Raw genomic sequence first — 72,089 nt, forward strand, 5'->3', positions numbered from 1 at the left:
ATCAGCACACTGCCAGGGAGCAGAGAGGAAAACAGGACCTTGCTAAGTGGAGGAGAGTGCCAAGTCTAGGCCTGAATTTGTAGGACAGATACAGGAAAGAACGCAGTTTCCGAAAAGTTCTAGCCTTTGTCCTCCCTTCCTAGACTCCTTCTAGATCAATCCTCTTATTTTCACAGTCTTCAGACATGTTAGGGAACAGCTATTAGGCTAGAGATTTCCTCAATTAGCGTGGCGTGGTCCAACAACTGTATACTTTTGATTGGCCATGGGTGTTTCCCAAGCATCTTAAGACACACTTTCAAAAAAAGATCATCCCTCAAGTTACTTCTTCAAATGTGTTCATTAATTCAGTCTAAAACGGTCTTCTGGTCAGCCCTTCTGTGCCAAGTATCATGCTAAGTGGAAAGATTGAGATAACATCCTTAATCCTTAAGGAAGCCAGTTTAGTAAGGAGCATACACAGTCTATGAGGTAATTTTTGGGTGGTCATATTTGCAGAGGGGATCCTTCACTCCATTTCCCAGGAACATCTTCTTTCTCTAGCATTTTCTGATAACTTCAGGCTTCTTGACTGCCTGCAGCACCCATCTGCTAATCCGCTCTGGGAATTTTCAGTAACCACTTTGTACTCATCTGTACAGTTGAACTGCTTTGAATACATACAGACAAAGACATGTGCTGGCCAATGTTTTCCTTTCTGGTGCAGCAGCTGTTTGTCGGGTTCTGGCCACCAAGCACCCACTCACTCTGCTTCTGGACACAGTTTTCCTGTGGGGCACCACGTCCTCCCGCCCCCCCCACTGGTGGTGCGCACTGGGTGCCGTTGGCCCGGCCCAGGCCCCGGGACTCAGATTTGACCAACTATGTATGGTATCTCCCTGGTCACTGTGATTGGCTCAGAAATGATCGCATCATCCAATCACAACCAATGAAATGCGAGAAGACTTTCCTTGAGTGCTCTTAGCAATAAGGAAGATACTCAAGACCGTTGCTGGCAAAGATCACCACACAGAGTCCTGAGGATGAAGCCAAAGTGGCCAGAAGTCAGAGCCAGAGATGAAGAGAAACCTCACCCTTCTGGCCATGTTAGAATGCCTTGGCTGGGATGCCTAGGTGGCTCCTCTGATTAAGCGTCTGCCTTCAGCTCAGGTCATGATCCCAGGGTCCTGGGATCGAGCCCCCTGTCAGATTCCCTGCTCAGCAGGGAGTCTGCTTCTCCCTCTGCCTGTCACTCCCCCTCCTGTGCTCTCTTGTTCTTTCTCTCTGTCAAATAAATAAATAAAATCTTACCAAAAAAAAAAAAAAAAAAAAAAAAAAAAAAAAAAAAAAAAAAAAAAAAAAAGAATGCCTTGGCCAAGCCTCACCTTGAGTTTTTTAATAAATGACCCAAGTATACCCCTTTTCTGGCTTAACTTTGAGTTGCCTTTTTTTATCACTTGTTATTGAAGAGCCAAGTCCCACCTGACATGGGTCTAACTCTTAAGTTTTTTAATACATGAATGTATAATTTCCCTTTTTCTGCCAAAATTTGGGTTGTGTTTTCCACGACTTGCTATTAAAATCCTCCTAACTGACACACCAGGCGAGTCACTTCTCTGCCTCATTTTGTGCTGATTCTCCCCACAATTCTCACTGCCTGCTCATCGTTGAGAGCGAGAGCTCATTTTTAAAGATCTTTTAAGTGTGGTCTCAGATTGTCCCTGGTTCTTTAAATAATATGCTGGGAGGTACTGAATAACATTAAACAAGTTATTTGGGGTATTTTGTTTTCACATGTGCCAATGTACATCATGAATTTCCAAGGTTTATTTGGCAGCTAAACATATCTTTCACATGACAATGATCACATGCTAGGAAATTGTGTTCTAAAAAATCCTAGTCTGGGACACCTGGGTGGCTCAGGTGGTTAAGCATACCACTCTTGATTTTGGCTCAGGTCAAGATCTCACCATCATGAAATCAAGCCTTGAGTCAGGCTCCATGCTCAACATAGACTCTACTTGGGATTCTCTCGCTCTCTCTCCCTCTGCCCCTCCCCCTGCTCACTCTCTCTCTCAAAATAAATATATAAAATCTCAAAAAAAAAAAAAAGAATCCTAGTTAAGGTATTATATTTCCAGCCTTTCCGGAAAGAATAACGGAATAAGGTACACTGACTAAACTGGGTTATAAAATATGTGATAACTGGAAAGAACTTGACAACACTGCTCTCAAGGAAAGATCTTCAAAGCTTCATGGAAGATGCTGGAGGAGAATCCAGGGGAAGGGAAAGCCCAGGGGAGGCTTTGGAGAGTCTAGGAGCTGCATAATAATATTAGACGCCTGATGAAGTGGGAATTACAGTAAATAAAGAGTCGGAAAGAGCAGGAAAGGGAAGGTGGGGAAACGCTTCACATTATGCTTAGAACAATCTTTGGGAATAACAGATGAATGGAGATTTTCTTGTTCTATAAATACTTATTAGTAATAGTACCAGCATCTCTCTTTTTGGACTTAAATCTCATTAAGACCAAGTCCTTGGACTAAAAGACTTTTAAAAAAAATTTTTTTTATTGGCAAAGGTCTTTCTCATCCCCCTAGAATCTCTGATAAATAATTGGCACTCTCAAATAATCAGTGTGGGAAGCAATGTCTCCAGCAACAAGCTTTTGCATGATTTTAAAAGTGATGGCCCTTAAATTAGAGCACTTATGCTGTTTACTAAGAAATGGGAGAACCAGGACGGATAGCTGAGAAGTCCACTGGCAGATAGTGATATGACTTGCCACTTCTTCAAGATATTTTAGGACTTGTTTTGTCTGTAGGAGTTTAAACGTATTTCAGTTGTACTTGTAACATTAGACATGCTGCTTGAACAGAAGAGATTTCTAAACATAAAAATCAATAGATACATTCGCCTGGGACTGCAACGGAGATGTGGCGTTGTGCTACTTGTCATGCCTGCTGCCGAGTGCACAACGGGGCATTCATCAGGCTGCCATGAACCCCGTATCCTCCCCATCTTGTCTCATTACTCAACCAGATTTGAGAGTTCATGCTATCGTGTACAGGCTGTATATTCCCTTGAAGTATTGAAGGTATATAATCATTATTCCTGCTTAGGTCCTCTTAAAATGACTGAGTAAGAACAGAAGACACGTGTGGAAGTGGAAGGCAGAAGGGGAGAGAGATGGAGAATACGGTTGGCCTCTAGAAACTAGAAAAGGGAAGGAAATGGATTCTCACCTAAAGCCTCCAGAAAGAATGCAATCCTACTGATGCATTTCGTCCCTGTAAGGCTCACTACATGCTTCTGATCTTCAGAACTGTTAGACCAGGAATTTGTGGTGTTTTCAGACACTGGGTTTATAGTAATCTGTTATAGCAGCAATAGGAAACTAATACAGACTCCAACTCACCTCGGCCCTCTAGACTTCCGTGCATGCCTATTTCAAAGAGGGAGAGGAGCAAGAAAATCCAAAACAGACTCCCAAGATGAGTGTGGAGCCTGAGGCAGGGCTCACTCTCAGGACCCTGAGATCATGACCTGAGCTGAAATCAAGAGTGAGCCACTTAAAAAACTGAGCCACACAGGCACCTCTTGTACGTGCCTATTTTAACTAATAATTTACCTAGAGGACATCAAAGCACACTGAGTAACAGTGGGAAATATTTTTCTACCTCTATTTTGAATTTTTTTTAACTCACTCTGTTCAGGTTAAATATATTGGAATGGGTACGTTTTCTAAAAGGGACAGAACTATCTTTAAAATAAGACAGACTTGCAAAACAGTCCTCTATTGTATCCAAAAACAGTGAATTTTAAAGATGAAGGTCAACACTGATGTTTTTTAAAATTTTCCAATGAGAGCAAAAACTTTATAACAATTAGTGAAATTTGTCTGAGGCTCCTTTCTTATCAGAAAGGGGTCTTCTCAAGGTGTTCACATAAACCGCTGTATCTTAGCGTATAATTTTGTCATTCTATTACTGCTTGGGCTAAAAATGAACTACGTGGCAAAAAAAGAATTAGACTCTTGGGTGGGGGGGGCAACCATTCATTGCCCTGATAAGTTGTCAATCAACTTATTGATCAATGTATCAATATATATTCATTGACAATTTCCTGCAAAGAAGGTTAAGGAAGTAATAAAGAAGCAAAATGCCTATTCTCAAGGAGTTTGCATATAATGTACTCAGAGCTCCTTTGGCACAGTAAAAATGGAGGCAAAAGAAAGGCTACAGGGCATTAACACCTGGAAAATCTGGTTTTGGGTCTTTCAATAAAAGACAAGTGCTAAGGAATAAAACCATATCAAAGTGAACTGATTCTTCATAAACGTGTGTGAGAGAAAGTACCATACTGAGCGGTGATCGACAATAGTTATGCAATAAGGTGAGATGTATTAAGGCACATTAAACTGTGCCTGAGTATTTTATTTGTTTAAATTTCCCCTAAACTGTGCCGGATTCTTTAAAAATAGTTATTGGTGATCCGAAATGTGCCTGCCCAGTTTGTTCCTGTAGAAGGTAATTTTAGTTATATCCCAAGTCTAAGAAGGTGGCCTTTCTTCAGGCATAGAACTGAAGACCTACATATTCACAAGGTCATTGACAGACAAGGCCTATCATGACAGAGAATGTTCACGAAATCTGAGGACTTGTACAGTGAAAGGAAATATTTCCGTGTTCTCGAGGAACTCACAAGAGGAAAAGAAACAGAGCTGTCATCAGTGGAGAGAAGCACATCAGCTCCACAGGGATTCATCTGGGATATGAAGTGAAAGTTCTGGAACAGTCCTGGTTATCCCTCTAGCTCCCTGACAACTCCTTTCCTGGTGTTGCCTTGGATTCTTCTTCCTCCATTTTCTTCCTAAATGTTGTTCATCCTCAAACCTCTCCACTTCTTGTCTGCGCCCTCCCTTCATATAAGTCAATAATTCCAACCATTGGCTGTTTGCTAAGTACCCGAATCTCCATATGTCCAGTTAAGACCTGTGCCACGAAGTCCAGACTCAAATGTAAGTCTGCCTTCATAACTTCTCCCCCGAATTTCTTGCACGTACATGTTGGTTTGCATCCCTCCAACCCCCTGTAAATCACCCCTTCTCTACATTCCCCAGCTCAGAGGATGGCCCTACCACCCAGGCAGCAGTGGGAGTCATTCTAAACCCTTTCTCTTCACCCCTGCCCACATCAGTTATCTATTCAATTGTCTTCCCTACCTATATCCTATGATTTGGCTAGATCAATCCATCTGTGACGTAAATCCACCCACATCCCTGCCCTGCTTCAATTGCTTTCTGAGAAATTTTGGCATCAATTTTGAATTTCAAGACCCTTCACACTCAGCAATTGCCTCTATAGCAGCTCCTACAACTTCCTACCATACCCGTCCCTCCATCCATCCCAATCAATGGCTATTACACAAAGTCTTCATGACCTGCTGTGCTTTGCATCTGGAACGCACATCGCCATTCAACTCCCACGCATTTCTCAAAGTTCAGACTAAATACCATCACCTTTAGGAATGATTCTCTGATGCTATGATCTGATTTGGAGCCCCCTCTTCACCTCGTATCACACCTACTGTATGCCTCTAGTATGTCCTCCCCACTCTATATTGTAATCATTGGTTTGCTTTGCTGTTTCCAATAAAGAAGGCAACTTGAGGTCCAACCTGGGTACGTTGATGTCTTGAGCTCCTGGCACGATGCCTGGTGCATAATGGATGCTCAATTCATGTGGTGACACAAAAACCTGCTGTGTAATTCTCAGGCAGGGAGGTTCCTGCGATACTGGACAGTTACACAAAAATAATGAGGTGGGTCTCTGCTCAGAAACTCTCACACTTGGAAAAGACTTGGACCTATTGAAGGAACCAACCAGCAAAGAATTTTAATATTGTTTACTTGGAAGTGGAGTTTCTAAACTTCGGGTAACAGGAGTATCCTCTGACATACAAATTGGCCAGGCAACAGTTTGTGGTTCTCTAAAATAGGGAAGATTTTAAGAGAGGTAACAATCTGAAAAAAAATGATGATTTAATACTTCTGTTAATTTCTTATTTGCTTATTTTCCACTTTACTCATACCAACTCTCAGAAATCACATGTGGAGGTAATGTCAATAAAAATGACTTCCATTCTATGATGAGGTTTTTTATAAGATTCTATAAAGTAATAAATCTTTTGTGAAGTTTTCTCAAATAAGCCCCAAATACTACTGTTTCTGTTTGAAGGACACAGAAGTCTCCTTTGAAGATACAACATATCTCCTATTAAAAACCATTGAAAAATTCCATTTTTTATTGTTTCTTGATTTACGAGGTATTGCCATCCATAAGATCTTTATTTCTCCTGCCATAAGCATTTACCCCAGATTATCTCAATGTACACAAGCTTGAAGAGACCCAAAAAACCCAAATGCACTATGGATCCTGATACAGGTTTGGTGGTTTAACTGTTTCTCAATTAGTAAAGAAAAACTTGCAAACCTTCCAACCTTCGGGGGCATGTTCCAAACTCCCATAACCACCAGGACATCCAAGCCATTTCTTTTATGCAGTTGGTAACCTCACACATCAGCACAGAAGAGTTCAGACATTAAAACACCATTAAGATCACTTTGGATGGAAGATTCCCACAGGCTCAGCAAATCTGGGCCTAATTACTGCCACCTTAAATGTGAAAGGAGGATATTCTGAAGTTGCTTACAGGAAGGTCTTGCACAATTAAAAAAATGAAAATCAACAGTGAGACAGTGGACAACCTTAACTTAATTAAAAAATAGCTCCTGGTGAGAAAAGCAACATGTATGCAGAAGTGCTGACACAAAAAACACAGAACCACCGGAAGTGGCCTCGTAATTAGGCCAAATCAAGGCTCTTTAGCAATCCCGTCTTCTTTCTCTACCGTTGCAGGAGAGTGACGCACTTCTCCCTCTTTTTTTTTTTTAATTTAAATTTTTATTATGTTATGTTAGTCACCATACAGTACATCCTTAGTTTTTGATGTAGTGTCCCATGATTCATTGTTTGTGAAGAACACCCAGTGCTCCATGCAATACGTGCCCTCCTTAATACCCATCACCGGCCTATCCCAGTCCCCCACACCCTCCCCTCTGAAGCCCTCAGTTTGTTTCCCAGAGTCCATAGTCTCTCATGGTTCGTCCCCCCCTCATTATCCACCCCCTTCATTTTTCCCTTCCTTCTCCTAATGATCTCCCTGCTATACCTTATGTTCCACAAATAAGTGAAACCATATGATAATTGTCTTTCTCTGCTTGACTTATATCATTTAGCATAATCTCCTCCAGTTCCATCCATGTTGATGCAAATGTTGGGTATTCATTCTTTCTGATGGATGAGTAATATTCCATTGTATATATGGACCACATCTTCTTTATTCAGTCATCTGTTGAAGGGCATCTTGGCTCCTTCCACAGTTTGGCTATTGTGGACAATGCTGCTATGAACATTGGGATGCATATGGCCCTTCTCCTCACTACGTCCATATCTTTGGGGTAAATACCTAGTAGAGCAATTGCTGGGTCATACAGTAGCTCTGTTTTTAACTTTTTGAGGGACCTCCACACTGTTTTCCAAAGTGGCTGTACCAACTTGCATTCCCACCAACAATGTAGGAGGGTTCCCCTTTCTCCACACCCTCTCCAACACTTGTTGTTTCTTGCCTTGTCCATTTTTGCCATTCTAACTGGCGTAAGGTGGTATCTCAATGTGGTTTTGATTTGAATTTCCCTGATGGCTAATGATTTTGAACATTTTTTCATGTGTCTGTTAGCCATTTGTATGTCTTCATTGGAAAAGTGTCTGTTCATATCTTCTGCCCATTTTATGATTTGTTTATTTGTTTCTCGTGTATTGAGTTTGAGAAGTTCTTTGTAGATCTTGGATACCAGTCCTTTATCTGTGGTGTCCTTTGCAAATATATTCTCCCATTCCGTGGGCTGTCTCTTAGTTTTTTTGACTGTTTCCTTGGCTGTGCAGAAGCTCTTTATCCTGATAAAGTCCCATAAGTTCATTTTATCTTTTATTTCTCTTGCCTTTGGCGATGTGTCGTGAAAAAGGTTGCTCTGGCCGATGTCATAGAAGTTGTTGCCTATGTTCTCCTCTAGAATTTTGATGGATTCCTGTCTCACATTGAGGTCTTTCATCCATTTGGAGTTTATTTTTGTGTATGGTGTGAGAGAGTGGTCAAGTTTCATTCTTTTGCATGTAGCTGTCCAATTTTCCCAGCACCATTTATTGAAGAGACTGTCTTTTTTCCACCGGATGTTTTTTCCTGCTTTATCAAAGATTAGTTGCCCAAAGAGCCGAGGGTCCATTTCTGGGTTCTCTATTCTGTTCCATTGGTCGATGTGTCTGTTTTTGTGCCAGTACCATGCTGTCTTTGTGATCACAGCTTTGTAGTACAGCTCGAAATCCGGCATTGTGATGCCCCCAGCTTTGTTTTTCCTTTTCAACAGTTCCTTGGAGATTCGGGGCCTTTTCTGGTTCCATACAAATTTAAGGACTATTTGTTCCAGTTCTTTGAAAAATGTCCTCGGTATTTTGATCGGGATAGCATTGAAAGTGTAGATTGCTCTGGGTAGTATGGACATTTTAACTATGTTAATTCTTCCAATCCATGAGCATGGAATATTTTTCCATCTTTTTATGTCTTCCTCAATATCTTTCAAAAGTGATCTATAGTTTCTAGGATATAGGTCCTTTACGTCTCTGGTTAAGTTAATTCCAAGGTAACGTATGGTTTTTGGTGTTATTGTAAATGGGATGGATTCCCTAATTTCTCTTTCTTCAGTCTCGTTATTCGTGTATAGAAATGCAACTGATTTCTGGGCATTGATTTTGTATCCTGCCACCTTACTGAATTGTTCTATAACTTCTAATAGTTTGGGAGTGGATTCCTTTGGGTTTTCCATATAGAGTATCATGTCATCTGCAAAGAGAGACAGTTTGACTTCTTCTTTGCCGATTTGGATACCTTTGATCCCTTTTTGTCTTCTGATTGCTGTTGCAAGGACTTCTAGTACTATGTTGAATAATAGTGGCGAGAGTGGGCATCCTTGTCGTGTTCCTGATCTTAAGGGAAAGGCTTCCAGCTTTTCCCCATTGAGAATAATGCTTGCAGTAGGCTTTTCATAGATGGCTTTTATGAGATTGAGAAATGTACCCTCTATTCCTACACTCTGAAGGGTTTTAATCAGGAAAGGATGCTGTATTTTGTCAAATGCTTTTTCTGCATCAATTGAGAGGATCATATGGTTCTTGAGTCTTTTCTTGTTGATATGATGTATCACATTGATTGATTTGCGAGTGTTGAACCATGCTTGCATCCCAGGTATGAATCCCACTTGGTCATGATGGATAATCCTTTTAATGTACTGTTGGATTCTATTAGCAAGGATCTTGTTGAGGATTTTGGCATCCATATTCATTAGAGAAATCGGTCTGTAATTCTCCTTTTTGAGGGGGTCTTTGCCTGGTTTGGGGATCAAGGTAATATTAGCCTCATAGAATGAGTTTGGTAGCTTTCCTTCTGTTTCTATTTTTTGAAATAGCTTTAGGAGAATAGGTATTATTTCTTCTTTGAATGTTTGGTAGAATTCCCCAGGAAAACCGTCTGGGCCTGGAGTTTTATTATTTGGAAGGTTGTTTATCACTGACTCAATTTCTTCATAGTTAATTGGCCTATTTAAGAAATCTATTTCTTCCTGTTTCAGTCTTGGTAGTTTATAGGTTTCCAGGAAGGCCTCCATCTCTTCCAGATNGGTCGTTTGTAAATATCTTCTCCCATTCTGCGGGTTGCCTCTTGGTTTTAATGACTGCTTCCTTTGATGCACTTCTCTTAACAAATAAAGAGGAACAAAAGAAAGAACACGACCCAATGAAAATGAGTTTTAGATAGGAGGGGTGGCGGGAAAAGAGCCTATAAGGAAAATGTGTGACCCTTTTCAAGGCAGACTGGAAGAGACCACAACTGAGTTCTTCCGAAACCCACAGCCTTCTACGGTCTCCCTCAATCCCATAATAGACCTGTCTTCTTTCATCCCTTCCTCTTTCTGATCTTTGCATTTGCACCTACTGACCCCTTGATTCCTTCTTCGTCCCTTCCTTCTTCCATCACTTTTTGTGCTCCAAGTCCCAAGGTCGGGAGCTGGAGTGCAGAGGTAAGTAATGTGAATCTTCCCATGGGAATGTTGCCTTGAGAGGAATAGCAGAGTTTGAGTCCACATTCTCATACAAGCCATTCTCTCTTGGTATATTCCAAGTACATTGCACTTTGAGTTGGAATTAAGGTAGATGTAGAGAAACAGTTCAAAGGACATTTGATTAGTGTGTCAAATCCTCTTGGATCTCCATTTCCAGACACCTCTGTGTGTCTCTCATGTAGTCAGGTTTAGGTTTGGGAGAATACACAATTCCTGTACAGCCTAGGCATTGCTGAAGAAGCTGTGATCCTCTCTTTCTAGCCCCCAGGCCTCCTCGAGACCTCCCCTGTCTCTTCTACGTGGGGCTCAGATTTATTGCAAACAGTCATGCAAGGGTCCATGTTGTAACTCACCCAAGGGACCAACACTTCCTATGGACTTTTCCCTTCTAGAACCTAGAAGGTCAGTGCACTGTAAAAGGCCCACCCCTTCATGGACTACCAAAACCCCCACAGCCTGCACACCAGACCACTACATAGATAGAGATGGAGGACCTAGTCCATAAGCACAGGTGTTCAAGGGCTGTAATAGTTTTTCTGCATCCAAACTGATTTCAATTCAAAGTGCCCTGGCTTCCTCATAGATGGTGGTGGGGGTGGCCTCAGTCTTTGCGCTGCAGAACATCACTGCTCTCCAGTCCATCTTGGGGACAGTGGAATCAGAGGCAGGAGTGGGGTGGGGGAGGAGAAGAGAGCACCAGATCTAGTCCCGTCTGGCTGGGGGTGAGAGCTGCACGCAGGCTCATGCCTTACAGGGCGATCAGTGAAGGAAGCAGAGCCTGCAAGACCACTGCGGTCCCTACAAGCACAGCAGTCTGGTCCTGTCGCCACCTTGTGGGACGGTCCCAGGCAGCATTGGCCACAGATGAAGAAGGATGCCACAAGGAGAAGGTGGCAACTCAGGTGAAGGGGAAATCTGAGACTCTCTGCCCGAGAGGTCTTGCAGGGGCCATGAATTGTGGCTCCTCCGGCTGGCTGGGGCAGTGTCAGAACTAAACCACCAAGTGCTGCATGACCACTGTGTCTGGCTGGCCAACTCCAGCATCTCTGCTTGAGAGGAAGGGCCAGCCCCAGGCTGTGGACAGGCGGCCACTCCTGTGACACTGTAAGGGTAGGGGTGCTCCGGCCACCACCGACCACCACAGGTGCTTACAACTTTTTTTTTTTTTTTGATAGAGATAGAGACAGCCAGCAAGAGAGGGAACACAAGCAGGGGGAGTGGGAGAGGAAGAAGCAGGTTCCCCAATGGAGCAGGGACCCTGATGCGGGGCTTGATCCCAGAACCCTGGGATCACACCCTGAGCTGAAGGCAGATGCTTAACGACTGAGCCACCCAGGCGCCCCAGCTTACAAGCTTTTGGACAAAAAAAAAAGTCACTTCACAGAGCGGTTAAGAACAAGGACTTTTGAGGCAGAAAGACTGTGCTCATATCCTGTCTTGCACTCATGCTGCAGTGACATCAGGTCCTTTCCTGCATTACTTTTTATCTCGAAGCCTCAGTTTCTCCATCTGATAATAGTATGCGCCTCTCAGATGCAGTATGGAGTAATTAATGAAAAGTACCTAGCATCCAACTAGTAATAAACACACAGTATATAAATTACAGTTGTTCTTAATAAACAAAAATATTTGAGGTTACAAAAAAGATGGATACTACAACTTTTATATTCCTTTTAAATTAACTTTGAGGTGTGATTTATATACAGTAAAGTTGTACTCATCTAAGAATACAGTTGAATACTTTCAACCAATATAGTCACTCACGTAATCACCACTCCAATCAAAACATAAAATATCACCCCCCTAGATACCCATCTTGCTCTTTTGCAATCCAGCCATCTGTCATCGACCCTTAACCCCAGGCAACCACCAATCTGCTTTCTGACACCATGGGTCAGTTGGCCTATTCTAGAATTTCAGGAAATAACATTGTACAGTACGCACTCTTGTGTCTTTTGCTCAGCCTACTGTCTCGGACACACGTTGGACCATGTGTAGGAAGCAGCTTTATTTGATAGGAATATTTTGTTGCTTGAGAAACAACGATTGGTAAATAGGGAGACTTCCAAACGGAGAGTGCGAGAGCTGGCTCTTCCTGGTCCCAGCTCAGTTTATAAAGCCTAAGCGAGAAAGCGCGTGTCTTTCCACTATGGCCAATAACCAGAAACTGACATTCCTCTGGGGGCAGGAACACTGCATCAACTTACTTGCTTGTAGCCAATCGGCTGGGAAGCTGCTAGGTCATGCTGACATGAAGAAAGTGGAAGTTTTGTTGAAGGTCAGAGTCAGCATTTTGGGGAAATCAGATAGTTTAAGTTTGGGCGATGTGGCTCTGGGTGGTTGGCTTAGGGGCACACTTGAACTGTGGCCTCCGCTTTGGTTTCTCTTTAACACGTGCCTGAGACTTCATTCTTGTTGTCCCGGAGTAGTATCCCATCGGCAGGACACACCACAATTTGTTTGCCCATCCACCTGCTGACAGACGTTTGGCGTGATTCCCGTTCGGGGCCATTATGAGTAAAACATTTATGAACATTGTGTACTAGAGGGTCTTTGGAGGGCGGGGGAGGGTGAACATATTTTCTTTTCTTGGGGGTAAACACTTAGGAATGGAATTTCAGGGTTCTATTGTAAGTACGTGTGTGACTTCAGAAGAAACGACCCAATTATTTTTTACAGAGGTTGCTGACATCTCCACCCACCAGAAATATCCGAGAGCCCCAAGTGTCCCGTTTCCTCACCAACATTTGGTATTGTCAGCTTTCAAATATTAGCCTTTCTAGTAGGTGACTAGTCATATCTCATTGGGGTTTTAATTTGCTTTTCCCTGATGAATAATGATATCAAGTAGCTTTTCACATACTTACTGGCTCTTCTTACGATATCTTTTTCTTTTCTCTTAGGAGATGAATGAAATATTTGACCTTCATTTTATTGGGTTGTTTATCTTTTTGTTAGTGAGTCCTAAGAGTGCTTTACAAATTCTGGACGCAAGTCCTTTGCTATGTATATACAAACAAATATTTTTTTAAAGATTTTATTTATTTATTTATTTGACAGAGAGAGAGGCAGCCAGAGAGACAGGGAACACAAGCAGGGGGAGTGGGAGAGGAAGAAGCAGGCTCCCAGCAGAGGAGCCTGATGTGGGGCTCGATTCCATAATGCCAGGATCACGTCCTGAGCCGAAGGCAGACACTTAACAGCTGAGCCACCCAGGCCCCCCGCAAACAAATATTTTTAACAACTTTGTAGTTCGTCTTTTCATTTTTTAATAGTGTCTTTTGAAAAGCAAATTTCTTTAATTTGATAAAATGTGTCGATACTTTAATTACGTGATTAGTGTTTTTTGGGTCCTTGGAAATCTTTGCCAACCACGAGGCTGTGCAGATTTTCTCCCATGTTGCTTCTCGGGGTTTTACAGTTTTAGCTATTAGATTTAGGTTTTTGATCCATTTCGAGTTGTTGTTTTTGTTTGTTTGTTTGTTTTGGAGGTTTTCTTCCTTGTTTGTTTGTTCATTTGTTTTAGGATGGAAGTCAACGGTTAAAGCTTAGCTTTTCCCTCTCTGGTATTCAGTTGTTTCAGGACTTTTTGTTAAAAAGACTATGCTTCTTCACTGAACGCGGACATTAGAGATTTCCACTTTTGACCATGATGGAGTAATAGGGAATGAAGTTACTCTTAAATAATTGAAAAACTGGACAACATAAATGAAAACACAGATGGTAGGCAGTTCAGGATCAGGACCATAGGAGAAGAACCCTACGATGGCACCAGCTCACTGCCTAGAAAGCTTCCAGTCCGCTGGAACAGAGAACCCAATAAACCCAGCAGTCTCCCTGAGTTGACAAGACCAGGGGTCTGGACAGGAAGCCAGTGCAGCTAGAATTTACGAGCAAAATACAGTAAGTCACAAAGAAGTTGAGGTATTTGCCCTCAACTCTGATACATCATCAGCTGAGAGCTGCCCCTCGAGTCCCTATTCCCAGAATTTCTGACCTGCACAGGGAAGCCGAGAGAAAGCCCTCAGGCTGAAACACACGTGCTCACTTGGGGCCCCTCCGGCATGTTCTGGAATGGTAAAGATAGAGTTCATATGGGCAGGGAGCTAGCAGTTTTCTTGGGCCATGTCTGCAGGGAAACCAGCCCAATGAGCACACCCTGGTAAGTGAAAACTTCATGAGATCAGACCCCTCCTGCCCCATCATGGCAGGGCTGAATAGTGGAGGCAACAGTTTCCCTAGGAACATGGTAGTCCATAGCATGGGCAGGGGGAGCCAGAGCCATAACAGGAAAGGCAGAACTGGGTAAATTTGGTGTGGGGATGGCTGTGGAAAACAATGCAGACATCTAAGAGGCATTTCAAGGGTCTTGCACCCGGAAATAACTAGGTGGGGGCACCTGGGTGGCTCAGTCAGTTAAGTGTCTGCTTTTGGCTCAGGTCATGATCTCATGGCCCTGGGATCAAGTCCCACATCAGGCTCCCTGCTCAGTGGGGAACCTGCTTCTCCCTCTCACTTTCCCTCTGTGTGCACTCTCTCTCTCTCAAATGAATAAATAAAAATTTTTAAAAAAAAGGAGAGAAAGAAAGAAATAACTGGGTGTATTTGGAGGGAGTGACTGAGGTTTGGTGACTATCAAAGCCAGGGCCATGGAGCCATTTCATAGGCGAGCTCCCTGAGTGGAGCCCAAGTTCCTTGGCCTGGCATGTAATGGCCCTTCACCATTGGACCTGTGATACCTCTCACCTGTCTGGTACCAAACACTTCACACTGATTAACAGTCTCGGAGCACTGTCATTTAAAAAGGACCTCCAGGAAGGTAGGAATTTGTTCCTTTAATTTGCTACCGTGTCTAGAGCTTAGGATGAGATCTGACATATAATAGACCACGATAAATATTTGGTGAGGGAATAAATATCAAACAGCCCCACATCCATGTGCTTGTTCCCCCTGGGATGTATCTTCTCCCTCCCTACCCTGCCCCTCACCCTATCTGGGTGAAGCTCATGTCAAAATTGCTCCCAGTGACCATTTACCTCTTGTTCAGGAGAGATTATAAACCCCATCGCTGGTCACGAAGCTACTTAAAGATGATGCATATCACTCTCAAGGCAAAGAGTCTAAACCCTGATTTGATCTGCCTCCAAGATGTGCCGCCATTTTAGACCCTGACCGAAGTGTTCTCCATCTCTACACCACCAGCCAACAACTGATGAAGGATATGTGCCAGGAGAATAATGAATATGACAAGTCTCCTTTTCCACCTCCTAATTAGTTAATAATTAGAGCGGCCTTCAAGTGACCGTAAGTAACAACTGTCACAGGTGGCAGCTTCACCTGGAAGTAACGTCTTGGGGAGTGTTTCGCTCCCAGATTCTAAAAGAAAACATTTCATTACTCAAAGAGCTTCTAGCGATAACCCAACATATAAATTTCAAACGCTTATTCTCAAAAACCTTATTCTGTTGGATCCTGTGTTAGGCTGAGTAAAAGGCTCATAAAAAATATGGAAATTTTAGGATGAAAAATAGCTAAGTAGTCATGAGGCCCACCCTTTTTCTTCAGGCAAGACCTGTGTTAGCCTCTGTGAACGTAGCAACCGGCTCCGTGTGGTTCTTAAAGGCCTTCTGAGCAGAATATGCTAGCACTTGCTCTAAGCCCTATTTCAGTGAGAACAGGGCTTCTCATATCAAAGTAAAGCCCAGCCGTCTCTTCTTGTGCCATGCTGTTTGGTTTGGGCACTTTCATTGGTCACAAAAACTCCAGATACTACCAAACTAGGGAACTTCAGGCTCATATATTTGAGACAATCACCAAGACTCTGTAAAAATCCACTATAGCCCGATTCAAGAAGCAGATATACTATTGTCCAAGACTTAGGTTGGCCTAAAAGTTCCAGAATAATCCTAACGTAACTCCATTACACACAACCGCACAGCAGTGGCATCCAGGGTCTCAGTGAGGGTGCAAAACGTGCAGTCGGCCATGTCCCAGTGATGGGTTACTGGAGAGGGAGGAGAGAGGAGGCACAAATCCGCAGACACAGGGTTCACCGTCGCACTTGACCAATAAAGTCCCCACGGACAGAAACAACAGGGAGGTCACCACCTCCTTACTCCTTCTTCTTTGACTGTCCTAACTACCTCTGATGTGTCTCCATCAGACATTTCTGTGCAGCTCTAGGGAGGCATTCTCCTGTGCTGAGCCAAATCTGCTGTCTAAAAAAAGAAAAAAAGAAGATTTCTTTAAATTTAGCCTGAAGTCTCCTAACTTCATGTCATGATTTCTTTGTGGCCTGAAATTAAAGAATCAATAACATGTTCAATTGTCCTAATTGGTAGATACAGATCTTATCTGCACGTCATACAGGCGCTCTCCCCCCGCATATCTCAGAGTCAGCTTTTATGGTTCACTGTGCAATTTGCAGAAGAATCTTTAACAGTTGTTTTGCCTTGGTTGAGGCCTTTATCACGTCTGCCCCCGATCCTTTCAAACCCTCCAGCTCACTCAGCTCCCATGCTGGCCAGTTCCTACCCTCCCTGTCCTCCGTGGAACAGACCAGCCCGAGTGGCCGCCCTGGTTATGGTCCTTCAGTGACTCCACTCAGACTTGGGGAGAAAGTCCAAGCACCTTCTAAGGGTCTTCATCCCATTGTCAGCCCCTCTCCCACCCTTCCGTCTCACCCCTGCCCCTTCTTTCCATCTGGATCAAAGACTAACTGTTGCCTAGACATCACACACCGCCACTCTCTGATCTCCTCCCTATGCTCTGGTCTCTGCCTAGATTTTCTTTCTTCAATTCGAAGTCTCAGATTAGCCTCCATCTTCTCCCAGGATCGGTCCTCCACGTGGTATCTCCCAACGTTCACACAGCGTCAGCCAGATGATACTTGACTGATGCCACACCGCGAAAGGATTGAGATAAAAGGAGGAGCCGGGAAGACCAGACTCTGCCCCTGGTCCCTCGGGCCCCACCCAGTCTCTGCAAAGGGGAGGAGGGCAGTGTCTTAGTGCCCCTGCCGGCCAGCCAGCATCAGCACACTCCCTGGGAAGCCTCCACCCCACTAGGCGCTCCTCCCCAACAGTACCCATATCACACACGATGAAACTGTTGAATCATCCATTACAGGCGACACAAGGGGATCCCTCTGTACACTCCATGGAGGCAGGGGCTGTGGTCTTTGTGGGCAGCACAGTGACCCTCGCAAAGTGTCGAGTGCATCGTTGACTCCCAGTAAGTGTGTGTTGGCTGCTTTGCCGGCATGAGCAAATGCTAATGAGGAAGCTGGTACCATCCGTTTGCAGTCGTGCAATTGCACACATATGTGACAAGGGGGACAACTTAGCAAAGCAAACCTTGTGGCTGTTGCTTTTCTTGTTGGCTACAAACCAGCTATTCCCCTTACTGGTGAGCTGGGTCAGGAAGAATTCTAGCGGTCTCCGTAGCAGGCGTACATCGCATTCCCTTTACATTGTAAATAAGAGAGTTCTCCCCTCCACAAAGAGGTTGATTTTATTCCCCCTTTTTTATATTCAGCAGACTCAACTTCTCTGAATTTGAAAAGTCTACAAATTGCCAGAGCTGGTTGTGATGATTTTTCTTGGACTACCGGGCTGCTAAGCAATTCCAAACCCTCCCTGGGACGTCCGCTGCCACTGGGTTCTATCTGGAAGCCTGCCACCAGCATCTCATGCGGATTTCAAAACCGAAATACAGCGGCCTCATAATTACACAGAAATAGCCTCACGATGTATTGTCATGGCATGTTCTGTCTCAGTTGTAGTGCCGAAAGTATTTTTTTGAATCCTAGGGACCACTGAATGGACATCTTACTCCACACCCCTCATTTTCCCACGAATTATTTTTTCCTGAAAGCTTTAATTTAAGAGTTAATAGCAAGGACATTTATGTTGCTCCCATGCAGCCTGAGCCCATATGAACAACAAAACTGAGAAGAAGAGTTTGTCAAAAACTGAATGTATTCAGAAGAGACAGATGCTTCTCTCTCTCTCTCTCTCTTTTTTTTAACTTACCTTAAACTGAACGCTATTTCAAGAACTAAAATTACAGACTTGTTTTGCTGCAGGCCAGAGCAGCAAAAGCAAACAAAAGCTCTCCTGGCAGCCCCAGAGCCAGCCCCTGACCCCAAATGCCCATCGCTTCTGTGGGCTGTTATTATCACTCTTCTCCATAAAGAAGTAAATTTAGGAAAGGACAAAAATAGGCAAGAAAAGCTGTCAGTCATTTTAATTCTTTATTTTTCTGAGTAGAATATTTTTCTTGGTCTATTAAAAAATACATGACCACTCATTTGGAATCCCTTCATTCATATAAAGCATTAAGTCTAATCCATTTTGCCTTTTTGAAGAACTGTCTTCTGCTCATTTGAAAGACTGCTCTCGTGATGAGGTTAACACCTACCCCTCTCAATACTGTTTCATTTTGCACACACTCCCGACTTCTGTTACACAAGGCATTTTTATTATGTCACCATAATTTATTTTTGAGCAGAGCTCAAATCATATCCAGGAGATGAATACATGTGACAGCACTTTAAGCTCCAACGAAGAATACAGGCGTTAGCTCCCTTTAGCATGCCTTTGGCACTTAATGCATAGTAAGAGCTCAATAAAATGTCTGCAGAATGAACTCAAGTGGGGACAAAGAGGAATGAGAAAAGGGAAACGAGGATGATAATAAATCTGAAACACAGAGTCTCCCCCAGTGCCAGCATTGCCGACCCTGAGTGTTGGTTGAGGGCTGAGGGGGCTGCTGAGGCTGAATGTGTGCCTGCAGTGCCGGATACGGCTGTTGTCCAGCTCAGACTCATCTGCCTGAAGTGGTCTTCACTGGTCGCGTTCCTCATAAACGAAATTAACCACGAGGACGTTAGTGAGCAATGAGATTTTACTGAAGATTTCACAGGGAGTCTGAGGATATCAATTGCATCACACACTGCCAGGAATGCTCTTCTCCCCCCACCCACCCTGCTCCTGCTGGTATCCTATTCTCGATGCAATACTGTTGTTGGAGAGGTAAATGGCAGTCACAATGAAGATGCTTATCAAACAGGGGTTTCCAAACTGGGGATAGAGAAAAGGAGTTACAGTAAGAGAACAGGGACAGAAAGGACAAATTCCGTCACAGAGCTATTGCACAGAAGACAGACAGCATGGTAAACCTTGCTAACGGGCTCAGAATGTTGCAAAGGGATGATAGGCAGCACACAGAAAAAACACCAGAAATACCCACACCTCTTGAGTCATTCCAGAGAGGACAATCCAAGAACGTATTTCAGCAGAAGAATGAGAGGTGCACAGGACGTGGTTCTCCAAAGCATTATCAACACTGGGAAGAAAGACAGCTGGGTGGGGTGAAAAACGTAAAGACATGTTCCTTCTTTTAAGTGATGATGCATCTGCCAATGAGATCTTCTTCTTTATCTTTTATTTTTTTATTTATTGTTTTTTATTTTAATTCCAGTATCTCTCACATACAGTGTTATATTCGTTTTAGGCATACAATATAGTGATTCAATAATTCTATATACTATCAGTTAAAAATAGAACTACCCTACAATCCAGGGATTGCACTACTGGGTATTTACCCAAAGAGTACAAAACACTAATTCAAAGGGATACCAGCCCCCTATGTTTACTGCAGCATTATTTGCAATGGCCAAATTATAGAAGCAGCCCAAGTGTCCATCAATAGATGAATAGAATAAGAAGATATACGTATACAATATACAATGGAATATATATACACAATATATATACAAATATACGATGTATATATATACATGCAATGGAATATTTTTTAGCCATAAAGAGATATTCTTCTTTGATTTAAAAATGTAATTAAGATGGCCACTTCCAAATACAGAAAATCTTTATAATCATATTAAGTGAAAAAAGAAATAAATAGGCCATGATGACAGCTCCATTAAATATCTGTGTGTAGACAAAGGTTTGGAAGTGCTATTAGAATTTTTTAAAAGATCTATTTATTTATTGTAGAGAGAGAGCAGGGGAGGAGAGGCAGAGGGAGAGAGAGTCTAAAGCAGACTCCACACCCAGCTTAGAGCCCAAGGTGGGCTCAATCTCAGGATCCTGAGATCGTGAACTAAGCCAAAGTTGAGAGTCTAAGGCTTAACTGACTGGGCCACCCCAGCACCCCCACTGCAGGGTTTTGAACCCATGCCCTAAACTCTTTCCCCTGGAGACCATATAGTCATGACACAGATGTAAATCTAGGTGATTGGATTATTCGTTTTGAGTTTTCAAAGTTTCTCTTTGAAACTTGAAGCTTCTGATTCCATCAACATGGAAATACATTATTTCACATGTCAGGTAGGATGTTCATCCAAGTCCAAATAACAATTAACCATCTGCTTATGTGTACATTTTTTTCTTTCTGGGGTAATCCATCAAGGTTGGTTTGAATCAGTAAAAACAGTTTTATTTGGAATTCAGAGGAAAGCATACAATGTCAGTTTTTCCAAATCTTGGTTGAAATTTGTTTTCTTAAGACCTCTAAGAGAACTCAGGAGTTAGTGTGTCAAACTGTGCTTACGGGAGCTCCAGAGGTCCCACCTTCAAAAGCCTTGAGCAGTCACCAAAAAAGCATGTTAAAGTTATTGGTGCCTTACAGATTTGATGAGAAACATGCCTATTTATGAGAACTAAGGGGGGCTGGCTGTGTTCATACACTGCTATGCTTGGCAAAAGGAATGTTCTGGTAAGAGATCGGAAAAGGAGAGCTCCCTTCCCTGCTTCTCCCAAGAGCCTTCAGTGAAGAAGGTGCACTTACTTCTCTTCGTGGTGGGTGTAGATACACCCAGAAACAAGGAGACCTGTCCTTTCATGTTTCTTCTCCATTCTATTTCCATCTATACAATGATTCATTGTTAGCATTTCAGTATGATTTCACTCACTGCATGTTCTCATGTGTTGTGTCTGGTTACCGTGGGCCACTAGCTAACGGTTCTTCCTCAGTCCTTACTCCTTTTAACCAAAGATTGGCTTCCCTCTGATCTTGCTTCATCCTATTTCCACCGTGCCTGCCATTCATCAAGGGAATCATAACTTGTAATAAACACTTTGTCTTTCATAGAAATTTAAAAATAGTTAAGATCTCACTTTCTACTGGTTCACATTAGATGCTTCTTTAAGACCACTTTTGGATTGCCAGGTGCATATCCTGACAAAGTGGTATTATTCTAGAATAAATTTTCTTGAAAGGCAAAATGGACTCTGAGTCTGAAAATGTCTTCACTGCTATTTTCCTTTAGACTGGTGGGTTGACTGATCTCCAGGGAAGTTCAAATAGAGAATTTGTCCTTAGAACTTCAAAGCCTCCATGTAAAAGCATGTCTTTAGAACATATGTGTACGTCCTGTCCCTGTGTTATTTCCTGTGCTTATTTGTTGAGTATCGCCATATTAAGTTTGAGATAACTCTTCCATGTGGAAAATGTTTTCCTTTAAGTACCAAGTAAAACTGCAATGTCAAAACTTTTTTGGGATCCATAACTAAATAGGGGGAAAAAATCTTTTTCAGTATGGTCAAATATTTTTTGCTCTTTTTTAACGCCAAAGCTTGTGAAGTAACTATTAGATAAGTCTTCTAAAACAGAAACAAAGCAAAACTTAACCTGACAGTCTTTTCATGGTCACCATTCAAAAATTCTAAAAGTGACACAGATAGTGCATTTACTTTGCCATTGTTTTTTTTCTGGAAGCAACTATAAACCACTGAACGCCTTGCCTAAATCCAATTTTCAATAAATAACATAGCAAGATTTGGATTGTTTTAATTCCTCGCCTCTCTACTGGCAAACGTATCATTGGCAGTAAGAAATACCCTTGCGGTGTTTTTGGAAATTTAATCTATAGCATGAACTGTGCAAAATTCCCTCATTTCAAAACCGGTGTAATTTGTTAACCTCCAGAATTACAAATGCATCATGGGCCTGGGTAGACATTCTTCCACTTCTTCCATTGCTGGAGAGATGGGCAAACCACATGCTCAGGTGACCACTGGTAGGATAGCACCTGGCAAATCCCTGGCATCATGCCAGCAATGATAACCTGTTGCTCTATCAGAAAAATGAACCTGAATGACTAACAAATATAAAGCATGGAAAATACAGCTCTGTCTGTACGTTTTTGAACATTTATTATTTTGCCATATAATTCTAATGAGAAAATTCATTACTCTCAGAATTTGAAAATGAGAAATGTGCACGTGATTACTTTCTGAGGGCTGCTATCAGAAAATATAACAACCCGAGTGGTTTAAAGGACATAAATTTATGTTCACAGTCCTAGAGGCTGGAAGTCCAAGATCAAGGTGTCATCAGGGCTTAAGGAAGAACCTGTTCCATGCCTCTCCCAGAGCTATTGGTGGTTTTCCAATAAGCTTTCATGGTTCTTGACCTATAGAAGCACCACCTTGATCTCTACTTTCATTTTCACCGAGTGTTTATTCTCCCTATGTGCATGTTTATCTCCATATTTCTTCTGTTTATAAGGACACCAGACACGCTGGATTAGGGCCCACCCTAATGACTCATTTTAACTTGATTGCCTCTGTAAAGACCCAGTCTCCAAAGAAAGTTACATGCTGAGGAGCTGGAGGTTAAGTCCTCAACATGTGAATTTTGGAGGGACACAATTCAACCCATAGCAGTAGGTGTTTACAAGAGATAGAACGGGAGGTTGGGTTTTGCCATTCAGCCAGGCCTGGGGCTTGCCAGTACCTTTACTTCTTAGATGAAATCACTACTTTATGCAACAGGGGGTGAAACCACCTCCAGTACCGTGGGGAGCCATCATAGTTTGCATTAGAGAGGCTACAGAAGTTCCTCCAGCTGATGTGAGACCAGCCTCTTAGTTAAGTCAAGTTTGGTAAAAAATTAAATATTGTCCAGCACATTTTCTATCAGAAACTTTCAAGCTGCTATAGACAGTCTAGGGAGGATATGATTCTTAGGCACATACCATGTTCTTCCAGTGTAGCATGGGATGGCACATTTGTTGACATAGATGTTCTATAATTTGTTACACTTTTGTGTAAGTGAGTGCAGTGGATTGAAGAGTATCCCCAAAAATGATATGTTCAAATCTTAACCCCAGGTACCTGTGAATGCGACCTTATTTGGAAATAGAGTCTTTGCAGGTGTAATTAAGTTAAGAATCTTAGGATGAGATTATCCTGAATTTATGGTGGGCCTTTAATTCAACAACTGGCATCTTTATATGAGGAAGAAGGAGATTTGACACACAGGTTTACCAAAAGAACCAGTACTTGAGAGACCAAGATCCTGGAATGAAGGAAAGTAAAGACAGCTAAACACAAGAATCTAAGCCACTTTTCCCTCAAAACACATCTACATGTAAGATGTGCAGGCAAACAATGTGGGGAAACCAGGGTGACAAAAAAGCCTGCAAAAGGATAAAAAGTCAAGTAGGGCTGTTGGATTGTATTGGGGAAGTAAAAATCCGGCATGAATCCTTGCCCAAGTAGAGGGGTCCTGGAAAATATTGCAGGGTTTCAGTTGGGACCACTGAGGGACTATACCCTAGAAGTAAGGGCAAACTAGAAATAGACTAGATCTTAACAAGACTGAACATTAGACTATAATCAATTAAGTTCCCAATTGGATAGAAGTGATATGCTCCTATCCTCATTGCATATCCAAAAACCTTTCTCCAGAATAATGTAACATCATTCAGAGTCTCTAACAGTTTATCATAATGTGTATGAATGTATGTGAATTTTCAGCATTCAGTAAAAAACTAGAAGGTGCATCAAGAGCCAGGATACGTCAAGAGGCAGGCCAAAGGGAAGAAAACAAAATAAAAACATACCCACTGGTGACCCAAGTTAAGGGGAGTTAAGAGACCTGAATTCTAACTGTTAGGTTTCAGGAAAACAGAAGACCATATGGAGAATCTCACCAGAGAACCGAAATTTATTCAAATAATCAGATAGAAATTCTCGACCCAAAAAATGCAATAATTGAAATTAACAATAACGGGTGTGTTTCAACAACAGACACAGCTAGAAGAGTATTTGTGATTTTGAAGACATTCCACTTAAAATGTCCATCTTGAAGCCCAGACGGGGAAAAAAGAGCAAACATAAAAAAGAAGAATGAGAGTTGTGGGATACAGTGAGAAGGCTTGTCACATACGTACCTGGAATCTCAGAAATGGAGGAGACACAGGATGGGACAGAAGTAATATCTGACAAAGTAAAAGCTGAAAAATTTTCTGAACTAGATAAAAGAAATACCAATTTGAAAGACAGTATAAACTCAGCAATAAAAATACACACAAAAAAATACATTTAAGTACATCACAGTTGAAAATCAAAGACAATGAGAAAATCCTAAAAGCAACCAGAGAATGAAAAAAAAATTATCTTCCAAAAAGCAAGAAGATGGATTGGAGGTAAAGAGCAACACTTTATAAGAAAAAACATCAATCCGTGAGGAAAATAAAGCGAATAAAAGAATATGTTCCTGATAACGTCACTTCAAAGCATATAGAGCAAAAATTGACAGAATCGAAAAGAAAAATAGACATATGTGCAATCATGGTGAGGAATTTTATTTACTTATTTTTAAAGGTTTTAGTTATTTATCTGTCAGAGAAAGAGAGCAAGCACAAGCAGGGGGAGAGGCAGGCAGAGGGAGAAGCAGGCGCCCCACGGAGCAGAGAGCCCGATGCGGGAGTCGATCTGAGGACCCTGGAATCATGACCTGAGCCGAAGGCAGACGCTTAACAGACTGAGCCACCCAGGCGCCCTGATGGTGAGAGATTTTAACAACTTCTTTGAGTAAGTGATAGCACACATGGTGGGGGGCAGGATACGAAACTAGAAACAACATGATTAACAAATAGGAAGTATCGTCGTATAAACTGCGCTGCACTACACTACTGTATTTATGCGCTTTTTGGTGCCTGCATAAGAAATATTTACCAAAAATTTCGTGTGCTGTGCTATAATCAACATCCCAACAAAATTCAAACCATCAAAATTATGTAATATGTGGTCTCTGAACTCAGTGAAGTTTAACTAAAAATCACTAACAACAACAACAAAATAACCAGAAAATCCCAAAGTTTAAGAAATTAAGCAACATATATAAATAATCCGTGGTCATCACTTTGTGTTGTGTGTGCTTTTTATCGTGTATTCACCTAAGCTATGGAGCTACAGGCTTTTTCTAAGCTAAGAAAAATCATAAAGTCTTTTATTCACATCTTACCAATAACAAATATTTAAAAATCACATGAAAGCACCGCAATAACATTTACTAAGCCATACTTTGGAAATCTCTCTTTTCCTTTAGCAAAGTTAAAAGATAAAGGTTGTAGTACAACCTTTACAGGATTGCAGTGGAATTCTTCCCGAAATAGATCTTTAATTTTTTTTAATTTTTTTAATTTTTATTTTTTTAAAGATTTTATTTATTTATTTGACAGAGATAGAGACAGCCAGCGAGAGCGGGAACACAAGCAGGGGGAGTGGGAAGGAAGAAGCAGGCTCCTAGCGGAGGAGCCTGATGTGGGGCTCGACCCCATAACGCCAGGATCACGCCCTGAGCCAAAGGCAGACGTTTAACTGCTGTGCTGCCCAGGCGCCCCAGATCTTTAATTTTTTTAACAAAAAAAAAAAAAATTCTACATTTTCAAGGACACTCTGAAAGGAATACCAATAAGCTGGCAGCTAGAATAGATGACCTCACCTCTAAGATTCTGGTTATTCCTAAATCCTAATTTGGCCTATTTCTATTTTTTTCTATTAATAATCAAAGTATAAAATACCCTAAGCCCCATGCTAAAACTATGTGACAACATGAGGTTAAATTTCTTTTTTTTTAATTTTTATTTAAATTCCAGTTAGTCAACATATAATGTGGAATATTAGTTTCAGGTGTAGAGTGTAGTGATTCAATGCTTCCATACGTCACCCTGCGCTCATCACAACAAGTGCCTCCTTAATCCCCATCGGGGTTAAATGTCTTCAAGAGCAGACTTGGAGAGACAAGAGTTTAGTCTTCATATTTGAATATAGAAAAGGGATTAGACTTGATCTAATCTTAATTTCATTGGGCAAAACTAGAAGCAAAAGTGGCAAATAATGGGAAGAAGATTCCAAGTCAAAATTGGTTTCCCTTAATTTTAATGTAATATTAAATATAATTACATTAATTTAATGTGATAATATAGTAACATAATATATTAATATGATTATACCTAATTATATTATAAATGATTAATATTAACATATTATATCAGTATTATTAGCATAATATTAAAATACACAGAGCCTGCAGTTGGCAAGCCCTGTGACCAGACCCAGTGTTTCTGAACTTTTGACAGCCTGAACCGGGAACAAATTGGTATCTGGTTAAAATGCCAGCAATGTATTTCCTATGCTTCTAAAGGTAAAGATAGAATTATCCATAGGAAGAGCTCTCAATGTTATTTCTGTAAGTAATTTTCAGGCAAGTACCTATTTGTCATCCTTGTGCTAACCTTCAACTTTGGGATATATCCCAAATGCAATGTTTCAAGCAGAGATGTTAACTTTTCTACTTATTAATGTGAAAAGCTACCTTCATTGTAGACATCTTAAAGAGATTCTTATAATGGAAGTGATTGGAGAGATAGGGAGTGGTAACTGTGGCTTCTGGGACTCAGGGAGAACAGGAGACGATGAACTGAACTTTAAGCAGGAAAGCTGGGCCCAGCAAAATGGCAGCACATGGGGATTAATGAAGGGCACAGCCAGTAGGGGCCTGAGAAATTATAGGAGTAGTGAGCCATGGCAATCCAATTTTAAGTTGTCCTTCCAGCAAGCTAATTCCTTTATGTCATTCGCAAATCCTCGGTAAAGTGTTTTAAAAACAACAGTCTTGATGGTACCATGTCTTGGGGATTAAGGAAGGGTTAGCATCCAAATATGAGGTGGAATGAATCCAAGAGAGATGCAAGCATGGACAGGAGCACCAGGATGGTATATGGAAAATGGTGGAAGAGGTCAGAAGCAGGCCTGTGAAGTAGGAAGCTAGAAGTGAAACGAAAAGAATGTGCACAATCCCAGGGTTCCTCAGAAGTATTTGAGGAAGGGATAGGACTCTTGCTGTGAGCCAGGATAAAGTCCTAGATTCCAAGTATTAGGTGATTACAAGGAGGGAGGTTCCCTGGGAGGCCGGAGACCTTGGGAACACTGGGGCCCCTCTTTTAAAAAAAAAAAATTGTTTACTTATTTTAGAGAGGGGAAGAGGGGCCGAAGGAGAGGGAGAGAGAGAGAATCTCAGGCAAACTCCATGCTGAGTTCAGAGCCCGACATAGAGCTCAATCTCTGGACCCCAAGATTGTGACCTGAGTTGAAACCGAGAGTCAGGTGCTCAACCAACTGAGCCACCCAGGTGCCCCTGGGGCCCCTCTAATGCTGAATCTCATGTGTGTGTTTTGGGAGAAAACCTTCTAACCATAAAATAATAGACAGACTTCCTCAGCAAGAGAACGGTTCCTGATGGCTGCAGGGAGAGGCTGCCCAGGCAAGCTTTTGGATCCTATATGCCCAACATTAATAGAAGTCTAAGATTTTAAAAGGCAGCATAGAAAAGCATTTCTGAAATATAAAAAGGGGGTCAACTGCATGCCTTGAGAACTTCTCTGAGAGTCATCTAGCTCTCTCCACCCCCGTGACCTGGGGACATCATTCCAGGACCGCTCCACAATGGCACATGGTGTAAAGACCAGCTAATGGTAGGTGTATCAAGACAAAGGGCAAGACCCCAGAGCAGCTGTTATTCTCTGAGGCATCAAGTCCAGCCCTTATATGTCTAAGGAACGCTGCCACGAGAGATGAGTCAATTAGAAGGATATGTCACAGCTTTTGGACACAGTGGATCTTGAATATGGAGGAAAGAGAAGATTGGTAAGGCCTAGGAGAGCAACCCTCCTTCTCCAAATACAAGGCCCTATTTATTTTAGAACACATCCAATTTCAGAGATGGTAATTTAAAAAATAACAAATACACAAACCAGGCATCCTTAAATTCTACTTTCAATGGCCTAGCCTATATTTTGGAGAAAATAAATGGATAAAATGAAGAACTAATTGAGTTGATATTAACGGAAAGAAAATTTATCTACACACAACCACATTATTGAAATAGCCCTGATTTTCTACAATATCTCTCCAGGAGAGCAGGACTCTAGATTTTAGCTTTTTGCTTGGTGCTTTTCATGATTTTCCAGCTAGGTTCCTCAGAGCCCCTCATCTCGACCTAGTGTTGCAATGGAGCATGGTTATATTTTGTGAAATAAATTGCCAATCTGCCTTGAATTACTCCGAGAATGGTTGATTTAGTTACTCAGAACTGTAACATTGAGAACCATACCCCAAAAGAGAATTTTATCAGGCCTGTATTTTAGGTAAGAAAGAAATTTCTTTTTTGCTACTGGCCTATAGTACACTAATGATGACTCTTCAGTCCCTTGAAAATAAAAAAGATCCTGGGTGGTTTTCCCTGGGTGGATGCCCACAGCCAAACAAATTTTGAAGGTAACTATTTGCCCGTGTCTTTTTCAGCCTCTACAATGAATCACATCGCCTGACTTCCAAGCCAGGGAGTACTAAATCAATCTCCCTCCCTGTATCCCCCACCTCCTAGTCCAGTAATTAGCTGCCCTGGCAAAATTGTGAAATAATGAATTGTGTTTCCATGGGCCTTTTCTCCCCCATTTTCAAATCTTCCTTGTCAGCCCTGACTTTCAACTTCGTCTTCTAGGACCCCTGATGTCCCAGAGTCATGGGCATTTTCCCTGCTTACTTTCCTGCTCAATTCTCCTCAGCCTCAACCACCTGTCTTAAGGAGCCCTAGGCCTGTCTCCTGCCAGATGCTTCCAGCAAAGGTATCAGTGATTTTGATGACTTACAGTAATGTCATATGTTTCCTCTGCCAGAAAATGTTTCCTTTTAACAGAAGAGATTAATGGAGTTCTCAGCCCTGCACATTAGATCACTGGAAGCACTTCAAAAATTATCAAATGCCTATGCCCATCCATAGATACTCTGACTTAATAGTTCCAGGGTGGGACCCAGACACCAGTATATTTTTAAAAATCCTCTCCACATGACTCAAATGTCAAGCTGGGGGTTGGAAATCACTGCCTATCCCAAGAGGGGGAGAACTGGGATAATTGCAGGGCCTGTGGTGAGTGGACAGGAGGAGACACGATCAGGAGGAAGCCTCTGAGCTCACCATGTTGACAACTGGCTACTTCGGCCAAAATCTAGTTGTATCTTTGTTTATTGATAGAAGTAATTACCTACGTGTCTCATCTAATGAGGGAAAATCAAACAGCTGTGCAGAAATTCTTTTTTTCTGACCAACTACCCCAACCAAGACCTTTGAGTTGGCAAAGTATGATCAGTCCCAGGACATGGCACTTCCCAAGATTTCTGTCACTTCTGAGACTCTGGCCATTCCTTCTCTCATCCTCAGAGGAGCACAGACCTTTCTATCTTCTGAGGTCCAAAAGAAGCAAATGACAAATATTTTTGTTTAACTCTCTCTTTCCAGGAATCGGTATAAAGACAGACACCTGTTCAGGGTAAGAGAAACCAGTATGTCTCAACTGACATCCCTGAAAAGTGGGTGTATTAACAACAGGACAAGAAATATGATAGAGCAAAAGAAAGCTTAACCTTCTCTGCATCTCTGATTCCAGCAGGCATCTACAAACTCATGTAAGTAGACGCCCTACTTTCAGGGACCTGTCATCTTTACTATTAGATTATTTCTTATATAGAAGATGCCTGTAATGTCTAAGTCAACCCTACTATCACAATATGAATGTAAAACATGGTAAAGCTGAATTCTTTTTTCATATAATCTGAACAAATTTTGTGCTCTGGATTTCCCACCTAATGATATTATTTCTGTTTCATACTGATGCCCTTTTAAATTAAAATTACACACCATCCTGGATCAGCATGAGGTGGCAGTTAGTGACATGGCATACTACAGTCCTGAAATGTCTCATGGCAGGTGAATTTGCTCAATGGCCCCAACTGGGAAAACACGATGGGTGTTAAGTGATCATGTATTAAGTCCATGTATCCAGAAAGTCTTCATCTGTAAATATTAAGAACAGAAATAGTTCCCACACAAAATAAGAGAAAAAAAAAAGAAGGAAATTTCAAAGGAAAAAAAAAAAAGAAAGAAAGCCAGAGGATTTCAAAAATAGAAGAAAAAGCCAGCCAATGACTGACTGCTGTCCCCAGCATTCTCCTCAAGCAAGAAGCCAGCCAAGTACTAAATTGGAACTAAAATTCTGAAGCCATCAATTCCTTAGGCCAAATCTGATGGGTGAGACATTTTGGCAGGGGTGTGTCAAAACCTTACTGATGTCTTCCCAGACCCAGCCATGTTCTTTGATACTTACTCTGGATGTGTATTTTTGGAATCCCAAGAAGCTTCCTAAAAGACCTAGTATCTCCTTGGCCAAGAAGAGCACCTTCAAACATATCCACAAATTCTGTAGGGTTCTGGGGCCCTACTGGAGAGGCATTTCCAAACTCTAAGACTTAAGAGTTCTGGGGAAAAGGAGAGGAAGTGAAGACTAGGGTAACTCATTCCCACATTTGATCACTGCACCCTACACACATAGGCTTCTGCTTTAAATGTATGATCTTTAACATGCAGATTGGAGAGGAAATCAGAAATCCAAATAAATGCTGAGAACATTCATTAAAATAGCTAGCAGACAAATAAGACAAATGATCAGGAATTTCTGGTCCCCTCATTTAAATCTACCAATTTATGCTGAAATGCATCCTTTTGAACAATCTTCCACTCTCCCCGCAGTCTGAAACCTTTTGGCTCATTTTCAAATGTTTTATGAATTTCTGCAAGAGCCATTTTCTAAAGACCCTTTTATATGTTATTGCTCTACTATATCTTATTATGGCCATACTGTTGACTTGGTACTAGAAACTGTCACAAAAATATATGTTTGTATCTTTTCTTAAAATTTGTGAAGTTGAGCTGCGTGAGTTTGGGGAAACTTAACTGTTAAGAATATTGGCTCTAAAAAATAATAGCGATAATAGCAATAAATTGTCCAACTTGTGAGCCTAATTAAAGTCAACAGAATGAAAAACAAGACCCTTACAATATCTCGTAGCTTAAGGCCTACAAAACTTGTCAAAATATGATACGTGTTGTGATGCAGGCATTTGCTTCGTGAGTATGGTTATTGTTCAATCTGTCCCACTTTTCTTCCATCCTCCCTGAAGTTAAGGAAAGGGGAGAAACACACTTAAATTGCAGCTTTCACAGTTTGGATTGGATATATGCTTTCTTGTGCATCCTCGTGGACTCTCAGGGTCTCCCTAGTTGAAGAGAATAAGGCATAGGGACAGCTACTCAATCACTTCATGCCATGTGGACAAACACAGACTCTGAACAGAAAAACAGGTGCCAAAGGCCTCCGGACAAACCACTTATATTGCTCTGATCATTTTTATGTATTGGCTTTAGTTCTTTGTTTACTTGACCTACGCCTTATCCTCTTTCATCCGGGTCCTTTTCCTTGCAAGCACTTAGGTTGTTAAAGCTTTGTATAGTTGTTTCAGTATTGAGTAGTGAGGGAGCAAGCTAAATTAATGAGCTGTAGGGAGGATAAACCAACCAAGTTCAAAGGGAAGGGAAAACAACAGTCTATTTGAGCACCAAGAAGAGAAACATCAAGTTGGCCGTTATTCTGACTACCAATACTCTTCCTCTTTGTTTCAGTGAAATATCATCAAAGAGACTTACCAACTTTCAGATTCCTGACACCATACACTGATTGATCCAAGAGCTTCTGATTGCTCATTCTTCTAACATTTTCTTTCGAATTACCAATCTCCTTTTTGTCTTTGATTTGAATTTTCTTCTTTTCTTTCACCTGAGCTGAATATGTCATCCATTTAAAATGCCCTTTTGTAAGCTTGCGAGTCAATCACATGTGAAGGTGTGCGGGCTCTGAATAAGGTAGGTATTCCTAGAGTTTCTAAGTAATAAGCCTTGACACTGGAATAGCAGATTGCAGTTTGTAAAGTACTTTTACACCCATTGATTCTCACCAAAACCCTATGAAATAGACAAGGGAGCCACCAGAGAAACTGAGGCCCGGGGAGGTTTGTCCAGGATCATGTGGCTGACTGATATTACCAGTTCCTGGTGCCTTTCTGTTGTGCCAGTCTCTCAACATAATAAGGCAGAAGTGTCTGAATATTCGTCAGCTGCTATTTATTAATATCTTGCCGAAGGCCCGAGATAGAGACAAAGTAGACCTATAAATGACTACATCAGAGATCTTTATCTTGCTTTCTCTGAACCTAAGAGACGTTTTCATTTCTTGGTAATGGATAAGAATTTTTAATTAAGATTTAAAAAATTAATTTAAACTTGTATTAAATTAAAAAACACACACAAACATGTTTAGAGTCAGTCATCTGTAAAATAACACATTTCTTCAATGTTTCCTTTACAGCCTTCTAAAAGTCATTGCCCTCATGAAAATTCAGTGAGCTCACTCCACATATTTTGCCAGCAAGACTTCTAACAATTCCCATCGTCATGGGCAGAAAGCACAGAATCTGCTTGTGCTAAATGCGCTCTAAGTTCGCCAGAGAACAAAGTTTCCTCTAGAAAGTTAAAATTTAGGAGAAAGAAATAAACTCTAATGTGCTTCCTACCCGGCTCCTTGGCTCCCTTTCACTAGGCCTGTGCAGGGCTGCAGAAGCACAAACCCTGCTCAAAAGTCCACAGGTGTGGGCAAATATCTTGACATCCAAGTCATGACCCAAAGGGCCCACATCAGGATAAGACCACAGACTGGGCCTCAGGATGAGCTGTCATATAGATAAGTATAAGTTCCAACTCTGCAAAGGAGCAATTGCTCAAATACAGGACAAGAAGACATAAATCCACAAGAGTAAATGGGAAAAAAATCCAGACTTCCAAGTCAACAGTGAAATCACAGTCAGAGGCAGCCTCCTGTGAGCCAACACAGCATTAGCCTGTCTAGACGGAAGTCATATGTCCTGAACACGGAAGGCGAGTGTTCTTTCCCCATATGAATTGTCCAAACTATACTTGAGGCCTGGGCTCACTTTTAGATGTATCTCTTAGGAGCAGTATAGATAAGACAGGAGGCATTCAGGGAAAGAATCAGGCTAATGAGGTCATTCAGGCCGTGCCTGGCATGTTGGAGATCAAATAAATGTTCGTCAAATGCCTGATGCATGAGGAGTAAACATGAGGAATTGTAGAGGGAATTGGGCCTGCTTATTCTTAATACAAGACTTGGGGAAACTCAATAAAAGACCAGTGCTCTGGGTCCTCTGAGAAGCTGATGTCAACACAGGTGTAACATACAAGGATCTGTTTTGACACACTTCGATGTGTGTTTTTTCCAACACCGCCAAGCAATTAACTCAATTCTGACATTATCTACCTAGAGATAGCAACAGGTCTCACAGGTAAGTGTTCAGATCTACAGGACTGGTGCGCTCCCCTACGTCAGACACCAATCAAAAGTCTGTCTATGGTTTGGAGGTTTCCACAAACCTGTCCTTGGGTTCAAGTAATTTGTTAGAGCAGCTCACAGAGCTCAGGAGACCAGTTTACTTACTAGATTATTGGTTTGTTATAAAAGGATATAACTCAAGAACAGCCAAGTAGAAAAGATCCATAGTGGAAGGTATGGGGGAGGACAAGGAACCTCCATGCCCTCTCCAGGTGCGCCTGGCACCCTAAATCACTACATGTTCTCAAACTCAGAAACTCCCCCAACCCTACCCTTTTTGGGTTTTTATGGAGACTTCATTACAGAGACACGACTGATTTAAAATCATCAGCCAACGGTGATTAAGCTCAGTCTCTAGCCGCTCTTCCTTCTCAGGAGGTCCGGGGTGGGAGTGCAATTTCCAAATCTCTAATCACGTGGTTGGATCCACTGGCAACCAGCCAACCAAACTGTTAGGTTACCTAGGAGACTACCCAGCGTCACCTCATTAACATAACAAAACACACCTTTACTGCCCTTATCACTTAGGAAATTCCAAGGGTTATAGGAACTCTTGGCAGGAAAGGGACTTGACCAAATACGTATTTCTCATAAATCACAATATCAGACCCAGCTTGGGGAAAGAACCTTCTACAGCCTTTGCCTTCCTCCTCAATTTCCCCCAGGTAGCAGACATCTCCACCTGGATGTCTCCAAGGTCAGACCAGCACTTCTCCAAATGCTGCTCCCATTAATTCCTTACAGCAGAAGCAGAGTGAATTTATAACCCCTGATAGTCTGAGTCTGGAACACAAGAAGTCCCAAGCCTAAAATAAAAATTTTTGTAGTCTAGTATTTTATGTTAACATTTCATGCTCCTAAGATATCTGTGACTGTAATAGAATAACAATGTATTGTTCCAAACTGTGATCAAAATGAACTCCCCAGAAATGTGTCAGATTTATCTGTAACTTCCTATGTCTCTGCACAATGCTAAGGGTTGGCGGCCATAGTTTGAAAAGCATGGAAATTGGGAAATTCATTTCTCTCTCTCCTTTTTTTCCCTAGTTCCAATTTCTCCATGACAGTTTCCTATATTATGACTTCAACTCATCACTGTCTCTTCTCTTTCCAACCCACTTTTTTTTTAAATTTTTAAATTTTTTTTATTTTGCTAAGTAGGCTCCACACCCAGCATGGAGGCCAGCAGGGGCTTGAACTTACAACCCTCAGATGGAGACCTGAGCTGAGATCAAGAGTTTGATGCTTAACCCACTGAGCCACCCCAGGGCCCCTCTAGCTCCAGCCTACTTCTGAGTCTCTGCCTCCTGCCTAGAGGGCTGTCCCTCTGCCCACTCCTCGTCATGAATGACTGTCTCTGAACTGTATGTATTCTAAATACTTTCCAATACAACAATCTTCTCAAGTCCTGTTACTCTACTCCTTCTAGGGAAATAGAATTTTGTTTTTGGATTCACCCCACTATCCAAATACTTTTGCTAAGTCTTATTTTATTTTATTTTATTTTATTTATTTATTTGACAGAGACAGACAGCCAGTGAGAGAGGGAACACAGCAGGGGGAGTGTGAGAGGAAGAAGCAGGCTCCTAGCAGAGGAGCCTGATGTGGGGCTCAATCCCAGAATGCCAGAATCACTCCCTGAGCCAAAGGCAGACACTTAACGCCTGAGCCACCCAGGCGCCCCTAACACTTGTATTTATTAACATTGGTAACTATTATGCAAGTAACTATTGCATAAGTCCAAAGATTTTTGGCCTAACCGCTTCATTTCATGTCTAAGATTTCCTTTCAAAATTTACTTTTCTTTACTCTGAAATATTCAGATTGGGTGCAGTGCATGGTGGGGACTAATGCTATGCATGATACAAAGAACAAGACGGAGCTTACAACAGAATAAGGGCCATGAAATATGCACACAGGTCACTCTAATTTAAGATGAGAATTACCAGTTCTTTAGTGGAAGGACGAACATCAGACCAAAGGGGCTCCAAGAGGAAGGTCTTATTTCTGGCTGTGAGGACAGTAGTGAGCTCTGGGAGGGACATCAAATTTTGAACATGCTTTGAAGGGCGAGTAAGATGCAGGCAGACAAAGATTTGGAAAGAGGGCCAGTGTGACCAATAACACGCAAGTACAAAAGCATATATGCAAAGTAGTGAATTCTACTGTTCTGCTGGGCTGAATAGAGAACACGAGGCACAGTGATGAGCGACAAGTTCAGAGAAGAAGGTTTGGGCCAAATCCCAGAGACCCCCATACTTGTCTTCTCATGGAAGGAGACCAGCCAGACAGCACGTTTTCCTTGCCAGCACAGACGCTCTGCCCAGACCATGCCTGGGATACGCTCTCTCTCTCCCTGGCTTATTGTTAGACTCTAAACACACTCACCAAGCCACTTTGCTCTGTGGAATCTTTGCTAGATGCTCCAATGCATGCTCCACACTCAGGGGAAGGTGCTCAACCAGCCTGGCCTGCTCAGGCAAGCGGCTCAATCTCCGAGCCTCACTGTCCTCATCTGTAAAATGCAACAGTACCTCCCACCTGGGGTGTGAACTTTATATGAGATTGTTGTGCTCCATTAAAATACGGAAAAAGTATTCTTTTCAGGAGTGATATTTAAAATATTTGGCAAACAGATCAGCACAGGCACCAATTAATTAGAATAAACACGAGTCGTAAATATCTTAACTGCTATAGTGGTCCGTCCCAGATGAAGGCCAGCCCGGGCTGTTGATATTACTGTCTCCACACCATTATGAGTCCATACCAATCCATCACTTTTCTTCCTTTCTCTAAACTCCCAATAAGAGTTCTTGTAGCCTCGCAGTTAAATTACTATTAGGTACAAAAATTTTGAGGTGTGCGAGGGGTAATCATATCTTTTGCAGCTTTGTGTTTTCTAAAATTTTACTGTGACGTATGGAATTATTTAGCAATTAACTTGAGCCAAGAGAGATTCTATTCCCACAAAGGCCCTCAACTGGTCTATATTTACCTATATCAAGTGCACAATATTTGCCAAAAAGAAAAAAAAAGATTAAAAATGAACATACAAGTGTTTTCTTAAGTAAAAAACACACATATCTTTGAGCCAGCATGGCCACTCCTGGACATTACCTGTTAGAAATGAAAGAGTCGGTGTACAGAAATGTAGGCAAACAGGTGATGTTACAACTTTGTCCAAAATGGCAAATGACCAGCATATCCTTCCAAACCACTGAGTGCACTGTGGAGCCTCTATCCATGGGCTACTACGCACTGCTAAGAATGAGGTCAACAACATCCATTATTTTCAAGGACGCTGTTTTAGTCTGCTCAGGCTGCTGTAACACAACAGCACAGACTGGGTGGCTTAAGGCAACAAACATTAATTTCTTACCATTCTGGAGGCTGGAGGTCTAAGGCCAGAATGTCAGGTCTGAGATCAAGGTCAGGTTCTTAGTGAAGATCCTCTTTCTGGTTCAAAGATGGCTGCCTTCTCACATAGTGGAAAGAGAAACCCATGATCCCTTCATTTCCTTATAAGGGCACTAATCCCGTCATGAGGGTAGGGCCGCCATCAAAACCTGACTACTTCCCAAAGGAGTCATCACATTGGGGGTTACGGTTTCAACATAAGAGTTTTAAGGAGACGCACCATTCAGTCCACAGGAGATGCCTACGATGTGGTCAAGTCACCACATTAATGAATACCGTATTTAGTGTGATGCGGTAAACATAAAAAGAATATGCGAACATATGTTTGTATGAGCAAAGTAAAGAGTATGGGAGGAAATGCATTTCATTGTTAATTATTACACCAGGGGTAGAACTAGAAGGAGGGTTGGGGCCATTTTCAGTTTGACTTTAGACTCTTCTGCAGTGTTTGAGTTTTTACTAGGAATCTGTATTACTTTAGAAATTCCAGGGGCACCTGAGTGGCTCAGTCGTTAAGCGTCTGCCTTCGGCTCAGGACGTGATCCCGGCGTTCTGGGATCGAGCCCCACATCGGGCTCCTCCGCTGGAAGCCTGCTTCTTCCTCTCCCACTCCCCCTGCTTGTGTTCCCCCTCTCTCTGGCTGTCTCTCTGTCAAATAAATAAATCTTAAAAAAAAAAAAAAAAAGAAATTCCAATAACTGACTAAGAAAAAAAAAAAAGAAACGTAAACCTGTAATTCACAACAACCGTGGCGCACAGGCCCTAGAAGTATATAAGTCCTATACCTTCCACCCCGGAGATGAGGCCTCTTGAGAATGTGCTTCAAGAGCAGTGGCTGAATAATGTCTATATTCCAAGTACCATGATGGGGGGCCAGGGAGGTCTGATCCTCCTGCTTTGACCAGAAGGCCCATCATGATTCCTGTCCTGAGGTGACGCACCCTGCCCATGCCGGCATTAGCAAGCAGGCTGCAGAGCCTGGAAGTATGGCTGCACATCTCGAAGAGAAGTATCTGCTAAAAGTTGAAAGAGAGCCAGCGATGAGGACTGTCAAAGTAATTACAACCTTCCAATAAGAGGAACTTAGGTAATTGCAGTGGGTGAACCATTCTATTTAGATTCACAACTGACTCATGATTGGAAATGGTTGGCCACGTAATTACAAAGTTTGGGTTCCTGAATGATTAATTAGATGCAGTGGCTTCATTTTATGTAAGTCCCTCTTAAAGCCACATTGCCTGAAATAGAGCCCCTTTGAAATGAATCACACTGTACACTAGAGACTGGAAAAATAGATTACATTGAAAACGAATCCAAAAAATCCATTTTTTTCCTTCTGACTGAACTTGCCAAACTTAAAAACTGGTATCCATGTAGGGCTTTTGAAGTGCTCTTGGTCTAAACTCGAAATATAGGTTACAAAACATATTATAAAAAATCCTTTTCATTAGTTGAATTCTTTTCAAGAATGACGAAAGAATTCTAACATTTTACAGATTAACAGAACTAGAAAGGACCTTCAGAGGACATCTGTAGAATCCCCTTGTCCCAATGACAACTTGACCTTCCCAGGTCTTCCCAGAAACATAGCTAGCTAACATTCTCCTTCCTTCTTCTTTTTTTAGATTTATAATTGTGGTAGAATACACACAACCTAAAATTTACCATCTTAACAATTTTTTTTTTAGAGAAAGAGAGTGCACACAAGAGGCCTCCCCAAAGAGGGGGCAGGGGGGCAAGGGAGAGAGAGAAAGAATCTTAAACAGGCTCCACACTCAGCACAGAGCCCCACTCGGGGCTCGATCTCACGACCCTGAGATCATGACCTGAGCCAAAATCAAGACGCAGACCCTCAACTGACTGAGCCACCCAGGTGCCCCTCCATCTTAGCCATTTTTAAGTGAACAATTTGGTAGTATTAATTAAATTCACATTGGTGTGCAAGCAATCTCCAGAACTTTTTCATCCTGGTAAACCGAATGTTCATACCCATGAAACAATAGCACCCCAATTAGCCTGGAAACCACCATTCTACCTTGTTTCTCTGAGTTCGCTGTAGGTACCTCGTGAGTGGAATCATATAATCTTTGTCCTTTTGTGACTGGGAGATTGCATTTAGCATAATGTCCTCAAGGCTCATCCATGTTGTAGTATGAGTCAGAATTTCCTGCTTTTTTAAAGCTGAATAATATTCCATTGTAGGTGTGGACCACATTTTATTTTTCCATTCATCCATTGATGGACCCTTGGGTTGCTTCCTCCTTTTGGTCATTGTGAATAATAATGCTACTGTGAACATGGGTCTACAAATATCTCTTTGAGACCCTGCTTCCCAATATTTAGGATATACACCCAGAGGTGGGATTGCTGGATCATAGTGTAATTCTATCTTTAATTTTTTGAGGAACTGCCATTCTGTTTTCCATGCTTCTTTCTTTTTAATAAGAATAGATTTGTTTGGGTTTTATTCTGGCAATGAAAATAATATATGCTCATGGAAAAAGTTATCAAAAGTGGAAAGTGACTATGACCAATAATACCATTACCCAGCAAAAACTACTGTTAATATAGTACGTTGCCTTCCAGATTTTATAATTTTTCCTAGTTTATTACCTTATTCCTCATAATCAATATATTTTAACCGTAAAAATTACTAATGAAATGACCACTTATGAAATTGGTACTCACTGAGCTTCCCTCCCTAATAACACTACCCGTCAATGAGTCTTTGCTGGGCGGTCTCTCACTGGTTGTGGGATATTTAAATGAAATGCAAATTGATTCTAAAGTAGAACTAGAAATATGGCCAAAAGTGCCAAATTTCATTACATTAATGCACTGATTTAAATGACCTGAACTGTGGCTGAGTAGAGATGCTTTTCCAAGTCCCCTGTGATTCTAACGTGCAGCCAGACTTGGGAAACGTGGTAGGTGGACTGTCCATGCTCTCAGCTAAGGCAGCCCGTTCTGGGCTCTAGATCCAGTCCCTCCTTCTGCTCTAGGATGTGGCTCCAGCTGTGTTCTTCCCCAAGGTCAGCAATTTTCTTCCTTCTATTGGATCATTCCCATCACCGTGACTCAAACATGCTGCTATTTCTCCCTCCTCCCCTGAACATCCTTTCCTTGTCTTACCATTATTATCTCCAGGTTCTGTCTTATTTCTCTGCTCCCCTTTATAGGAAAAACCATTAAAAGAATTATCTACTCTTATCTCCACTTCCTCTCTCATTGCAATAAAGCTTTCTTCACCACCTCTCCACGGAAACTGGCCTCATCCAGTGACTTCCAAGTTGCCGATCCAATGGTCTTTCTCAGTCCTTAGCTTACTTGATCTCTTGGCACTAAATTCCCTTTCCCTTCTGCCTGAGACACGTCCTCCACTTGGAGGCCAGGTGGCCATTCTCTTTTGGTTGTCCTCCCTCACAGACCCCTTCTCAGTTTATTATGTGCATTCCTCCAAGTGTCCCCAGCACTGGTCCAGCCATTTGGGTGCCATTGTTGCTCCTGAGATATGTCAACATCAATGCTGGCCCCTGGTCTTTGCACCGGCATTTCCCTCTGCCCAGAGGCCCCCTCTCCATAAGCACCCTCCCCACTTTCTGTAGGTCTTCTCTCAACTTCCCCTGATCAGAGAGTCCTTTCCTTTCCACTCCCCAGGGACTCTCTGAAGCCCTCACCTGGATCTATTCTCCTAGCATTTACCTGCTTGTTTGCTGATTTGCTCCCATCTGTCATCCCCTCTAGAAAGGAGATCCAGGTAAGCCTTTGTTTTGTTCATTGTTTGCTGTATCCTCTGTGTTTACAAAGTCTTGCACGTAATAAATACCTAATAGTTTTTATCCACACACACTTTGTAGGGAAAGTTATGCCAATACATTCCAGTATTCAATGTTTTAAAAATTACTGTATAGCTACCCTTCTATTTTAAACTTTTTAAAGAATAAAATAGAAAATTTGTCAACAGTTTTAGGTTCAATCATTAATATAAAGTCATAAAATACCTTTCTTTATTTCTCTTTTTCACTCCAAAAATTTTTACAGATTTAAATAGGTTTATATCAGACGGCTACTCTCTAGTATTCCTTATTCTGATGTAGCAAGATTTTATATATTTCCAAAATGTATTCTTTTTTTAATAATAATTTTTTATTATATTATGTTAGTCACCATACAGTACATCCCTAGCCTTTGATGTAAAGTTCCACGATTCATTAGTTGCGTATAACACCCAGTGCACCAAGCAATACGTGTCCTCCTTACTACCCATCACCAGCCTATCCCATTCCCCCACCCCCCTCCCCTCTGAAGCCCTCTTTGTTCCAAAATGTATTCTTATTACAAATGCTGTTTATAAACTGCATTTGTACCTAATAGTGTATCTTAGACATCTTCCTGTGTCAATGAACACAATTTTGCATCATCATTTCAGTGCCTGAAAGGCTGTACAATATGATTGCACTTTAATAGTAATGACAATGACAGTAGCAAAAATTTATAGAGCACTTATAATACATCAGGCATTTTTTTAAGCGTTCAACGTGCATTGCTTCATTTAATCCTCACAACTGTGAGATGTGATTAACGATATCTTTTGTACTCATGAAGAGACCAAGGTTTAGAAAGTCATAGGCTGGGACACAAACCCAGGCTTGTTGACTCCCGGTGTCCACTCTTACATACCCCACTCTGATGCCCACATATTTACTCCTGTCTTGGTTGCGCCGGTGAAGAATTTCTAGAAATAGAATTTCTGTGTCAAGGCTATACACTTTTGGACTTTTGAGGCATATATAAATTTTCCTCAAAAAGTGAGTTGTGAGTTTATATTGCTGATTTTCGATAACCGTCTTTGGTTATCTCATTATTGCTTTAATATGTATTTGTTTACTGAAATTGTTATAGTTCTTGTTTCAGAAATTGCTTGTTTGTGAACTTGGCTTGGTTTCTTTGGAGGGGGGCTTGTTTTCTTTTGAGGCATATACTTTTCTTATATCCATAGAAATTCTTTATGTTTGGACTCTTAACCTATTAATATTTTTCCTAGCTTGTTTTTCTTTGCATGCATAGGTTTTATCATTGAACTAAAGATTTTCATTTTGATATAGTTAAATCTTTTCCTTGGTGATTTCTAGTTTTGAGCCCCTGAAGTTTTTTTCAATCATTTCAGTCCTATTTTTTGTATTAAAATATTCAATTCTTTTGAATTATGTGTTCTTGTGTGTGTGTGTAAAAAACGTGAGGTAAGGATCCAAATTCGTTTATTTCTAAATTGTTAGCCAACATTCCCAATTAACGTTTATAAAGTATATTTGAAATGCCATTTTTTTCATGTATACTTGAGTCTTTTTCTAGAGTCACCGTTTCACTGATCAATCTTTTTTTGCATCAGCAATGTACTCTTTTAAATGTGTAATAAAATAATTTAAAATCTGGTAGGACTAGTTTTAATCGCCCTCACACTTTTTTCCTTTAAAAAAAATCATGGCTACTTTCTCATGTATATTCTTTTTTAAAATTTTCTTAACTGTTTTATTTTAATTCCAGTTTGGTTGACACACAGTGTTATTACTTCCAGGAGTACAATGTAGTGATTCAACAATTCTATGCACTACTCAGTGCTCCTCATGCTAAGTGTACTCTTAATCCCCATCACCTGTCTCACCCATCCCCCACCCTCCTTCTCTCTGGTAACCATCAGTTCATTCTCTGTAGTTAAGAATTTATTTCTCAATTTGTATCTCTCTCTCTTTTTATTTCTCCTTTGTGTATTTGTTTTGTTTCTTAAATTCCACATAGGAGTGAAATCATGTCTTTCTCTGATTCTTTATTTCACTTAGCATTATACTTTCTAGCTCCACCCATGTTATTGCAAATGGCAAGATTGCATTCTTTATGCCTGAATAATATTCCATTGTATATCTATACACCACACCTTCTTTATCCATTCATCTCTTGATGGACACTTGGGCTGCTTCCATAATTTGACTACTGTAGTTCATGCTACTATAAATATAGCGGTGCATATATCCATTGAATTAATGTTTTTGTATTTGGGGGGTAAATTCCCAGTAGTGTGATTACTGGATTGTAGGGTAGTTCTATTTTTAAGTTTTTTAGGAACCTCCATACTGTTTTCCACAGTATACACTTTCAAAAAATTTAAGAGGGGGGCGCCTGGGTGGCACGGCAGTTAAGCGTCTGCCTTCGGCTCAGGGCATGATCCCGGCGTTATGGGATCGAGCCCCATATCAGGCTCCTCCCCTGGGAGCCTGCTTCTTCCTCTCCCACTCTCCCTGCTTGTGTTCCCTCTCTTGCTGGCTGTCTCTACCTCTGTCGCATAAATAAATAAAAATCTTTAAAAAAAATTTAGGAGGAAATGACTTTAAGATCTGAATTTATAGAATAATTAAGATAAAAATGTTATCTTTCCAATTTAGGATCTTCATAGCTAAGGAAAATACATTTATCATTATTTACTCAAGTCTTTGTTTACAATCTTTAAAAAACTGTTTTAAGGGGCATCTGGGTGGCTCAGTCAGTTAAGCATCTGACTCTTGGTTTCAGCTCAGGTCATGATCTCAGGGTTGTGAGATCCAGTCCCGTTTCGGGCTCCACATTAGGCATGGAGCCTTTTGGGGTTCTCTCTCTCCCTCTCCCCCTCCCTTCCCCCTCTGTCTTTCTAAAAATAAATAAATAAATAAAAATTAAAAGTGGTTTCATTTTCTTCCTACAAATCCTGTATGATTTGTTGATTTTATTCGCAAGAATTATATCACTACTATTGTGAATGAGGCCTTTTATTTCCATTACATTTTCTGCTTATTTATTGTTGATATAGTAAAACCATGATTGATAAAACAAGTGTTTGAGTGAGGATGTGAAACAATGAGAACTCGAATATATAATGATTCAAACATGCATTCAGCACAATTGGCCTCTCTTCAGAAAAAGTGAAGATATGGACTTCTCCCCAATTTTTAGTGCATACTCTAGATCCCTGGGGTCTATAGAACCACTGACATTTGTAAAAAGAGAACATGTGCATGAATGTTTATGACAGCAAACAATGGGTTACGTAGAGCTATATCCATGCACTGGAATATACACAGCCATGAAATGCATGTGCTATGAAGAAGCCCATGAGCGCACTCAAGTGAACCCACAAACGTGATGCTGTCCCCAGCAAGCAAGCCAAAAAAGAACCCTTTCAATAAGATGCCACCTTGACGAGGCATCAAACAAACAGTAAGGAACTTAGGAATACATACATATTTCACAAAAGTGTTAAAAGCCCCCACAAAAATGATACACACCAAGTTTCTAATGAGGATTACCTCTGAGGGAAGGATGTGACTGGTGGGGAATACACAGGCTTCAACTGCATCAGCAATGGTGTATTTCTTAAGCCAGATGGTGGATACACAGGTGTTTATATAGTTTTCTTATACTGTTCTGTGTGTCTGAGCCATGTAATATTAATTTGTAGGTCAGGATGCTATTGCTTTTTACCCTCTTTTTGTATCCAGACAGCTTATTCGGGTTTCCTCGTGTTTCTAAGGAGGTTTTCACTAGATTTTGTTGGATTTTCCAGGTAGATAACCATATCATCTGATAGTATTAACTGCCTTTGTCTTACCAGGATATAGAACTCTGTTTTAAATCTGAAGTATGATGCATAGACACGTGATTGATGTATGTGTATAATAGGATATGCACACATGTGGGTGGTGTGTTGTGTGATGTACGTATGATTGCCATGTGTATAATATGATCGCGCATACATGTCATTGGTGTGCATGTGATGTGGTGTTTCACACATGTGATTGGTGCGTTTGTAATATGATGTGCATATACATGTGATGTGTGTTTTGTGGTGTGTACCCATTTATGACGTGTGATATGACATAAACTTACATGTGGTTGTCACATGTGTTGTATAAGCTGCTCACATAGGTGTGATATGGTGTGTACATGAGGGTGGTTGATGTGTTTGATATGTTATACACATGCATGTGATTGGTGTGTTGTCACATGTGTGTATTATTTATTGTTCGATACCTCATATCGTACCATAAGGCATCTGTCATCTATTTTAATGAGAATTTGGGACCTGGTATACATGTTAAATATTTTTCACATATAATATTAATTAATCTATTTAAAAGGTATACTATGTTAATAGATTTCTCATATTAAACCATACTTACACTCTTGGACCCAGATCTCTGGGCATTCTTTTTCTAAATATGCTGCTGTGTTTTTTGTTTTTGTTTGTGTTTTAAAGATTTTATTTGTTTATTTGACAGAGAGAGAGACAGCCAGCAAAAGAGGGAACACAGTCGGGGGAGTGGGAGAGGAAGAAGCAGGCTCCCAGCGGAGGATCCTGATGTGGGGCTCGATCCTAGAATGCCCGGATCACACCCTGAGCCAAAGGCAGATGCTTAACGACTGAGCCACCCAGGCGCCCCTGCTGCTGTGTTTTATCTGCTCACATCATAGGGTGTTTGCTTCCACATTTCAGAGGAAATCCAGTATGCCCTCCCCATTGGTGACAGGGTTGAACTGACACCAAGAAAGAAGAGAGAAGCTTTGTTCTTTCTGTTCTAGAACAATTTACATAGCCTATGAATTGTCAGTTCCTTGAACATATGAAAGAACACTCCAAGGAAAACATGTATTCTGAGGTGGGGCGTCGGGGAGTCCTTCTCTGACAGTATCTTAATTTTCTCCTTTCTGTGATTGTCTTTTCACCCTTAGGAATGACATCTAAAGGCAACATTGTCTTACAGAGTAACTGCCCTTACAACACCCCACAGTCAGCTGCAGAGAAAATCACTCCTGTATAAATCGAAAGCATATTCAACCTCCACCTTACAATGTGTGTTTTATTTGTGGAAACTGTTTTTTTTTTTTCCAGATTTCCCTTCCATAAAATAAAACCACCTCCTTCGGTCTTCCTGTTATGATTACCCAAGTTAAACATACCAGAGTGGGGAGAAATTGCCAATCTTTTATCCGAGTTATGACAACCTCAGTACAGTTAACAATATATTTTCAGCTGGTCACAGAACCTTAGAATGACTAGCTGTTTTCTTGCTAAGAAAGGAAAACTAATGAAGAGGTTTCAGGGGGAAATACGATAAAGTACAAATAGTCTTCTTTACAGCAGAATATTAAAAGGGTGATGGTAATAAACCTCACAATTAAAAAAAATGTTTCGGAGGCGCACCTTATAACTTGACATCTGTGTGCCCTATAAAGTTATCACCACCTCTAGTTACCATCCATCACCACGGAGTTCACCCTCTCATCCACCTCCCAGCCCCCTTCCCCTCTGGTAACCACGAGTTTGTTCTCTGTATCTACGAGTTTGTTTTTGTTTTCTTGTTTCTTTATTTTGTTTTATGTTTTTAAATTCCACATATAAGTGAAATCATTGCTATTTGTCTTTCTCTACCCACTGACTTCGCTTAGCATAATACCCTCAAGGTCCATCCATGTTGTCACAAATGGCAAGATTTCACTCTTTTTCATACCCGAATAGTATTCCTTTATATAAATATACCACATCTTCTTTATCCATTCACAGTCATACTTCTTTCTAAATGTTGACAAGTTCCTGCCATGAGGTAGACAGTAGAAGTCAACTGAGATCATTGGTTGGAAAAGTTTCAGGCAGAGGAGTAAAAAAACCCAATCATCTCAGCCATAGCAACAGGGTCAAAGATAACCTGTGGAACATTCTGAACAACGACTTTCTGTGCAGTAGCAGAAAAACATTGATGTAAATAATTCTTAACTTTTTAAAGTGGCCTCATATTGTTTTATGACATAGACTTTGTTAACAGTAATTACGATGGCTATTATTATTTGGTAAATTTCCCAGTTAATATTCACTAAAAATCTTTATCTTGTTGTTTGGTAATTCCAAGAAATGATAATAAGACCCAAGCTTCATGTAATTGGAAGTTCATTATCACTTTTCAACATGTATTTCTAGAATACTGACTCTGAACCTCTTTAAGCCTGAATGAATATTAGGTGTGCTCAGAATTGCATTAAGATAATCAGCTTCTCCTTCTCCCTTTGTTTTAGTTCAAATCTGGGAGTTCAGCTTTCTTGGGCCCAGTGCTGTGGGGTAACACAATGACTTTCCTGCTAATAGGGAAAGGCCAAATATGACAGAGGAAACAGGTTCACTGCAGTCTTGAAAACCAAATTATCTCTGTTCCCACTCTAGGGGAACCATCCCACTATCCCTTCCAGGGAAGACGCCAGAATGATGGGTGAGAGCTATGGCTTTGCAGGCCACTACCTGGAGATTCTCGGTTCTTCCGCTCACTTCAGTGATGCTTGGCAGATTAATCTTTAAACCTCAGTGTGCCCATTGGAAAGAAATCCCCACAATAGGATGATTCTGAAGATTTTTTTTTAAAAAATACCATTTATAAAGGGCTTAACATGGTGTTCAGCATTTTGAATGGTACTTAGACAACAGTGTATTTCAAACAAGGTCCACAGTCTGCAAGAATTTTATGTTCTTGATATGTTTATCATCTTTAAAAGAGTAATATTATCATTACCTGGAGGAAGATGATGATGGAGGACCGCATGATCTTAGGCTGTGCACCTGTTCTTGTGTTGATATCTGTGCAAAGTGAAGACCAAATCCCTGCACAGAAGACCACACAGAGATTTCACAGTAGTTTGAAGAAAGAAACATGGGGACAGAACGGGATCAGGTTCACCTTCTTGGGACATCTCATTGGCAACGAGCATAGTGACAAATATGCAACAATGACTTTTTCTATTACATGGTTTCTTTACTTTTCATCATCATATTTGGGACCACTTTTTCATTAATTGGCTTACCGAAATAATGCATCATTGATATAAAATAAGATCATAATTAAAAAAGAACATTTAAACAATCATGATTGATACCAATAGTGCACATGCTTAATGCTCTGTACCAGACACTCTTCCAGGTGCTTTGTACAATAATTTATTTACATACATACTTCACATCCTTTAATTCCGACTAAAACCATGAGGGGTAAGGCTTACTATTTCACCCTCATTTTGCAAATGAGAATAGCAAGGAACACAGAAGTTAAGCAACTTGTCCAAGCCCACATAAGTCCTCAGTGGCAACCTCAGGCTTTCATCCCCATGATTTTTTTTTTAAAGATTTTTTATTTATTTATTTGACAGAGATAGAGACAGCCAGCGAGAGAGGGAACACAAGCAGGGGGAGTGGGAGAGGAAGAAGCAGGCTCATAGCGGAGGAGCCCAATGTGGGGCTCTATCCCATAACGCCGGGATCACGCCCTGAGCTGAAGGCAGATGCTTAACCGCTGTGCCACCCAGGCACCCCTCATCCCCATGATTTTAATCACCATGCAACCGACCTTCCACAATGACGGTCACTCAACCAATAGACCATCTTGGGGAAAGTCATCAGACGAGTTGACAAGAAAGAACCATAAACCCATTCTTAAGTCCTTTGTAAGCAATTTAGTTTCAGGGAAATATCACCCATCAAAAAAAATTAAGTTAAAGGTGAACGTTATTTGTTTCATAGTTAAGTCCTATATAATTCATAAATATGCTATTCTATAATCTTTAAAAATTATACTTGGTTTTGTGTTTGTATTTAAACAGCTTTATAATAAAAATAGTTTGAGCCAAGTCTGGAGGGGCAAAATATTTTACAGGGTCCATCCACCCCAAATTTGAGAACATGGTGTTATAATATTTCCCATCTCACTCACTCACTTGGGCACTCATGATAGCCCTCCTGCTCCAAGGCCTAGTAAAATTCTTTTTCTTCCCATAAACCCTCGCCCTTAAATAATGTGGAAGAACGTATTAGCCATGCTCCAGAGTAGAAACCCAGAGTTTGGGACTCCAGGCGTCCCCACCCCCTCAGTACTTTTCTTTGCCTTTCGATTCCCTCCCTTGCACCATGAGTGTGTTTATCTCCTCAACAGAGCGTTCACCACAGTGAGGACAAGGACAACTCCCTCCTCACTGGTTCATTCCCTCTGGAAAGACCACACAGGGTTCAGGAAGTAGCAGGTGCCCAGGGAATGTCTGCTAGTTAGAAAGACACCCAATCAAAGACTGAGACCACTGTGCATTGTTAATGCATCTGTTGTGTTTTTCGCAGCCTCCTGGGGGATGAGGGCGAGAGTTCTGCAACCTCACAGCATCTCCACCAAGACCCAGCTGCTCTGAGCCTGAATGCCTGCAGGGATGAGAGCTCACTGCCGGGTGAAGCAGCAAGCATCTGGCAGTCACCCTGGATGGCTAAGAAGCCCCTCCCGAGGCTGTCCTGGAGAATCTGCCATTTTGCCCCATTCGGTCCAGTTCTGCTCTCTGGTGCTGACTGCCTCAAACCTGCTCTGCCCAATAATTCAGGGAGGCACACATCACAGCTGGGGTTTGGTGGGTTTTTTTTAGTTTTTTTTTTTCCCCAGTAATCTCTATACCCAACATGGGACTCGAACACACAACCCCAAGATCAAGAGTCGCATGCTTTTCCCACTGAGCCAGCCAGGTGCCCCATCACAAGTGTTTTAATCTCCATTTCACGGAGGAAACTGAGGCCCAGATGCTTTAGAAGATCTGCCGAGGTCACACTGCTAGTGAGGATGGAAGCAGAGATGGTTTCCCATATTTCAGTGTGAACTGGTCCATCTGGATCAGAAGCTACTAGAAGATAGAACCCTGTCTCAAATCTGTTTGCATCCTCCTTACCACTTGGCCTAGTCCGTAGTAGATTTGTAGTGTTTCTTCAATGAGTGAGTAATTGCATAAATTAATTATTCTGGGACCATAAATACAAGCTAAATCTCAGATACGGTACCCTACAGTTATCATAGAATGCAGCAATTAGCGTGTGCTGCTTTGTGGACCAAAGCCACAAGGTGATTCATGAAGCTGTTTGGAGATGATACAGGACTCCGGCAAGAACCTTGCCAAAAACAGAAGACTACAATATGCTTTGAAAGAGGCAGCAATTGATATGTTGGCTCATGAGGCATACAATATGGGAACAGCCTGAACTACGGCTCGGCTCGGTGCTGGCAATCTTCCTAATTCTCTAAATAAATGCAGCAAGAGCTCTGAGAGGACAGGGGTGAGATCTGTTCTACTCAGGCTCAGGGCACAAACACCCCGATGCCTGAGTTCCTGGGAAGTCAAGTGGGCAAACACTAAAATGGTGGGGAGGATGACCTTTTGTAACCTATCCTGGTGGAGGGAAGGGAAAGCCCAGAAGAGTAGAGGCATTGTGGGCTGGGCGAGGGACAGTCCTGTCCAGTCCCGCACAGGTGGCCACAATGGCACAGTGGCAAAACCGAAAGCAGGGCTGGTGCCAGCAACAGCAAAGGCCAAGCACCCAGGCAGGATCAGGACTTGGCCACGGCTGATGGCAATGGGGAAGCAACCAAGACTTGGTCATGACCACAAGGGCTGTTAGTTTGAAGGCTCCCCAAAGCAGTACAGAAAGGGGCTCAAGGAAGAGGACTTGGCAACATTTGTCAGAGGGCTGGAGGCTAATGCTCCGGCGGGCAGCACCGTGTGGACCACTCCCCTGGGGAGCCCTGTCCTCTTGACCATGAGCCACCAGAGGGCAGCACCTATGGCTTAGTCACCCAGATCAGGCTCATACCAGATGCATGGGCAGGTCAAGTGGGCTGGGAGTGGTCAAGCACATAAACCCACTGGCTTCCATGGCTGGGCTGGCCATTCGCAACCATTGACAAGTCTTCATAGTTGGAACTCTTGAGACTAAAATGAGAAGACTGAGAGGATCCCAACTTGAATGTACTTTTGAGGGTAGACAGCCCTTTGTTCCAAGGTATCCTCCCCCACACATCTCTTGGCTAGGCAAACAGAGAGCTTGTCCCCTTATCGCCGTGAAGTCCTCAACTACAGATGCTTTACAAGGAGAAGTCCAAGTGCTCCTTTTGGGTATGGACATGTTTGTGATGTTAGCTGAAATCGATCTCAGCAGATGCTACCCCTCCTCTGTGTGGATTCAGACTTCTCTGAGATAACCGTCACTGGTCCTGCAGGGCGGTGTGTGCCCGTGTTCCAGCTCAAGGAGTCTCCCCTGGGGAGAGAGAACTCTAAGCCCAGGGATACTGGAATGAAGGAACCAGTCTGAGCTTCACCTAAGGCCAAAAGAGAGTCTACAGAAAGGAAACAAGTAGACTTGGCTGAGAACAATTCAGCTGATGTCCTACTCGTGAGGTCATTCTAGATTAAATAATACAATTGGAGAAATGCTGACGATAGATTATACCATTTAATTGACATTTCTTTAGGGAAATATGAAGTAACACTCTAAGAGCAGTTGGGGGCTCAACAATTCCTTTGAAGGCAGCTGAAGTTGCCACTGTCGCTGGGGTATGTGTGTGTGGTGGCCAGGCACCTGCAACTTCAAGAAACACTGGCTAAAGGTCACAATGGATGAGAGCCTGAGGAACCGGGGAAAGCAGCAGTAGCCAGAGAGAAGCTCTCAGCACCGAAGGAGGCAAACTGCAGTAGAGCCAACGTAGATCGCAGTTGGAGCAGATCGCAGAAGGAACAGACATTCCTAAGGCCTCTCAGATATTCTTGGGGAGAAGAATGGATTTTCCTATAACTGAGCAGAATAGGGGGTGCAAGTGATTCTAATTTGGAAAATTCAAGGGGTCCAGTGAGACCTGCACGGGGAGGAAAACCTGAATCTGTAGCATCCAGCAGACTGCTTGCCAGAGAGGAGACACCCAGGAAGTGTTTGCACGCCTGAACGGACCTCCCTTCCCACGGTGGTGACACCAGAACCAGCTGTTACCTAAGCCCGAGACCTTGAGGCTTCCTGAACCAGCTGGGTGACTGAGCAAGCTTTTGTCACTCTGGCTTATGCAAGGTGGCACTCCTTTGGGATCATCAAAAAGAGGGGATCGATGTTTTATTCATTTGGTTGCCCTTGTTCAACACAAGCTGTCCATGTCTTAGGAGTGAGGGCACCACCCTCAGACCCGATGGGTCATCATAAAATAAAGAGCCTCTAATTTCCTCCCTTCCCATCTCCTACGTTCTGCTTCTTCTATTTCTTAGCAGCTTACTTCATTTGAAATAGTTTCAGAAATGTCTAAAAGTCATTTTGAGTGAAACTATCTCCCTGTAAGATGAAGGACAGGACATTTTCTTTGATTTATTTTTCCTCTCTCCCCCAGTTTTTCAGTATGCTATCACACAGATGGTAGAGATCTGCGAACTTATTAACGTACATCTGAGGTATGACAAATCAAAGGCACGGGTGAAGAAAAGAACCCAGTTAACCAATTGCCTGGTTTCTCTTTGGCCTCTTTTAACCGGTCAGTTGCTCCTCCCACTGCTAACCCACAAGGCCAGTCGCGATGGCCGGCTCAGCAAGATGGCGCAGGACAAGTCGAGGTTTCGAAGAGAAACGACAGCTTTCATTGGAATGAACACCTTTTCCTTACCCTGATTTTCTTTTAAAGTGGCTTCTTTCGGTTTTCTTTGCTTAAGAATAAAATGTGAAATTGCACTAAAACAGAGCACCACTAACAATCACATCTGAGGATCGTGGACTCCGGCTGAATCCAGGCTGATGGCCGCCTGCTGCTCTTACCTCTTTCTTTCAATGGTAAGCCCAACTCTCAAGTTTCTTTCTGCAAAAAACTCCTTTTATCTTGCTCTTTAAAAGAATCTCATTAGCACCTTTTGTCTTTCTTTAAGAATGTTACTGAGTGTTAACCATAGCAAAAGGAACTCTGTAATCAGCCACAATCTTTGAATATTCTCCCTTAGTGTGTAGAAGGAATGAGATCCTCAAAACAATCCTTGACACCCCCTCCCCATAAGAAAAAAACCACCAGTGGCACCTGGGTGACACAGTGGTTAAGCGTCTGCCTTCAGCTCAGGGCGTGATCCCGGCGTTATGGGATCGAGTCCCACATCAGGCTCCTCTGCTATGAGCCTGCTTCTTCCTCTCCCACTCCCCCTGCTTGTGTTCCCTTTCTCGCTGGCTGTCTCTATCTCTGTCGAATAAATAAATAAAATCTTTAAAAAAAAAAAAGAAAAGAAAAAAACCACCAACCTGAGCAGAGTAGGAGAAATGAGTCTGGTGGGAAAGTTTCCCTGACTCATAAACAAATCAATGATCCTCCATTAAAGAAGAAAAGATCTGAGTGTTCTCCAGATTTTGGTAGGGAAGAAATCATTACACGCGCAAGCATGGGCCCTTCTCTTGTCTTTCAACAAGCCACTCAAACGCACTGAGACGGCTGGGAAGTGTTCTTTGCGAGAGCATCATCGATGTGCAGCAGACCTCCCTGGGGTCCCAGGTAAGGTGGAGTCTTGGCATGGCCACTCTTTGCAAGGCTCCCTACTTCCATGCGCTCCACTGTCACCCAAAGAATTGCACCATCTGTGACCTCAGAGAAAGCTCTCCACATGTGGGGAACACATTTCAGTACATTTCTAGAATGAGGAGATGCCTCTGAACAGGTACTAGACTGTGGGCAAGGAGATTAGAGTATCCTAGCCTTTTCTTCTCCGGGCATCTCCAACTCACCAGATCTCATTTACAGCAGCCAATTCAGGAACCCCAACTATGATGCCGTGGGGGAGTCATTTCTTTTGGGGGGGGAAGTCATTTCTTTCCTTCTTTAAGAATTGATGTGTATCGGGGCACCTGGGTGGCACAGCGGTTAAGCGTCTGCCTTCGGCTCAGGGCGTGATCCCGGTGTTATGGGATCGAGCCCCACATCAGGCTCCTCCGCTATGAGCCTGCTTCTTCCTCTCCCACTCCCCCTGCCTGTGTTCCCTTTCTCGCTGGCTGTCTCTATCTCTGTCGAATAAATAAATAAAATCTTTAAAAAAAAAAAAGAAAAGAAAAAAACCACCAACCTGAGCAGAGTAGGAGAAATGAGTCTGGTGGGAAAGTTTCCCTGACTCATAAACAAATCAATGATCCTCCATTAAAGAAGAAAAGATCTGAGTGTTCTCCAGATTTTGGTAGGGAAGAAATCATTACACGCGCAAGCATGGGCCCTTCTCTTGTCTTTCAACAAGCCACTCAAACGCACTGAGACGGCTGGGAAGTGTTCTTTGCGAGAGCATCATCGATGTGCAGCAGACCTCCCTGGGGTCCCAGGTAAGGTGGAGTCTTGGCATGGCCACTCTTTGCAAGGCTCCCTACTTCCATGCGCTCCACTGTCACCCAAAGAATTGCACCATCTGTGACCTCAGAGAAAGCTCTCCACATGTGGGGAACACATTTCAGTACATTTCTAGAATGAGGAGATGCCTCTGAACAGGTACTAGACTGTGGGCAAGGAGATTAGAGTATCCTAGCCTTTTCTTCTCCGGGCATCTCCAACTCACCAGATCTCATTTACAGCAGCCAATTCAGGAACCCCAACTATGATGCCGTGGGGGAGTCATTTCTTTTGGGGGGGGAAGTCATTTCTTTCCTTCTTTAAGAATTGATGTGTATCGGGGCACCTGGGTGGCACAGCGGTTAAGCGTCTGCCTTCGGCTCAGGGCGTGATCCCGGTGTTATGGGATCGAGCCCCACATCAGGCTCCTCCGCTATGAGCCTGCTTCTTCCTCTCCCACTCCCCCTGCCTGTGTTCCCTTTCTCGCTGGCTGTCTCTATCTCTGTCGAATAAATAAATAAAATCTTAAAAAAAAAAAAAAGAATTGATGTGTATGAAAGATGGACACGTTTCCGTTTTCACATCAGATGTGTTTTATTTAACATGTGAGGGAAAGCCCAATCTATGGTAACTGAGTATTTCAAAGCACTCTGTTCTTTTGTTTATATAGGAAGTAAGTAAATTTGGTGGCTGCAACACAAAGTTGAAAAAAAGAAAGAATTTTATAACATTAGAAGTAAAGTTTCCCCCTCAACCATCTCTTCCTAATCTCAATCCCCAGAGAGAAGCATTGCTAACTAGGTAACGGGCTTTCAATGAAAAGGATGAAATTGCATCAGATTAAGCCTGTCCCCCACCTTTGGATCACTGGGAAGTAAAGAACGATATCAAGATGCAAGTATTAATTTGCCACCATTCTTGTCCTGCTTTCACCTTCACATTCAATGAAAGGGTCGTTCTTGTCACCACAGGATTGGTTCACATTCCAGGCACCTGGCTCGGCAGCGGTGTTGCCCAAATCTTACACACATTCTGGGTGGACTCACTTACCCTCATACTCAGGTTCCTATGGGCTACGATTCCCAGCCCAAGCCTTGCGTGCCTACCAGAAGACAGACACGCCTCTCTGGAGGAGAGACATGGGGTTTCTCAGACACATCTTGGGACTGACGCAATGGTCAGTCCCACTCCTGTTTATGGTTCCACGTGCCTCTGTCTATCCACCTTAGGAAGCAGAAAACCAGAAAGCATCCTAGGCTCTGCCCTTCATGACCCACCTCCCGTCCCATTCATCATCAAGCCCTCTGCATCTTCCTCTCTAAACCTCTTTCAAATCCACGCTGCCTCCCACTGAATTGATTCATAGCCTCATCTCTTCTCACCCAGATTGCCGAGATTCTGCCAACTTTATCTGCAAAGCACATCTCAAATCAGCTGTCTGGCCCACATTTCCAATACCACTGCCTCTTCCTTGCCAGGGACAACTGAGGCAGCTCCTCAGCAGATTTCCCTGCTTCCAGGCATGCTTTGCAGACTAGCCAGGATGACTGTTGCTCATCCTTTGGTCTCCGGAATGTCACTGCCTAAGGACGCCTTCCCTTGGCCACCCCTTGAGGTGGAGCTCCTCCCCCTCCATACTTGCCTGGGACATCATGGAATTCCACCCGGGCACTCACCACAATTTGTAAATATATACTTAGTTTGGTGTCTGTTTATTTAAACTGGACTCTCTTTGTAAGCTGTTTGGGTCACTACTATATCCCCAGGACCTAGGCTGTCACCTGGCACATGGTAGTCATCCAAAGAGTATTTGTTGAATGAATGAATGAGTAGTGTTCCATTACCGCTCTCCCTCTCTTGTCCTTCTGTTAGTCTAGCCTCAAGCTGACAAAGTTTTTCTGGGCTGCAAATATCACCTCCTCACCTACTGCTTCAAATTGCAACAAGGGAATTACAAGAATCAATTCAAACTCCTTTATGCTGTCATTTTCTCAGACACAGCTCATGCCACACCGGTGCTGCCTATATTGACCACCCTACACCCATTCCCCAAAGGGGCCCCCCTCTTGTGATCCTGTGTCCCCTTTTCCTTCTTCAGCAGCCCCACTCACTGTGTCCTGGTCTCAAAAGCCTCCCTTGGTTCTTCAAGCACTGGGCTTGGTGCTATTTCTCCTTCTATCAATTTTAAGCTTTTTAAAAAAGTTATGCAGCTATGGGGCACCTGGGTAGCGCAGTCGTTGGGCGTCTGCCTTCGGCTCAGGGCTTGATCCCGGCGTTCCGGGATCGAGCCCCACATCGGGCTCCTCCGCTGGGAGCCTGCTTCTTCCTCTCCCACTCCTCTGCTGTGCTCCCTCTCTCGCTGGCTGTCTCTCTGTCACATAAATAAATAAAATCTTTAAAAAAAAAAAAAGTTATGCAGCTATGTTCCCCCTCTTCCCCCGGTTTGTCTATTTCTTGAGGATAAGCACCAGGCCATTCATTTTATATTTCCCGTACTTTCCATCGTACTTGGAAAATAGTGGGTGCTTCACAAAATTTTATTAACGGGGCAATCCTCACAATAATTGCCTTCTGGTAAAGCAAAGACAGCAACAGTCAGGACAGACCCATCAGACAGACTCTGGCTACAAACAGTGGTCACCCACATGGCCGTGTGCTGGCTGGATGTCGGCAGGTCTGATGAGCCAGGGAAGGAATGAATGGATGAGAAAACACCGAAGACCCTCCCTTCTGGGCCTAACCCTCCGCTTCTCCCAAGGACAAGCAGCCACAGAGTCCCCCCCTCTCGGTCCAGACCCGTTACAGTGGCTGTTCTCGAATGTACCCGCCAGCTTGGCCATCCACACCAGCCTCCAGACAACACTGTCTGTAAGTGTTTGAATTGTAACCACAGCACTTGGTGCCATTTGTCTTGAGAGAGGTTCCCTTGAAACACATTCACGCCCCACGTTGAGCGAACACAGTTCAGCCGCAGAGTGATTTATTGTTCGGGGAGTAATTATCAGAACTTCTGTCAACTCTGCTCCATTTCACGGAGGGGGAGAAAAGATGTATTTGGAACAAAACAAGCCCAGGACACAGCACTTGTAGGAATTAGCTGATGAATGAGAGATAGAAGGCACAATGCCGGCCCTAGTGGGGGACGTCATTCTCGCCAGATGAACTCAAGCCAACCTGCTTCTAAATAAATACGACTGTCCGCGGTTGACACAGCGCTCGTCGGGCTGACTCCGCCGTTTGCCCAGCTCTCGTCCCCTGGCAGGCGTCCTGTCAATGGAGATCGGAGTAGCTTTTTACCTTTTCCCTTTTCCTCATTTGGCTCGGCTCAGCCAACAGGCCTGCTGTACATAAGCTACCCTCTCCCCATCTCTGGAAAAGGGTCAGATCTGATCTCTAGCATGACTCTCTCCTACACCCCAGCCCAGGAAATCCCTGGAATAAATCAAGTTCCCATTCCAGAACGAGGAGGAGGTGTGCTGTCCTACGCTGGCAAACAGCACGTAAGTATACGTTGTGTCAGATGGTGACAAGGGATATATTTGATATTTGATACATGTCTCATCAGAGACACAACATAAAGTTGAAATAGGATTCTGTAATAAACTCATGAGATTGCTAATAACCCAGAGAACACAGGGTGCAGGGGGCTGGATGGTAGTGCAGTCCAATGAGTTAACATCTCTGTGTCTGACCGTTTACAATCCAATTTGATGCCCAAATTGGATTTGATCCACTTTGCAGGAAGGAAAGGAAGATAAATCAGAAATTGGGAGTAGAGAAATTATACTTTGTTAGGTCTGCTTAGATCATGGGCATTTTGCCTCTAATGTTATCTTCACCGCAATCCAGAGAAATCCCCACATAAGCCAGGCATCTGTGTTCCAAGTTTACAGATCGACAACATGGGATCCAGAAGGTCAGGGAGCACTCCACACACACGGAACATCCGGGCAGAGCGGACGCTGGGCTGCAGACCCCAGTGTGCTGCCCCAAAGCCCTTTCCACCGAACCCTGTTGCTTCTCAGTAAAATGGGCTTCAGGCTCTCTGAAGCAGTAAACATAATAATAGCAACTAAAGTCATCACATCTCTGTGCTTGGCACTGCGTCCGGACTTTATATGCATCCGTTCCCCTAAGCCTCCCAACAAATTTATACAGTAGTCTACCTTACTCCCATTCTGCAGATGAGCAAACCGAGGCACCAAAAGGGAATGCAACTGATAAGTGCTTGTAAGAGGTAGGGCCGTTCTTTAGAATAAGACAGGTTGCCTCCCAGGCCTGGGCTCTGCCTACCACATTACAGAAACTTCAACCCAAATTGGTCCTACATACCCTGGCTAGAAGTTCAATGATCCTACTTATTCCAGAACTCCCCAGCACCGGTTTCCAGGATGAGCCCTGGTTACTGACCTCATCACTGACCTCTGACCCCCAGGTTGATGGAACTACCCACCTTGACCAGAGAGAGGAGAACCGAGACCCTGCACATCTTGATTCTGGACGAGCATAAGGCTGACCTTTGGGAAGGACGCTGTAATCAGATGGAAGAAAAGAGGCCATTCTTTGGAGACAAGCCACGAGCGCTCAGGAATAATATTTTCAATTTCTTTTGCTTCTGCCTAGCTGAGGAATCATAAGCTATCTATTCTCATTTTATTTTTAATGTTTGTGTGATGGGTTAGCTGAGCTATTCCTCCCCCGACCTCCCCAGCATGGCATCATTTCTTCCATCCCTTCCATTTCCCTGAGGGAGTCTTGGGTTGAGCTGTGTGCTTGTTATCCAGAGTGTATTAATAGCCACCTCTGTCCGACAGCGTGCTGTTGTTCCTCCAACGTGAATATGAGGAGAGCAGGGAACACAGTATTCTTTTGGGTTAAAAAAGTAAATAAAAAGACAGTGTGTGGGAAGTGTGGAGAATCGGTTAAGGAAGGGAGAGTGTAATGCATGCTATATGGAATGGGAACGTGCTGGTCTCCTTGCAAAGCAAATAAGGCTGCTGTGGAGCATGGACGCCCCCTCTGCCCGGCAGAGGGACAAGCGCCCCGGAAACTTCTTTCCAACCCCTCATTTCGGGATAGGAGGCAAAATCTAGAAATACGGATTCTGTTCTGTATAATTTTGTGGTAAGCATGGTTTCTAAAATAGAATCTAGACACAGGGTTGTGGGCAAGTTGCAAGTGCCAGGAGTAGTCCGAGAGACAGTGGGAATTCTCAAGGCTGGGACCCCGAGATATTTCTGTGGCTTGTGGAGATGGGGAAGAGGGCTGGAGGGGTCAGTCCTGGAGGGTAGGTCCCAGCGTAGGGGTTCTGCTACCTGAATCAGATGCAGTGTGATCGAATTAAGTGAATGAGTGGAAAGTGTCAATGGCAGTACAGAGGGTATCTAATGGCAGCATTTCCGGCATGGTGCGAGCCCAGATGGAGGGCCACTTGGAGGTGGGCAGGCTGCTGGGACCGACGAAATCACACCTCGCGACTTCGTAGTTGTGCTGTGCTGCTCAGCACAGAAAGTGGGGAAGAAAACACTGAGTCGTTTATTACTATTATTGTGAATTATCGTTATTGTTCTTATGAATGAGAATTTCCTAAGTGATTCTTAAAGGAGATTCTCTCAACTCACATTTCCATCCAAAATGAATAGACAGCTAAAATACTTCCAACCGTTCATCCCAGCCCACACCCCACAGATACCAACAGTTCCTGAATTCCCATTTCCTCCTGCCCAGGCCACTGCCGGGGGGGGGGGGGGGGGGGGGAANCAAACAGAGAATTGCACCCAGAAGTGACCACGGACATCCCCATGACGTTCACCATCTATACCCCACAGATAGTCTTCTTAACTGGTGTGGCTTGAAAAAGAGCAAAGCTTTCCCAGTCTGTCGTATGTCCCTCCTGTACTGCCCAGAACACAGCTAGTGAGATCTCCAACTTACTCCCCTCCTGAAGGGCCTCAGAGCTCTTAACTGGCCCAAGATTCTGTTTTCTAAGGAGGTTGCTGATGACTTAGCTAAGCATTCTTTGTGATTGGTGTACCTGACGAGAGCTCATTGTCTCTCCAGTCGGCTGGAGCTGTGGTTCCCCAACCCCAGTACAAACCAGAAGGACCAGCATTCTGGTTCAACTGTGGACTCCCGAGCCCCACCTCCCAGACCTGTGGAAGCAGGTCCTCTTGGGGCGGGGCTCGGCCATTGGCATTTTACATGACCTCTCCAGGTGATTCCTTGTGTCATCAGATTGGGGACCATTGACGAGAGGGGGAACCTTATGCTAGGGGAGTAAGACACGCCTCAGGTGGGTTAAATGAAATAACGTGCCACCAGTAGGAGTTGGTGGAAAGACCCAATGGAGTTTCCAGTAAGTGAAAGGACAATTACTGAAGAGGTCTGGGGGCACCGAGGAGGGCATTTGGGCTTTTGGGCATCAAAATAAGGAATAAGGTGATTTGAAATCCAAAACACCTACTCTACGGTCCCGCCCCTGAGCAGTATGGCCCCTACAGACAGCCTTGCCATGTTGGCCAATATGGGCAGGACTATTTTTCTCCCAGCAACCCTGTTCCTGCTGGAGGCCAATCCTAAAACAAGGTTGATCCACAAGCAAGTCACTGTGACTCTCCCTTTCTGGATCCCCTCACAAGGACACTGTCCCAACCATTCCGCCTTCATTTCCTGAGCTGATGAAGTCAGAGCAGAGCCAAACCCATCCTCAATGACACAATGTATTCGCACGACCTTTGCTTTAGTGCCCAATTGTTCAAGAACCCTCCACTGGACCCACCTTGCTTTTCACTTTGAGTTGTACGGAGTTGTACGAACAGCTGAGTTCTTAGCCTTCAGTTTCCTGACAAGTCCAATTATCACATAAGAAACAGCCCTGACCACAGTGACTCTGGCAAGACGAGCCCCGAGACGCTGGAGGCAGCTTCATCTGAAAGCCAAACTCAACTTCTGCTTTCTGGGCTCTACAAGAAAGCCCTTAGGGAAGGCTCCCCAGGCCCGTAACTTTTGAGCCGGGACGGCTCCCGTGCATTCCTGCATCCTGGAAAAACTCTCCACCTCCTGCTCTTTCAAGACAACAGCAGTAGGCATCTAGCCCACGTCTTCCACAAGCCAGGCTCTTTGCCCAAAACTGCATGTACATTATTATCCGTCTTGATCACAATCCTGCAATATATGCATTTGTTCCCTAGCTCAGCAAAGCAGGTTTCAGAGAAATTGAGAGTACCCCTTCCCAAGTCACACGGCCAGTAAGGGGGCCTTCTGGTGTTCTAGCGTTCCAAGAAGCCGGGGAGGCTAGTAACTGAGATTTGAGGACATTTGTGGTTATCAAAATGACTTTGATATTTGGAAAACTATGAACTCTGAATCACTTATGTTTTCTGCTCAAGATCAATGCCTCAATTATTCCATTAAAAAAAAAAAAAACAACAACACCTCTATCCAAACTGTAGGTCTAAGCAGGGGTCAGCCTGAGTGGGCCAGACATTGTGGTATCACAAGCTTTCTCTTTCAAGAACAAATCATACTCTAGTTTTAAATTTTTCCAAACAAGTGGGATACGAAGAGGATGGGGTGAAAGTTAAGTTACCCTGCTCTGGATTCATTGTCTATACTTGATAAAGCAAAGGGACAAAGACCGAAGAGCTTGCTCTCTTAGAAATAGCAGTGAAAACATATAGAGTCCCTGTATCAGTGAGCTCGGGTTGCTGTGACAGAACACGGTGGACTGGGTGGTTACAAAAACAGAAATTTCTTTCTCACAGTTCTAGAGGCTGGAAGTCCAAGCTCAGAGCACAGGCAGGTTGGTTTTGTGTGAGACCTCTCTCCTTGGCGTGGAGATGGACATCTTAGCACTATGTCCTCACATGGTCTGTCCCTGTGCGAGCATCCCTGGTGTCTCTTCCTCTTCTTAGAAGGCCACCTGTCATATTGGATTAGGGCCACATCCTCTGACCTCATTTAGCCCTCCTTACCTTCTGGAAAGCCCTATTCCAAATACAGTCACGTTGGGACTTCGGGCTTCAAAGTACGACTTTTGAGGGTGACACAATTCAGTTCATAACAGCATCTTATCAGCTAGAGTGCAGTCCATGAAAAGAAAATATTCCCACATGTCTCTGGTGGTGCTGTCTTACGTAACACAAAAACACAACTCGCGGTTGTCAACCCCTTCTTCATTTTGGGGCACTTCACTCCAGATTCTGGGCATGTGTGTTTCCATTTTAATGCAGACCTACTTGCAGGCATTTTTCCTATGAACATTATGTAATAAACGTTTTCCCATAAGTTAGTTGCTATAATTTTAATCTCAATGGTTTCATATTTTTGTACACAACGTGGCACATTAAGAATTAAACGTTCTTAGGGAGAGAGAGACAAAGCTACTCTGGAAGCTGGCCTGGGAGGGCCTGAGGAGAAAGGCAGCTGTTGGCAGGCCCTCCTCCCCTGGTCCAGCCCGGGGAACAAGATGGAAGACTGAGGATAACCCTGAGGAGGCATGGGTCTTCCCAGTGAAAGACAGATTTTTGTAGGAAGATGTATTTCTCGTTGGACACTCTTGGATTTTGATCTTCTCATTAGTCACTTCATAGCAAATGATCCTGGGGAATAACCTCTGCTCTGAGGCCTGGATTCTCACTGGGAAAGGAGGATGCCCCCCTCACAAGGTTCAGCATTAAACGCCATGGTATGTAAGGTGTCTAGCATTCTGTAGGTGCGTCGGAGACCTTAGATGAACAGCTGAGGAGACGAGGATCATTAGAATCCCCTTCAAATACACTGCATGCAAGGGTTTGGGATGAGATAGACCCAAATTTCAGTGTCTACCCTGTTCCCCCATTTCCTGAGGGCTCAACCCAGATCACCAGTTAGCTGTTAAGAGACCTTAGGCAAATCTTCACCTCTCTGCACCTCAGTTCGTGATAATAATACCTAATAATGGGGTTGTTGTGAGAATTAATGTATGTGTCTAAAGTGCTAGGACGTGATACGTCTTGACAATTGGAAGATAGCAAATGGTAAATAGTATATTGTGTAGTATTTCATTTATCCAAGGAGAATACTGGAAACCAGATCTCAGATCTGTTCTGGCTGTGTGACACTGAGAAAATTACTTAACATCCCTGAGCCGCTGTTTTCTCACAAATAAAGTGAAATGATAATAATGATTATTATAGGATATATTATGGGGTATATAATAATAATAATCGTAGGTAATGGGTGCTTACAAAACTAAATAGAATATCCCAAATCCTGATACAGTGCCTGGCACATGGAAAGTTTCCATAAATCTTCGTAAATGAAAGAGGAAAGAAAGAAGCCTTGAGGAGTCCCAATCCACTGATGAACAGCATGGAACCCACTGTGTAGACAAGTAAAGTGATATTTTAGGAATCAACAATTCAAGGATCCCTTCACCAAAACAGACTGTCTGGGCTCTCTTTCCTATGCATTAATCACCAGCTCTCAATGCACTGTGCATTCCTGCATCTGACATTCTGAGTCTTGAAGTCGTTTCCATCGTTCGAGATGGAAGTCCTCTCCTCAAGAAAACAGGTAAGGAAGAAGAGTAATTGCCCTGGAAGCCCTTCCATGTGGAAGAAAGAGGAGTAGCTCAGATATTAAAACATCAGTTCCATTTTCAGCCCCCTACATCTCTAATTACTCCGACACAAACTGGTGCCACATTCATCTTCCTAAAGCCCGACCCCAAACAAGGCACTCTCCAGCCTAAAAATATCCTGTTTTCTTATTTAGTGGAGCAAATTATGTTAAGAAAAAAAAAATCCTCAGACTCAGTATTCAGAACCCTTCACTCCAGAGCCTGGTCCCCATCCCTCTGGTCTTACCTCCCACAATGTAATAAACGTGCCACCAGTAGGAGTTGTCTTCAATTGCACTGTTTTCTCCACTTCATCCATCTCCCTCTGTTAAAATTCTGTCCAATCTTCATGAGCTCTCTACTCTTGGGACACCTCACTGACTCCTCCCTATCTGTTGTGCTTTCTAATTCATTTTACTCCAGTCACCTCCTAATTGCTCCTCTCATTTGATATTTAACTAAAACAGTTGTTTTATGTCAATTCTCATCCCCATTTGCACAGCCCATATTGAATTATAACATCCTTTAGGGCCAGGAAGACCATGCCTAGCCTCACACTTTGCAGTGTACACATTCAAATACTTGTTGAATTCGATTACACTTGCCAGGATCCAGAAGCCAGGACAAAGGATTTTTTAAAGTGGTTTGCATTTTTAAAAATCCAGTTCAAATATTTATTCAGCAATCATTTTCTACACATTTGCTAGATGGCAAGAGATAATTTTTTTTTTAACTATTCTTGACAAGATTTCAAGATGACATTAGTAAGACCAATGTAGGGACTTGACTGAGGTTAAGAAGTCAACTTCCCAAGTGCAGAATGCAGGGAGCCCATAATTCCCACAGTCCACCTGAGGAACTCGAAGAGAGTAAGCAGAACACGTGGTCCCTCTTGCTGCCGTGGCAAGATGGCAAGCTCCTATCACCTAGGGAAATGCTCATGGATATGGTCACCAGATCCAAAGACATGATCACAAAATGGCATCAGATCATTTGTGTGTGTGTGAGAGAGAGAGAATTCATTCCCCAATGAGTCTGACTGCTTTTTTCCCTTACAAATATTAAGAACATTAATGTTGCTTAGATTTCTCTCTGGTAGGGACTCATCCAGGAAACTGCAGAATTCTAAGAACTTTTATGAGCATCCTCAGGAAAGTGAGAATTTGACTGGATTACTTTCTGTTAAGGCCTGGATATGAAAACTGGACGCTTCTAGGAAAAAAAAAAAAAAAACAACAGATCCACCAAATATGTAACTGATGAGTCACTAAACTCTACCCCGAAACTAATAATGGGCTATATGTTAACTAACTTGAATTAAAAAAAAAAAAAAAAAAAACCAAAAACCCCCANAAAGCCCACAAACCAGAACAAACCACACTGTGAAGACGTCCTAAACTAGTGACAAAAAGGGGTACACTTGTATTAGGGCAACAGTTTATGATGGGTAATAATTGGCCAAAATTACAACTAATTGTGAAAACCTTTTACATTAGAAAAACGAACAAAGCACTTACCTTCTTGAAAGATGGCCCCTCTTATAGGTTGGTAGATACATCACGCAAAAGCAAAAGGCATGCAAAGAGCAGGGGTATGTGTGTATTTCTGTGTAAAATAAATATTTTTTAGAATTCTACTTTAATCTATCTATTGGTTTTTAAATCATTTAACTTTGAATTTTAAGTAGTTTTTATAGGGCTTGGATCATACATCTTTATCTTTCCACAGCTTACTTATTGCTAATGACATACCACTTTACATAAAATACAAAGAATCTTGCAAACTTATGGGTAGATTAATCTCTGTATGCTAAAGTTATCATATGTATTACATTTATATGCATTATGCATCTCTCAATACCATGATATAATTTTTGCTTTCAATTAGTCATGTGTATTTTTATTTTGAAGATCTGTCATTTGGACATATACACTTATGATTGTTTGGAAGCATACACATTTCTGATTAGTTGACCCTTTGTCATGATGAAATAGTCCCTCTTTAACTCTAGTAATACCTGTTGTTGTGATGTCTATTATCTGACATTAATATAGTTACCCCAGTCTTCTTACGCTGTTTACATGGTGCATCTTTAAATACCTGTCTATGTCTTTACATTTAAAAGCACATCTGTCATTTTGGGATGGAATTTTTCTTTTTTCCCTCTCTTCTGACAATCTGTCCCTGTTTTTTTAGAGATTTATTTATTTCAGAGAGAGAGTCCATGATCAGGGAGGGGGGAGAGAGGGAGGGAGAGAGAGGATCCTTGAGCAGACTACTGAGCATGGAGCCTGACACGGGGCTTGATCCCATGACCCCACGACCCCACAATCATGACCTGAGGTGGAATCAAGACTCAGACACTTAACCAAATGAGTCATCCAGGTGCTCCTAATCTATCCCTCTTAATTGGTATGTTTAATACATTTACATTTAGTGTACTTTTTGATATGGTAGGATTCAGGTCTACCATTTTACTATTTGCTTTGTGTTTTTTCCATCTGTTTTTGGTTTCTCTGTTCTCCTTATTTTTGCTGGGATTAATTGGACATTTATTAGAACCCTCTGTATTTTTATGATCATAGATGACATCCCTGATTACCTGTCACCCTAATTGTCTCTGGTTTCCTGCTTCTTACAGTTCTCTAGCTCTAGACATGAAGTACATCAAATGCCCAGAACTTGAGGATTTACACTTTATATGACCCAGTAATCTAATTCATCTAATATAGTCAGCTTGTCAGACTGAGAAATATCTGAACATCTGCTAGGTTCCATGCAGATGCCACAACACAGGATGCTTTCATTCAGTCCCTCTCCTTCAGCAAGTTTAAGGAATCTTCCTTCCAGGAGATTCCAGTTGTCCCCTACCTTTAACGAAAACATGCTTCCTCATGGAATCCAGTGTTTGTTCACTAGCCAAACTTAGTCCATCCTTTAGGTCTAGTCAAGTGATTGCCTTTGCCTGCCTAGGGACTATGGAAGAGGTGACCTTTCCTCTTTCTGACTCGGTAACCCTCACTTGGCTTCTGACCCAATCTGAGTCAGTTTCATGTCTTTCTCCCTCATGGGAACCAGATGTCTACTTCAGCTTGCCTGGAAGCCCTGGTTGGTGTCTCTCTGCCTTCTTTTTTAGTCTAAGTTTTCTTGAAATGTCCCACAGGATCACATAACTTCAAGTCATCATATTAGATTCTTCTCCTCTCCATCCCTTTTCCAGTTAGTTCATTCTTTATCCTGTGACTTTCTTTCTTTCTTTCTTTTTTCTCTTGAATTTTTCTCCACAAATGTCCTTTAGTTCTCAAAGCTGTGACTCTGAGCTTTACCAATTTCATTCCCACTTAGGGATCTCTTTCAATTAATCATAAAAAAGGCTCAACCTGTGAGAAAAGCAGGTCCCAATACAATCGTAATTGGGCTACTTCTGTATTCCTCAAATGATCTCCTTCACTTTCTTGGCAAGCAGGTAAGTGCATGTACATTTGTCTAAGCAGAAGGGAGATTCCTGAGCAGGGGAAGGAGGAGTGAAGGGGAGGGGGCAGGCTTGGGAGCCACACGTGGGGCTCAGTCTCTCCCTGTGGTGGGGGAGGCATATTTATCAAGAAAGGTGAAGTGGTCACCTCAGTAGCACGGCTTACAGAGTCCAGGTTTTTGGGTGTGACAAGATGCAAAGCCAACACAGTTGGCTGCAGGGCTGAGCACCCCCTGCCACAGTGGGCCTCTGTCTGTGCCCTTCATCTTGGGTTCTCAGCCCCATCTACATGTTAGTCACCTAAGGAGCTTAAGAAAAAAGTACACTGATGCAGGGCACATCCTCAAACAAATTAATTCAGGATCTTGGGGCTGGGCTCAGCCTGTGCATATTTCGTGAAGATCTCCAGGTGATTTTCACATACAGCCAGGGCTGGCAAGCACTGAAGTCACTAGTCTGGGTTCTCATCACTGTAGTGCCCCAGAGTCTATCACCCTGATTTTCTCCCCGCCATTTATCCCAAGTCTCTCTGAGAACTTCCTTCCACTCAAGGAGCACAGGAATAGAGTATCTAGAGTTGTTGTTTGCGGTGGGAACAAGACCCTCCCCCCTCAGGGGACAGTTGACAATGTCTGGAGGCATTTTGGGTTGTCACACTTGAGGAGGCGGTAAACAAAAGCCAGGGCTGCTGCTAAACCTCTTACAAAGAACAAGACAGCAGCGCCCCCAACAATGAAGAATTATCCAAGGCCAAAGGTCAATAGTGCCCAGGTTGAGAGACCTTGGTCTGTAGGGAAGGACGATGGGCTGCAGTGGCCTTAGGCCAGTGGCTTCTCACTGTGGACACAGTTAGGGAGCAGAGGGGATTCTGTGCAGCCCTGGGCTCCAGGGCAACGCACCCGTTGCTGACTTAACACTGGACGTCATCTGCAAATCATAGTCCAGCTTGGCTAGTTGATCTGCTCTTATCAAAATAAGCCAGATATGTAGAAAGGCTAAAAGCATGAAAAACAAATTCCAGAGAGACCAAGGATGGTGAGAGAGAGAGAAAGAGAGAGAGAGTAAATGTCATTTGCAAAGTCCATAAACTCAGCAGGCACGCTGTAGCTGTGCAAGACCATTGGCCCATGAAAAATTAATTCTAGTTTTCATTCAGTAGTAACTGGCATTTAAAAAAAAAAAAAGACAAGTAATCTTGAACGGCGCCATCCCAACCAATGCCAACTAGCTGTCTATCTGGGGTAAGGCACTGTCAATCACGGAGTCTGTGAAGCAGAAAAACAGTAATTTCAGAGAGCTTGCAAATCACCCAAACAGCAGACTGTTTTCAGTTCTTTTTTCCATTTAAAAGCATTTGAGAACCAGCTAGATGGAAAGCACTCCTCTGAAAATTTGAAGATAGAAGGTTTATTGGTTCTCTTCAGACCAAAAGAGGGAAAATAAGGTAGTGGCCACAAAGAAAATGAAGTGTGCATTTCTCCCACTTCACGTGTAATGAAGGGAATAGTGAGACAGTCAGCCTCAGCTGAGGAGGGAGAATGAGCTGTAAATCACTCCATTCACAAGCTGTAAGTAATGGGTGCCAGAGTCGGAGAAGACTGATTCCTCGATAAATAAAAACACCTGCCTTTAGAGAAACATTGATATCTGCTAATAAGGGCTGAAATTGTTGCTATGAAAATGGGGCCTTTAATTCATAATAACCAAGAACTTCCAATTCCCACAGGGAGCTTGAAAATGGCTGGAGGAAGAAACTCTAGTTCTATTTTGAAGCCAGACCTTTCTGGTTTGACAAGTGTTAACAGTGTGAATGTTTCGCAAGGAGCATGGTCATTAATGTGTCACCTTTTGAGATAGAGTGGGAGCCCCTTCCTATAAGGAAAATTTTAGAACAGAGTCAAAAACTATGTCATGCTCTTTTTATCTCCGCAATGGAACACATCTAAAGAAGATCGATGAGTTAAAAATGTCCGAACTTTGGGTTGTTTTTTTTCCCTGTGTCCAACTGCTTGGTGTCACTTTCTAAAGTTTTTGTTCTCATTCCATCTTACCAGAGGCCATTTTCTCTTGAGACTCCAAAAAAAAAAAAAGGATAATTGAACACCTCGTGAAACCTACATGATTCTCTACATTTATAACCACCCTAAAGTTAAAATCAGTGGTTATAACTGATCACTTCATTCTCTGGGTGCTGGGCCCCACTGCACCTCTTCTCAGTTTCCTCTAAGTCAAGAGAAGGAGGACCCAGGATTCCTGGATTCTTAATCCAAAATTCTGACTGAACATTTCCCTCTCTGCTCTCCCTTGGTCAAGAGGGCAAGTAACCAGAGCTGGTCCTGATGAGGGTTCCACCAATCCAATATAAAATTCAACATGGGATTAAGAGCTACACTTTTGAGGTGTTTTCTGACATGGGCTCTCTACTCTATGGCCTCGGAACAAATGAAGTTAATCTGATCCATATAAAGATCTAATCCGGGTTAGACGCAGGTAGCATTTTAAAGAAATTATGTCTTCCGTGTACAGACGGAAGGTGGATGAAGAGATGCATGGGTGAATGGAAAAGAAGTAAATGGATGGGCCAATGGGTACATGAAGGAATGGAGAGCTTACTCACTGGATGGATGATGATGGATAAAGACACAAAGATGGGGCAATTATACAGTTACATGGTTAAGAGAACACGGACAAGAGGTTTTAATTCTGTCTGGCAGAAGGCAGCACAGACGCAGAAGACTTCAAGGTAAAGACTAAATGTTTCCAGAAGGAGATCTCTTAGAAGCAAAAAACGTTTGAACCAATATGAGAAAAGGCAGAGTTTAAGCTGCAGTCAGAGTGATGAGTGGTCCAGGGTGGCACAAGGTAAGGGTAACAGGAGATGAGGTTTTGTGCAGGAACGGATGATTTGCCAGCTATTTTCATCGCTACTTGAACGAGTTCTGTGGATTTCTATACCTCAGCACAACCGTATTGTCATTGTAATGATACCCCATTAGCTTTTGCATTTCCCTCTGATGGGAAGAAAGCTTTTCCAATATCAACTTATGCTCGAGTAATCGGGGGCCTTGGAAGTAACTGACAACAGACAGATACCAGGAGAAAAGTTGCTCATGAGGAGTGGCTCCAAGAACAACCAGAGTTAAGGGTTTATTGGTCCACTTAGCAGGGTGTGGATGGGTCAGGGGCCGTACCGCCTCAGTGGGAAGTACGGGAAGTTCTGACCCTGGACTCTTTTACACAATGTTCTTGAAATATTACAGTGTTAAAGGTCAGTTGCCTCCCTGACTGTAGATTCCCTCGAAGGCAGGAGAACGTATGGCAGCTGAATTCCCAAGAAGCCCTTATTTAGGGATGTTCCAATAAGATTTCTTTCTGCATCTGCTATAACCTAAATGTTTTCAGTTTAAAATAATCTTTAGCCACTCTGGTCCCTTTGTTTCTATATCTCTTGTCTGGCTCTTTTACCATTCCAAAGTCACACTAAGGACCTTGCATTTTGTCCAGGGATGAGGAGAGCTTCTGAAGGGTTTGAGGCAGGGTGATTTGTGGAGAACTGGAACTGAACTTCCAAAAGCAAACCCCAGCCCCAAGAGCAGTGCCAGCAACAGCAAGACAAATGGCCCCAGAGACAGAGGCACATGTCCATGCCCAACGCTCAAGGCCCGTAGGAGTGTGCAAGAGGAGGCTGACCACCATGCAGGGGACGCAGAGCAGAAGCGTGGCAGGCAATGGGCTCTCTTCTGCCACCTAGTGGCAGCATGGTGCCTAGCACAGGCTTTGATGACTGCAGACTTAAGTTCCTGTCCTGGCACCATCCTTTCCTGTCTGTGAAAGCTACTTATCTTCTTCGAGTCTCAGTTTTGCCAATCAATTACAGGGAATAATATTTATTTTATGAGATTACTGTAAATATTAAAATGAGAAAAAAATTGCAAAGTATGGGACAGAGTGCTTGTGGCATGGTGGATATCCAACAGAGATTCTTTTCTTACCCTTCTTCCCCATACCTCTCCTTGAGAGAAACAGTAGTTTGGGGTTTTTTTAAGATTTATTTATTTATTTACTTATTCGGTTTTTAGAGAGTGCATGCATGAGCTGGGGAGGGGCAGAAGGAGAGGGAGAATCTCAAGCAGACTCCCTGCTNTCATCCTTTCCTGTCTGTGAAAGCTACTTATCTTCTTCGAGTCTCAGTTTTGCCAATCAATTACAGGGAATAATATTTATTTTATGAGATTACTGTAAATATTAAAATGAGAAAAAAATTGCAAAGTATGGGACAGAGTGCTTGTGGCATGGTGGATATCCAACAGAGATTCTTTTCTTACCCTTCTTCCCCATACCTCTCCTTGAGAGAAACAGTAGTTTGGGGTTTTTTTAAGATTTATTTATTTATTTACTTATTCGGTTTTTAGAGAGTGCATGCATGAGCTGGGGAGGGGCAGAAGGAGAGGGAGAATCTCAAGCAGACTCCCTGCTGAGAGCAGAGCCTGATACAGGGGTTGATCTCACGACCCTGTGATCATGACCTGGGCAGAAATCAACAGTTGGCCTCTTAACCAACTGAGTCACCCAGGCACCCTTTGAGAAACAATAG

Source organism: Ailuropoda melanoleuca, chromosome 3 (assembly GCF_002007445.2).
Source record: "Ailuropoda melanoleuca isolate Jingjing chromosome 3, ASM200744v2, whole genome shotgun sequence".
Lineage (NCBI taxonomy): Eukaryota > Metazoa > Chordata > Mammalia > Carnivora > Ursidae > Ailuropoda > Ailuropoda melanoleuca.